Here is a 72,089-nt window from a genome sequence, read left to right as displayed (position 1 = left end):
TTAACTGCAGCATAAACTTAAACATAAAATGTCAACATGCATTCAATCTAACATGTTCTTTCTAGAGCTTCTACATAGATATATAGTATATAGGATTTGCTCTATATTTTTGACACCACAGACAGCCTAATTAATTAATTAATTAATTAATTCGCTTTACACCCTGATTCTAGATCACAACTCCCTTCTCTCCTCTCCTCCCAGTCCGATCCTCCTACATCCACACCCTACCTTTCCCCCCTTTTCCTCCTTTCTGCCTCATCTTCTCCTCAGAGAAAGAATGCCCCCACGAACGCACCCTGGCACATTAAGTCACATCAAGACTAAGCACATCCTCTCCCACTGAGGCCCAATTATCAGTCCGGCTAGAGAAAAGGATCCAAAGGTAGGCAACGGAGTCAGAGACATCCCCCACTCTAATTGTTAGGGGATCTACCTGATGACAAAGCTCATGTCTGGTACATATATATGTGTAGGAGGCTTAGGCCCAGCCCCTGCATGCTCTTTTCTTGGTAGTTCAGTCTCTATGAGCCCCCATGGGCCCAGTTTGGTTGACAGGTCTTTTGTGGTGTCCTTGACTGCTCTGACTTCTTCAATCCTTCCCCCTATGCTGCCACAGGACTCCCTGAGTTTTGCCTAAGGTTTGACTGTGGGTCTCTGCATCTGTTTCAATTAGCTGCTCAGATGACGTTGTATATATATCTTCTATGAGCCTCAGTGAGGAGTTTCAAAAACAGCAAAGTGAAAATGTGTGAAATCAAAATACATCTTAATGCAAAGAGGAAAGAAGTCAAGGCCAGAGTTTAATTGCTTTCAGATTCAGATTCAGTGTTTCATTGGACCATTGCTTACTACTGAGAAACTGATTTGAGGAGCTTAGAATAGTAACTACTTGTATTATGAAAAAATTGGGAAAACTCCAAGAGAGCACTAGGCAAAGGCTGACTTCTTTTAATCAGGATTAAGTTGTCTTCGTGTTCTTTCAAACTGAATCTCAAAGCCCGTTCACATTTCATCTTAGTTCACATACTCTGGATGAAATTCTACATTAACACCAGAGATTATTGACCAAGAATTTACCCCTTTTAAAAACACTTTTTAAACATGACTTCTGCTGAAAGCCAATGATACACAGAAATGCTGTTTTGTACTTTCCTCCTGAGAATTGAAAAGGTATTTAATTTGGAATTCTTTCCACTGGTGGAAGAAAATAAGAGGATTTGTTTTCCTGATTTGATGCCCTGAATCAATGTCAGAGATTTAACCCATGTATGTTACAGTATAACTAGAGAAGGGAGGGTTTATGCATATTGATTTTATACTTCTGGACATCAAAGACTACATTGTGTTGTTTATTTAAATCAGCAAAATACCCAGCAGGCAGTATTATTTTATTAGTAAAGAGATCACATGTTCAACATCTGGCAGTAGCAATGAATGGGAGAGGTTTATCATGCCTTCCCCTGTCACTGCTTGCATTCATTAGAGAGGGAGAGAAAGCAAGGGGCTATTGGGAAATGTGAGAAGGGTAACACATAACTAATTTGGTATCAAAGTTGAAAGAGGATATCTCCAGGTTTGCAGAAACAAGCAGAGCAGGGAAGAATTGAATCAAAAAATTGTATCTGAAAATAACATAATGAATGTTAATTTTTTGTTTATTAATAAAACTAGGGGCCAGGGAGGTAGCTTAGCAGATAAATGGATTTGCCTAAGTTCAGTGACCTAAGATTTATCCCCAAGATGCACATCGTAAAAGAAGCAAACATGCCAACATTCTGACACTTTGAGTGTACATACACACACACACACACACACACACACACACACACAGAGAGAGAGAGAGAGAGATACACATGTGCATATGATAAATGAATAACTAAAATAAAAATTAAGAGATGTGCAAAAATATAAAACCAAATCAAAGATGATTTTGAGTATAATAACCTTTTTGTAAGTTAACTCTGAGAATACTCCAAGAGTGGTAATAATAGAACTTGACTTTGCCAAGATGTGCATTAACAGAAAAGTGTCAATGACATGAAATTAACTAAACAACTGGCACATTTTTAAAGCCTTTAGTGAGGCTGAACTCCTTGAAAATTAGTCTGAGGTTAATTGTTCCTATTTCTAGACCCTCAGTCACCAGGAGTATGGACTGATTTATAGTTTTGCATAGTTTTCAATTTAGTTCTTTTAAAATAATTTCAGTGTATATCAATCAAACATGAGTTTTATTCTGACATTCTCTAGATAATATTCTGACATGTCTAGATAATATTCACCTCATCACCCTCTCCTGTCCCCATTGCAGTCCAGCCAATCCTTTTTCTCCTCACAACTAGTCTTCTTTTTTTCTGACCTAGTAAATTTCATTGGAAATGTTTACATGTGCATGGGTGAAGGGTTATTTACATAATTATGGACACATTACTAGTCTTACCCCACTAATAAAAATGTTACATGTTAATTCGTAATAGATCTTCAAAGAGGGGTGTGGTCTTATGAGTCATCTTCACCCATGACATATTGTTGATGTACCTAATAATGCATCTTTGACTTCAAGATGCAATGGCAAGAATGGCCTCATATAATGAATTAAGTAATGTTTTTTCTGTTTCTACTTTTTCTGGAATAGTTTGAGGTGTATTGGTATTAGCTATTCTTTGAAAGTCTGGTAGAATTCTGCACTAAAACCATTTGACCCTGGGCTTTTATTGGTTGAGAGACTTTTAATATTGCTTCTGTTCCTTAAGGGGTTATAGGACTGTTTACGTACTTTACCCGACCTTGATTTAACTTTGGAAGTGGTGTCTGTCTAGAAAACCATCCATTTACTTTAGATTTTCTAGCCTTGGGAAGTACAAACTTTTGATGTAAGATCTGATGCCTTTTGAATTTCCTCAGTTTCTGTTTTTATCTCTTCCTTTTCATTTTTGATTTTGTTGATTTGGATATTGCCTCTGTATCATTTAGTTACTTGGCTAAGGGTTTGTGTAGCGCAATGATTTCCTCAAAGAACAGGCTCTTAGTTTTGTTGATTCTTTGTATTGCTCTCTTTGTTTCTAATTGATTGATTTCAGCCCTGAGTTTGATTATTTCTTGCCATCTACTCCTCTTGGTTAAGTTTGCTTCTTTTTGTTCTAGAGCTTTCAGGTGTGCTGTTAAGTAGCTAGTATGAGGTCATGCCAACTTCTTCAGGAAGGCACTTAGTGTTATGAATTTTCTTCTTAGCACCTCTTTCATTTGGCTAAGACCAATAACTTAAGCTGACAAGAATGTGGAGAAAGGGGAACACTCCTCCATTGCTGGTGGGATTCAACTCTAGAAATCAACCAGGGGGAAGTTCTCAGAAAATTAAAAATAGTTCTACCTTTAGACCCAGCTCCAGGCCATATACCCAAAAGATGCTCCATCATACCAAAAGGACAGATGTTCATAGCAGCTTTATTCATAATAGCCAGAAACTGGAAGCAGCTCAGATGTCTCTCAATCAAAGAATGGATCCAGAAAATGTACACTTACACAATGGAATATTGTACAGCTATTAAAAACAAGGACATCATGAATTTTGCAGGCAAATGGAATGAACTAGAAAATATTCTGACTGAGGTAACCCGGACCCAAAAGGACATATATGATATGTACTCACTTCTAAGTGTCTATTATCTTTGCATACAGGAGCCTAGCATAACTGTTCTCTGAAAGGCTCTGCCCAGCAGCAGACTGGAAAGATGCAGACACCCATAGCCAAACAATGTATGAAGGTCAGAAACTCTCAGAAAAGTGTTGGGGGGAGGGGTTGAAGGTGCCAGATGGTGTAGGAACTCCACAGAAAGACCAAAAGAGTCAAATAATCTGGACCCTTGGGAGCCCTCAGAGACTGAGCCACCAACCAAAGAGCATATATGGGCTCGGCTGAGGCCTCCAGCACATAGGACTCCCTTCTCTGCATAGAGTTGATGAGGTAGGGTGGGCATAGTCTCAGGAGGTACCCTCTCAGAAGAGAAGGGGATGGGGGATAAAGGTATGGCGGAGGAACTCTGGGAGGGGAAACTCGGAGGGGAGAATGTTTGATATGTAAATAAACAAGGAAATATTTTGTGAGAAGAGTGTAATGTCCATGTCATGTCCATCCCTATACCCCAGGCTCATACATGCCTTATACTCACTTCAGTGAGTCAGTGACTGCTAAGCCTTGACATGGGTGGTATAGCTGTGCTACTTATGGATGAGCATTCAACAGCCAGTACAAACAGGCTGTTTTGCAAATCCCTGTTTCAGATGACTTAAATACCTGCTCTGTTTTTGTTTCTGTTATTGTTGTTTTGTTTTTTGTTTGTTTGATTCTTAATGAGGTAAAGCTGGCCCAGCTGATCATCACATTATTTTTAAATGGGGGAGGAGGTAATATAACTCACGGTAACACTTTTACGAATATTGTTCACTAATATTCTTCTTCCTTTTTTTTTAACCAGCAATATTCTTCTTGACTAGGAAATAGGATGGATGCTCCTGGCCTCTTCACTCAAGCATGTGCTATTTTTAGTTCATCAATTTTAATTGTTGTTATTTTTCAGTGACAAACTCTTTTGATGAAGCTATCAAATCAAACCAAAACAAACACAAGTTATTCAATTCCATTCAATTCAGCCATATTTAGTTTGGGGGGTGGTGGTGGTGGACCTAGGGGCTCGAGAGATTTGCAGTTCAGAGTGCTTGCAGAAGACTGGCATTCAGTTCACAACCCCCACAGCAACCTGCAATTGGATTTCCACTGGATCTGATGCCCTCTTTGGTGAACATGGACAGCAGTACTCAAGTTCACATATATGCACACAAGCAAGCTCACACATATATATAGATAAATAAACTTTTAAAGTATTTTTAAAGGAAAACAGATATATTTTCCATAAAGTTTTCTATTCATACAAAAATCACACATTGACTTACTACCTAATTTGGGGAGGCAGGTATTCACTAATGCTCACTAAATTCTCAGATGATAATTAACCTTTTTTCTGTTTTCACTATATCCATGTCAGGAATTAGTAAAATGAAAATATCAATTAAAATAAAAGAAACAAGAGGAGGGAGGGGAGGTATTCTACCAATAATTATTGACAGAAATGTAAAAAGAGTGTTTGCTAGGAATCAGGAGGTGGGGCCTGTGACATCCTAGTGACACTAGGATGGGATGCATCAGTTAGCACATCCTTAATGTACTATGGAGACAGTATTCTATATCTCACCCTGAAGAGAGATCTCCAGAGACTCGCTGAGACTATTTGTAATTAAAGGGATGGATTGTATTGGTTGAGACAAGTATGTGCCTGCAATTTTGTGTTGGCAGATATTTGTATGAACACACACACACACACACACACACACACACACACACACACACAGAGAGAGAGAGAGAGAGAGAGAGAGAGAGAGAGAGAGAGAGAGAGAGAGAGAGTCAGTAAAAACATTACCTCGAAGAAGCGGAATCACTGATCAAATGGAGGAATGTAAAACATTGAAGACATTGGTTTTGCATTTTTCCATTGTCATTAAGAAGCAAATGCTTAGCAGGTATGAAATGTGAGTGGGACTGGGGAACCAAGCAGTGTGTGTTTGATCAGCTTATGTACACCAAACATGAAAAGGATGTTGCACAAATAAAGAATGACTTCATGGTTCAGAATGACAAGACTTCAAAGACCATAGGCCTAGGAGCAACATAAAATCTTATCTATAGAAAACATCTGTTCACCCACCCTTCTCCAAACAAGTGAGTGCCTTTCCCCAGGCTCCCTCCATAGGCTCATGGAAAGTAGCTGAATTTATACATCAAGAATCAGGCTTCATGGCAAGTATTCATGCCTGCTAAGCCATCTTGCCAGCTCTTTTTTTTTTAAATAAATACAAAGTAAGGGCAACTAAACAGAAACAGTTCTGAGATGCATAATAAGCAGTAGCTAATGCCAGATGCTAAATTCATATAATAAATGATTCATAGAAACCAACAACTTGAGTTATCACTATTCTATACTTCACATGACTGTTACATATACTATTTTTCCATCTTTATTAAATTGGATATTTCATATTTATATTTCAAATGTTAACCCCTTTCCCGGTTTCCAGGCCAACATCCAGCTAAGCCCTCCCCTTACCCTCCTATATGGGTGTTCCCCTCTCCAGCCTCCCCCCATTACCACCCTCCCCCAAACAATCACGTTCACTGGCGGTTCAGCCTTGGCAAGATCAAGGGCTTCTCCTCCCATTGGTGCCCTTACTAGGTTATCCATTACTACCTATGCAGTTGGAGTGCAGGGTCAGTCCATGTATAGACTTTGGGTAGAGGCTTAGTCCCTGGAAGCTCTGGTTGCTTGGCATTGTTTTTTTTTTTTTTTTTTTTTTAACTTGAGTATTTCTTATACACATTTCAAGTGTTATTCCCTTTCCCGGTTTCCAGGCAAACATCCCCCTCCCCCCTCCCCTTCCTTATGGGTGTTCCCCTCCCAACCCTCCCCCCATTGTCGCCCTCCCCCCATAGTCTAGTTCACTGGGGGTTCAGTCTTAGCAGGACCCAGGGCTTCCCCTTCCACTGGTGCTCTTACTAGGATATTCATTGCTACCTATGGGGTCAGAGTCCAGGGTCAGTCCATGTATAGTATTTAGGTAGTGGCTTAGTCCCTGGAAGCTCTGGTTGCTTGACATTGTTGTACTTTTGGGGTCTCGAGCCCCTTCAAGCTCTTCCAGTTCTTTCTCTGATTCCTTCAACAGGGGACCTATTCTCAGTTCAGTGGTTTGCTGCTGGCATTCGCCTCTGTATTTGCTGTATTCTGGCTGTGTCTCTCAGGAGTGATCTACATCCGGCTCCTGTCGGTCTGCACTTCTTTGCTTCATCCAAGTTGTCTAATTGGGTAGCTGTATATGTATGGGCCACATGTGGGGCAAGCTCTGAATGGGTGTTCCTTCAGTCTCTGTTTTAATCTTTGCCTCTCCCTTCCCTGCCAAGGGTATTCTTTTTCCTCATTTAAAGAAGGAGTGAAGCATTCACATTTTGATCATCCGTCTTGAGTTTCGTTTTTTCTAGGGATCTAGGGTAATTCAAGCATTTGGGCTAATAGCCACTTATCAATGAGTGCATACCATGTATGTCTTTCTGTGATTGGGTTAGCTCACTCAGGATGATATTTTCCAGTTCCAACCATTTGCCTACGAATTTCATAAAGTCGTTGTTTTTGATAGCTGAGTAATATTCCATTGTGTAGATGTACCACATTTTCTGTATCCATTCCTCTGTTGAAGGGCATCTGGGTTTTTTCCAGTTTCTGGCTATTATAAATAAGGGTGCGTTGAACATAGTGGAGCACGTGTCTCTTTTATATGTTGAGGCATCTTTTGGGTATATGCCCAAGAGAGGTATAGCTGGATCCTCAGGCAGTTCAATGTCCAATTTCCTGAGGAACCTCCAGACTGATTTCCAGAATGATTGTACCAGTCTGCAATCCCACCAACAATGGAGGAGTGTTCCTCTTTCTCCACATCCTCGCCAGCATCTGCTGTCACCTGAGTTTTTGATCTTAGCCATTCTCACTGGTGTGAAGTGAAATCTCAGGGTTGTTTTGATTTGCATTTCCCTTGTGACTAAAGATGTTGAACATTTCTTTAGGTGTTTCTCAGCCATTCGGCATTCCTCAGCTGTGAATTCTTTGTTTAGCTCTGAACCCCATTTTTTAATAGGGTTATTTGTTTCCCTGCGGTCTAACTTCTTGAGTTCTTTGTATATTTTGGATATAAGGCCTCTATCTGTTGTAGGATTGGTAAAGATCTTTTCCCAATCTGTTGGTTGCCGTTTTGTCCTAACCACAGTGTCCTTTGCCTTACAGAAGCTTTGCAGTTTTATGAGATCCCATTTGTCGATTCTTGATCTTAGAGCATAAGCCATTGGTGTTTTGTTTAGGAAATTTTTTCCAGTGCCCATGTGTTCCAGATGCTTCCCTAGTTTTTCTTCTATTAGTTTGAGTGTGTCTGGTTTGATGAGGAGGTCCTTGATCCACTTGGAATTAAGCTTTGTACAGGGTGATAAGCATGGATCGATCTGCATTCTTCTACATGTTGCCCTCCAGTTGAACCAGCACCATTTGCTGAAAATGCTATCTTTTTTCCATTGGATGGTTTTGGCTCCTTTGTCAAAAACCATAGGTGTGTGGGTTCATTTCTGGGTCTTCAATTCTATTCCATTGGTCTATCTGTCTGTCTCTGTACCAATACCATGCAGTTTTTATCACTATTGCTCTGTAATACTGCTTGAGTTCAGGGATAGTGATTCCCCTGAAGTCCTTTTATTGTTGAGGATAGCTTTAGCTATCCTGGGTTTTTTGTTATTCCAGAAGAATTTGCAAATTGTTCTGTCTAACTCTTTGAAGAATTGGATTGGTATTTTGATGGGGATTGCATTGAATCTGTAGATTGCTTTTGGTAAAATGGTCATTTTTACTATATTAATCCTGCCAATCCATGAGCATGGGAGATCTTTCCATCTTCTGAGGTCTTCTTCAATTTCTTTCCTCAGTGTCTTGAAGTTCTTATTGTACAGATCTTTTACTTGCTTGGTTAAAGTCACACCGAGGTACTTTATATTATTTGGGTCTATTATGAAGGGTGTCGTTTCCCTAATTTCTTTCTCGGCTTGTTTCTCTTTTGTATAGAGGAAGGCAACTGATTTATTTGAGTTAATTTTATACCCAGCCACTTTGCTGAAGTTGTTTATCAGCTTTGGTAGTTCTCTGGTGGAACTTTTGGGATCACTTAAATATACTATCATGTCATCTGAAAATAGTGATATTTTGACCTCTTCTTTTCCGATCTGTATCCCCTTGATCTCCTTTTGTTGTCTGATTGCTCTGGCTAGAACTTCAAGAACTATATTGAATAAGTAGGGAGAGAGTGGGCAGCCTTGTCTAGTCCCTGATTTTAATGGGATTGCTTCAAGTTTCTCTCCATTTAGTTTAATGTTAGCAACTGGTTTGCTCTATATGGCTTTTACTATGTTTAGGTATGGGCCTTAAATTCCTATTCTTTATAGGACTTTTATCATGAAGGGGTGTTGAATTTTGTCAAATGCTTTCTCAGCATCTAATGAAATGATCATGTGGTTCTGTTCTTTCAGTTTGTTTATATAATGGATCACGTTGATGGTTTTCCGTATATTAAACCATCCCTGCATGCCTGGGATGAAGCCTACTTGATCATGGTGGATGATTGTTTTGATGTGCTCTTGAATTCGGTTTGCCAGAATTTTATTGAGTATTTTTGCGTCGATATTCATAAGGGAAATTGGTCTGAAGTTCTCTTTCTTTGTTGTGTCTTTGTGTGGTTTAGGTATAAGAGTAATTGTGGCTTTGTAGAAGGAATTCGGTAGTGATCCATCTGTTTCAATTTTGTGGAATAGTTTGGATAGTATTGGTATGAGGTCTTCTATGAAGCTTTGATAGAATTCTGCACTAAACCCGTCTGGACCTGGGCTCTTTTTGGTTGGGAGACCTTTAATGACTGCTTCTATTTCCTTAGGAGTTATGGGGTTGTTTAACTGGTTTATCTGTTCCTGATTTAACTTCGATACCTGGTATCTGTCTAGGAAATTGTCCATTTCCTGAAGATTTTCAAGTTTTGTTGAATATAGGTTTTTATAGTAAGATCTGATGATTTTTTGAATTTCCTCTGAATCTGTTGTTATGTCTCCCTTTTCATTTCTGATTTTGTTAATTTGGACGCACTCTCTGTGTCCTCTCGTTAGTCTGGCTAAGGGTTTATCTATCTTGTTGATTTTCTCAAAGAACCAACTTTTGGTTCTGTTGATTCTTTCTATGGTCCTTTTTGTTTCTACTTGGGTGATTTCAGCTCTGAGTTTGATTATTTCCTGCCTTCTACTCCTCCTGGGTGTATTTGCTTCTTTTTGTTCTAGAGCTTTTAGGTGTGCTGTCAAGCTGCTGACATATGCTCTTTCCTGTTTCTTTCTGCAGGCACTCAGCGCTATGAGTTTTCCTCTTAGCACAGCTTTCATTGTGTTCCATAAGTTTGGGTATGTTGTACCTTCATTTTCATTAAATTCTAAGAAGTCTTTAATTTCTTTCTTTATTTCTTCCTTGACCAGGTTATCATTGAGTAGAGCATTGTTCAATTTCCACGTATATGTGGGCATTCTTCCCTTATTGTTATTGAAGACCAGTTTTAGGCCGTGGTGGTCCGATAGCACGCATGGGATTATTTCTATCTTTCTGTACCTGTTTTTTGACCAATTATATGGTCAATTTTGGAGAAAGTACCATGAGGAGCTGAGAAGAAGGTATATCCTTTTGCTTTAGGATAGAATGTTCTATAAATATCCGTTAAGTCCATTTGGCTCATGACTTCTCTTAGTCTGTCGACATCACTGTTTAATTTCTGTTTCCATGATCTGTCCATTGATGAGAGTGGGGTGTTGAAATCTCCCACTATTATTGTGTGAGGTGCAATGTGTGTTTTGAGCTTTAGTAAGGTTTCTTTTACGTATGTAGGTGCCCTTTTATTTGGGGCATAGATATTTAGGATTGAGAGTTCATCTTGGTGGATTTTTCCTTTGATGAATATGAAGTGTCCTTCCTTATCTTTTTTGATGACTTTTAGTTGGAAATTGATTTTATTTGATATTAGAATGGCTACTCCAGCTTGCTTCTTCTGACCATTTGCTTGGAAAGTTGTTTTCCAGCCTTTCACTCTGAGGTAGTGTCTGTCTTTGTCTCTGAGGTGTGTTTCCTTTAGGCAGCAGAATGCAGGGTCCTCGTTGCGTATCCAGTTTGTTAATCTATGTCTTTTCATTGGGGAGTTGAAGCCATTGATATTGAGAGATATTAAGGAATAGTGATTATTGCTTCCCGTTATATTCATATTTGGATGTGAGGTTATGTTTGTGTGCTTTCATTCTCTTTGTTTTGTTGCCAAGACGATTAGTTTCTTGCTTCTTGTAGGGTATAGCTTGCCTCCTTATGTTGGGCTTTACCATTTATTATCCTTTGTAGTGCTGGTATTGTAGAAAGATATTGTGTAAATTTGGTTTTGTCATGGAATATCTTGGTTTCTCTATCAATGTTAATTGAGAGTTTTGCTGGATACAGTAACCTGGGCTGGCATTTGTGTTCTCTTAGGGTTGTATGACATCAGTACAGGATCTTCTGGCCTTCATAGTTTCTGGCGAGAAGTCTGGTGTGATTCTGATAGGTCTACCTTTATATGTTACTTGACCTTTTTCCCTTACTGCTTTTAACATTCTTTCTTTATTTTGTACGTTTGGTGTTTTGACAATTATGTGACGGGAGGTGTTTCTTTTCTGGTCCAATCTATTTGGAGTTCTGTAGGCTTCTTGTATGTCTATGGGTATCTCTTTTTTTAGGTTAGGGAAGTTTTCTTCTATGATTTTGTTGAAGATATTTACTGGTCCTTTGATCTGGAAGTCTTCACTCTCTTCTATACCTATTATCCTTAGGTTTGATCTTCTCATTGAGTCCTGGATTTCCTGTATGTTTTGGACCAGTAGCCTTTTCCGCTTTACATTATCTTTGACAGTTGAGTCAATGATTTCTATGGAATCTTCTGCTCCTGAGATTCTCTCTTCCATCTCTTGTATTCTGTTGGTAAGCTTGTATCTACAGCTCCTTGTCTCTTCTTTTGGTTTTCTATATCCAGGGTTGTTTCCATGTGTTCTTTCTTGATTGCTTCCATTTCCATTTTTAATTCCTTCAACTGTTTGATTGTGTTTTCCTGGTATTCTTTCAGGGATTTTTGTGTCTCCTCTCTATGGGCTTCTACTTGTTTATTTATGTTTTCTTGGAATTCTTTCAGGGATTTTTGTGTCTCCTCTCTATGGGCTTCTACTTGTTTATTTATGTTTTCCTGGAATTCTTTCAGGCATTTTTGCGATTCCTCTCTGTAGGCTTCTACTTGTTCTCTAAGGGAGTTCTTCATGTCTTTCTTGAATTCCTCCAGCATCATGATCAAAAATTATTTTGAAACTAGATCTTGCTTTTCTGGTGTGTTTGGATATTCCATGTTTGTTTTGATGGGAGAATTGGGCTCCGATGGTGCCATGTAGTCTTGGTTTCTGTTGCTTGGGTTCCTGCGCTTGCCTCTCTCCATCAGATTATCTCTAGTGTTACTTTGTTCTGCTGTTTCTGACAGTGGCTAGACTGTCCTATAAGCCTGTGTGTCAGGAGTGCTGTAGACCTGTTTTCCTCTCTTTCAGTCAGTTATGGGGACAGAGTGCTCTGCTTTCAGGCGTGTAGTTTTTCCTCTCTACACGTCTTCAGCTGTTCCTGTGGGCCTGTGTCTTGAGTTCACCAGGCAGCTTTCTTGCAGCAGAAAATTTGGTCTTACCTGTGGTCCCGAGGCTCAAGTTCGCTCGTGGGGTGCTGCCCAGGGGCTCTCTGCAGCGGCAGCAACCAGGAAGACCTGTGCCGCCCCTTCCGGGAGCTTCAGTGCACCAGGGTTCCAGATGGTCTTTGGCTTTTTCCTCTGGCGTTCGAGATGTGTGTGCAGAGAGCAGTCTCTTCTGGTTTCCCTGGCTTGTCTTCCTCTCTGAAGGTTTAGCTCTCCCTCCCACGGGATTTGGGTGCAGAGAACTGTTTATCTGGTCTGTTTCCTTCAGGTTCCGGCGGTGTCTCAGGCAGGGGTCCTGCAGCTCCTGGGCCCTCCCCCACGGGAGCCCAGAGGCCTTATACAGTTTCCTCTTGGGCCAGGGATGTGGCAGGGGTGAGCAGTGTTGGTGGTCTCTTCTGCTCTGCAGCCTCAGGAGTGCCCACCTGACCAGGCGGTTGGGACTCTCTCTCACGGGGTCTGGGAGCAGAGAGCTGCTGCAGGCCGGGATCCACGGGTCGGCATTGTTTTTCATATGGGGTTTCAAGCCCCTTTAGCTCTTCAAGTCTTTCTCTGACTCATTCAATGGGGGTCCCGTTCTTAGTTAAGTGGTTTGCTGCTGGCATTCGCCTATGTATTTGTCATGTTCTGGCTGTGTCTCTCAGGAGAGATCTACATCCGGTTCCTGTCAGCCTGCACTTCTTTGCTTCATCCATTTTATCTAGTTTGGTGGCTGTATATGTATGGGCCACATGTGGGGCAGGTTCTGAATGGGCTTTTTTTCAGTGTCTGCTCTAAACTTTGCCTCCTTATCCCCTCCTAAGGGTATTATGGTTCCCCTTTTAAAGAAGGAGTGAAGCATCCACATTTTTGTCATCCTAGAGTTTTCATGTATTCTGTGCATCTAGGGTAATTCGAGCATTTGGGATAATATCCAATTGTTAATGAATGCATACCATGTATGTTTTTCTGTGATTGGGTTACCTCACTCAGGATGATACTTTCTAGTTCATTCCATTTGCCTATGAATTTCATGAAGTCATTGTTTTTGATAGCTGAGTAGTATTCCATTATGTAGAAGTACCACATTTTCTGTATTTATTCCTCTATTGAAGGACATCTGTGTTCTTTTCCAGCTTCTGGCTATTATAGATAAGACTGCTATGAATATAGTGGAGCATGTGTCTTTGTCTTTGTTTTAAGTTGGCACTTTTTTTGGGTATGTGCCCAAGAGAGGTTTGCTGGGTCCTCAGGTATTGCAATGTCCAATTTTCTGAGGAACCTCGAGACTGATTTCCAGAAAGGTTATAACAGTCTACAATCCTACCAAAAATGGAGGAGTGATCCTCTTTCTCCACATCCTTGTCAGCATCTGTTGTGGCCAGAGTTTTTGATCTTAGACATTCTGAATGGTGTGAGGTAAAATATCAGGGTTGTTTTGATTTGCATTCCCTTATGACTAAAGATGTTGAAGATTTCTTTAGGTACTTCTCAGCTATTCCACATTCCTCATCTGTGAATTCTTTGTTTGGCTCTGAACCCCATTTTTAATAGGGTTATTTGTCTCCCTTCAATCTAACTTTGTGTGTTCTTTGCATATTTTGGATATAAACCTTCTATCAGTTGTAGGATTGGTAAAGATGTTTTCCCAATCTGTTGATTGCCATTTTGTCCTAACAATAGTGTCTTTTGCCTTACAGAAGCTTTGTAGTTTTATGAGATCCCATTTGTCGATTCTTGATCTTAGAGCATAAGCCATTGGTGTTTTGTTCAGGAAATTTTCTCCAGTGCCCATGTGTTCGAGATGCTTCCCCACCTTTTCTTCTATTAGTTTGAGTGTATCTGGTTTGATGTGGAGGTCCTTGATCCATTTGGACTTAAACTATGTACAGGGTGATAAGATTGGATCAATCTTCATTCTTCTACATGCTGACCTCCAGTTGAACCAGCACCATTTGCTGAAAATGCTATCTTTTTTCCATTGGATGGTTGTGGCCCCTTTGTCAAAAATCAAGTGCCCATAGGTGTGTGGGTTCATTTCTGGGTATTCAATTCTATTCCACTGGTCTATCTGCCTGTCTCTGTACCAATACCATACAGTTGGTTTTTTTTTTATCACTTTGCTCTGTAATACTGCTTGAGTTCAGGGATAGTGATTCTCCCCCGGAAATCCTTCTACTGTTGAGGATAGTTTTTAGCTATTCTGGGTTTTTTATTATTCCAGATGAATTTGCAAATTGTTCTGTCTAACTCTATGAAGGATTGGATTGGTATTTTGATGGGGATTGCATTGAATCTATAGATCCCTTTTGGTAAAATTGCCATGTTTACTATATTAATACTGCCAAACCATGAGCATGGGAGATCTTCCCATCTTCTGAGATCTTCAATTTCTTTCTTCAGAGGCTTGAAGTTCTTATCATACAGATCCTTTACTTGCTTGGTTAAATTCACACCGAGGTATTTTATATTATTTGGGAATATTATGAAGGGTTTTGTTTGCCAAATTTCTTCTCAGGTTGTTTCTCTTTTGTGTAGAGGAAGGCTACTGATTTATTTGAGTTAATTTTATACCCAGCCACTTTGCTGAAGATATTTATCAGCTTTAGTAGTTCTCTGGTGGAGCTTTTGGGATCACTTAAATATACTATCATATCCTCTGCAAATAGTGATATTTTGACTTCTTCCTTTCCAATCTGTATCCCTTCGATCTCCTTTTGTTGTCTGATTGCTCTGGTTAGGACTCTGAGACCTATATTGAATAAGTAGGGAGAGAGTGGGCAGCCTTGTCTAGTCCCTGATTTTAGTGGGATTGCTTGTAGTTTCTCTCCATTTAGTTTAATGATAGCAACTGGTTTGCTGTATATGGCTTTTACTCTGTTTAGGTATGGGTCTTACATTCCTGTTCTTTCCAGTACCTTTATCATGAAGGGGTGTTGAATTTTGTCAAATGCTTTCTGAGCATCTAATGAAATGATCATGCAGATTTTATCTTTCAGTTTGTTTATATAGTGGATTACGTCGATGGTTTTCTGTTTATTAAACCATCCCTGCATCCCTGGGATGAAGCCTAATTCATCATGTTGGATGATTGTTTTGATGCGTCCTTGGATTCAGTTCGCAAGAATTTTATTGAGTATTTTTGCATCGATATTCATGAGGGAAATTGTTCTGAAGTTCTCTTTGTTGTGTCTTTGTGTGGTTTAGGTATAAGAGTCATTGTGGCTTCATACAAAGAATTTAGTACTGCTCTGTCTGTTTCAATTTTGTGGAATAGTTTGAATAGTATTGGTATGAAGTCTTCTATGAAGGTCTGATAGAATTCTGCACTGAACCCATCTGAACCTGGGCTCTTTTTGGTTGGGAGACTTTTAATGACTGCTTCTATTTCTGTAGGAGGTATGGGGTTGTTTAAATGGTTTATTTGTTCCTGATTTAGTTTCGGTACCTGTTTCTGTCTAGAAAATTGTCCATTTCCCCCAGATTTTCAAATTTTGTTGAATATAGGCTTTTGTAGTAGGATCTGATGATTTTTTGAATTTCCTCTGATTCTGTTGTTATGTCTCCCTTTTCATTTCTGATTTTGTTAATTTGGACACACTCTCTGTGTCCTCTAGTTAGTCTGGCTAAGGGTTTATCTATCTTGTTGATTTTCTCAAAGAACCAGCTTTTGGTTCTGTTGATTCTTTCTATGGTCCTTTTTGTTTCTACTTGGTTGATTTTAGCTCAGAGTTTGATTATTTCCTGCCTTCTACTCCTCCTGGATGTATTTGCTTCTTTTTGTTCTAGAGCTTTTAGGTGTGCTGTCAAGCTACCGATATATGCTCTCTCCTGTTTCTTTCTGAAGGCACTCAGAGCTATGAGTTTTCCTCTTCCACAGCTTTCATTGTGTCCTATAAGTTTGGGTATTTTGTACCCTCATTTTCATTAAATTCTAAGAAGTCTTTAATTTCTTTCTTTATTTTTTCCTTGACCAGGTTATCATTGAGAAGAGCATTGTTCAATTTCCATATATATGTGGGAGTTCTTTCCTTATTGTTATGAAGACCAGTTTTACCCCGTGGTGGTCTGATAGGACGCATGGGATTAATTCTATCATTCTGTATTCTGTTTTGTGCCCAATTATATGGTCAATTTTGGAGAAAGTACCATGAGGTGGTGAGAAGAAGATATATCTTTTTGTGTTAGGATAGAATGTTCTATAAATATCTGTTAAGTCCATTTGGTTCATCACTTATGTTAGTCTGTCTATGTCTCTGTTAAATTTCGGTTTCCACGATCTGTCCATTGATGAGCGTGGGGTGTTGAAATCTCCTACTATGATTGTGTGAGGTGCAATGTGTGCTTTGAGATTTAGTAAGGTTTCTTTTATGTATGTAGGTGTCCTTGTATTTGGAGCATAGATATTTAGGACTGATAGTTCATCATGGTGGATTTTCCTTTGATGAATATGAATTGTACTTCCTTATCTTTTTTGCTGACATTTGGTTGAAAATCGATTTTATTCCATATTAGAATGGCTATTCCAGCTTGCTTCTTCAGACCATTTGCTTGGAAACTTGTTTTCCAGCCTTTTACTCTGAGGTAGTGTCTGTCTTTGTCTCTGAGGTGTGTTTCCTGTCCATAGCAAAATGCTGGGTCCTCATTACGCATCCAGTTTTTTAATCTGTGTCTTTTTATTGGGAAATTGAGTCCACTGATGTTGAGAGATATTAAGGAATAGTAATTGTTGCTTCCTGTTATCTTCATATTTGGAGGTGAGATTATGTTTGTGTGCTTGTCTTCTCTTTGTTTTGTTGCAAAACGATTAGTTTCTTGTTTTTTCTAAGGTGTTGCTTGCCTTCCTGTGTTGGGCTTTACCATTTATTATCCTTTGTAGGGCTGGATTTGTGAAAAGGTATTATATAAATTTGGTTTTGTCATGGAATATCTTGGTTTCTCCATCTATGTTAATTGAGAGTTTTGCTGGATACAGTAACCTGGGCTGGCATTTGTGTTCTCTTACGTTCTGTATGACATCTGTCCAGGATCTTCTGACTTTTATAGTCTCTGGTGAGAAGTCTGGTGTGATTCTGATAGGTCTGCTGTTACATGTTACTTAACTCTTTTCTCTTACTGCTTTTATTCTTCTTCCTTTGTTTTGTGCATTTGGTGTTTTGAATATTATGTGACTGCAGGAGTTTCTTTTCTGGTCCAATCTATTTGGAGTTCTGTAGGCTTCTTGTATGTTTATGGGCATCTATTTCTTTAGGTTAGGGAAGTTTTCTTCTATGATTTTGTTGAAGATATTTACTGGTCCTTTGAGTTGGGAGTCTTCACTCTCTTCTATACCTATTATCCTTAGGTTTGATCTTCTCATTGTTTCCTGGATTTCCTGTAGCTTTTTCTGCTTTACATTATCTTTGACAGTTGTGTGGATGATTTCTATGGAATGTTCTGCTCCTGAGATTCTCTCTTCTATCTCCTGCATTCTGTTGGTGATGCATGTATCTATGGTTCCTTGTCTCTTCCTTTGGTTTTCTATATCCAGGGTTGTCTCCCTTTGTGCTTCCTTTATTATTTCTATTTCCATTTTCAATTCCTTCACCTGTTTGATTGTGTTTTCCCATAATTCTTTCAGGAATTTTTGTTTTTCCTCTCTAAGGGCTTCTACTTTTTTAATTTGTATTTTCCTGCATATCTCTAAGGGAGTTCTTTATGTCTTTTTTATAGTCCTCCATTATCATGATCAAATGTGATTTTAAATCTAGATCTTGCTTTTCTGGTGCATTTGGATATTCAGTGTTTGCTTTGGCGGAAGAATTGGGCTCTGATGATGCCATGTAGTCTTGGTTTCTCTTGCTTGGGTTCCTGCGCTTGCCTCTTGCCATCAGGTTGTATCTGGTGTTACCTTGTTCTTCTATTTCTGACAGTAGCTTTACCGTCCTGTAGGCCTGTGTGTCTGGAATGCTGTAGACCTGTTTTCCTGTTTTCTTTCAGGTAGTTATGTGAACAGAGTGTTCTGCTTTCAGGTGTGTAATCGCTCCTGTACACTGGCTTTCAGCTGTTCCTGTGGACAGGAACCAGTAGGGGCCCCTATTTCTCCTAGGTTCCTGGGTGATGAGCTCTCTCTCTCTCTCATGGGGTTTGGGATCAAGGATCTGTGGGCCAGGATGAGCAAGGTTTGGGTGCCAGATAGAAACTGGAAGTGTCCTTTCCCCGAGGAATTTTGCCTTTGTGTTTCCTGAGTCCACCAGGCAGCTCACTTGGAGCAGAAAAGTTGGTCTTACTTCTGGTTGCAGGCCTGGAGTCACTCCTTAGGTTTGGGTTTCAGCTCTCCATTAGGGCAGCAAGAAGAAGAGCCTGCCCCTACTTTGGGTCCCTGTGCATAGGGGGCCCTGATAGTACTATGTGTTTTCCTCTAGAGTCAGAAATGTGGGCAGAGAGTAGTCTCATTTGGTTTCCCAGTTGTGTCTGTCCCTCTGAAGGACTAGCTCTCCCTCCCAGGGATTTTGGTGCAGGGAGCTGTTTGACCAGGTCTGTTCCGATCCAGGCGCTGTCTGGACTGCAGGGCTTCTGCAGCTTGACTGCCCCATCTTTCTGTTCCCATAGGCCCTATACAGTTTCCTCTTGGGTCAGGGATGTGGGCAAAGGTGGGCTGAAGTGGCAGTCTCTTCTACCCTGCAGTCTCAGGATTGCCCACAGGTCTGGGCCACATATACTGTTTAAAACCCCATTATTTACATAAGAGTATAACAAAGTTAATTTAATTAATGGATATTGCTAATAATTTTATGCAATACATTAATATATTAAAGAGTATTTTCCTTTGAATTATTAAAGTTAATTCATGCATTTAAATTTGAAAGGTAAAATTTCTTATCATGTCCGTGAAACATCTGATATTAATTGTTGCTTATCACTAAGCTATTTCTTTTTAATTATCATTTTATATTTGTTTTTTAAAAAATGAGGTAGATGGATCTGCAGGTAAAAGTGCTTGTCACTGAACAGAGTTCAATTCCTGAGCTATATGGGTCTTAGGTTGTGCTATGATCTCCAGAAATGTACTGTAGCATGCACACACACCGTATATAAATGAGTTAATGCAAGATTTTTAAAAGATTCATTGTTTTCTTTTCATGTGTGAAACACAATACTGCTGTCAGTGTTTAACCTAGGGTGAGACAGAGCAAACACTAACCATGGAAGCCTAGGATTCTTCTTCACAAAAATGATCAAGATACTATATGGAATTATTGAGGGTAAATTGGAAGTCTGGTTTTGTAAGCATTGGGTTCAAGATAGAGTACTGGGTTTACATGCAATGTTCAGTGGATTTGTAAAGTTTTTGAGAATTTGGAATCTTTGGGAAAAACTGAGCTAATTCTATAAGTTGAGAATTTTGGTCCAATGCCTGCGGGGGTAGTATATATAGAATAAACACCATATAGAGATGAAGAATGGAGTTCTTTGAGCAAAGGGTTCTTAGTAGACATCCTGGGTTTGGAGAGAGATGGCCTCCAACAGAGGACATAGAGAAGGCACAACAGGTGATGGTGGAGTAGTTGGCCTGGCCAAAGGCACACAGGGAACTCAGAGTGTGCATTCCTGAGTAACCTTGGTAAGGCAGGTGAGTGCAGTGAGGCAAAGACAGTCTGAAGTGATTTCCACAGAAGATGGGGGGCAAAACAATTGAACTAAAACAATACAAATTCCAGTTCTTTTCTTAAAACCTGTTTATGATGTATTTAAATTAGTTCCATTTCCATGGTTCATCTTCCACTTCCAACACCCTCCTGTCTTCTAACTTCATGACTGCTGCTGCTTCTTCCTCTTCCTCTTCTTCTTCCTCATATTTTCCCTCCTCTTCCCCTCCTCCTTTGTCTTGTTTGTTTAAATGACTAACTAAATATAACTGCTCTTATTCATCTGTGTGTGGTCCCCTCCGCAGGAGCACAAAACAACCTACCATGAGCACAGCCACATTCCTGGAAAAAAAAAACTCTCTCTGTTCCTAGGTAGCCACCAGCTTCTAGTAGCTTCTCAGCTATTGGAGGTCTGATCTCATGAGGTCCTAACTCCATAAGGAGATTCTGATTAGTTAGATCTGCAGGCAGTTACATTTGTTGTCAACTCATGAGCAAAACAGCCTGTCATGTCAGGAAAACGCTGGTATTGAAAGAGGTCTTTTTAACTTGTGTCTCCTACACCCTTCCCTGCTTCTGCAATGTTCTCTGTTCTTTAGAGGAGACAGGTTGTGATATTGCAGTATTAACTAAGGGATAGAAACTCCACAGTAACTTACTGTCTACACTCTAACTCCACTCTTATCTAGTATGAGTCTCTGTATTAATCACCATCCAGTTTTTCAAACTGTGGTTTAGAATAGAAATATGAGGGTTGACTAAACCTTGGCAACAGTAAAAGATTTTTAAAAGTGCTACAACTAAAAACGAATTCAAAATCAGATATGTGGTAAACTCATGGTGTTCTGGCAGTATTTACCAGTACTGTGTCCTGTGACTACATTGCTGCCTTGGTTCTGGACACAATGCACGCATATCTCGAAGGTCATACACCTTCAAACAGTTTAACACTGGGAAACAGCATAGAAGACTGAGACCTGTGATGACCATATTTTATGAATTATAGGGGTGTTCTGTGCATATAAATTTTCCTATCTCTCTCTCTATATATATATTATATCTCTCTATATAATATAATCTCTCTATATATAATATATAATAGTTTAATTGCAGAACATTAAGACTTTAAATATTTTCAGCCTGCCTTCTTTAACTTTTAAGTATCAAATTATTATATTTCTATATTGTTTTATGTCAGAATGTTTGATTTCATAATATTTTCCTTGAGCTTCTGACCAGAGTGGCATATAAAATTATTAAGTGCATTTTTGCCTTTAGATGATTATTACAGACGTTTCAGTAATTCTGAAATGCTTCTAATTCAACTTATGCCATTTTGTACTGTGGTATTCAATGGGGTATTATGAGCACTGATGATTAAAATAAAAATATTGATGCAATCTGCAGAATATTTATCATGGCATTAAGTATTACAGGGTCAAACTCTCATCTAATACTTAGCTATTTATATACAAACAACATACACGCCCATTTAATCTGTTTGAAAATGTCCTTCATTCTTAATACGTTGCACAATTTTATGTTTACCAAATAATTGTTTAAAGATAATTTTCTTTAAGATGTATTTTCTGTAAATGAATGATTTGAATACTTATTGCATATATCTGTATGCCCGGGGTTATGTAAAAATTTCTATTATAAAAAAGGTGTAGAAAGGGAAAAGTTTAAGAAATCCTGGCATAGACAACACGCTGATTAGCCCTTACTCTACTAGTAAAATGTCAGTAATGACTGTGGGAGAGATTTTTGTGGGCTAATGTTAATGTACAATAAAATCACAGGCATTTTAGAAATGAAAGCAGACCAGATGGGTCCTGTTTTCTCAGTTGGAGATCCATTTTAGTTCCATTGAGCTCAAGCACAACTCCCTAGTAACATTTCTTAAAATATGCACCACACAGACTCCCACCCAAGTGATAGACATGTTTGAGAGAATGAGAGAGCCTGTGACCTTTGCTTACTATCCACTTACAGTATGTTTAAAAATACTTGATTACTCCTTGTATTACAATGATTTATCTTGGGGATCACATAGTCTCACAGGAATTACTAGCACTGGCTTTGGGGATTCAAATCTCAGCCCAGCTCCCAGGACCTCTGTAAGCTGAACACTTCTCTGTCTATGTCTTCTCACTGCCAAGCAAAGATAATAGTTTCTGGAACTAATAACTTAATAGACAACCAGCTAAACAAACAAGCTAGAGTGGTAATAAGTACTTAATACATACTTGCTGATATTGGCAGTAAGGTTTTAATTTTAAGATTTATTTTTATTCTCTAGCTAGTGTGCACATGTGTGTGCTGTATGTGGGGATGCACGCAGAAGTGGAACACTTGTGGAGGTAAGGAGAGGGTGTCTGATCCTGTGAGGCAGAGTTATAGGTGATTGTGAACCCCTTGATATGGGTGCTTTGAGGAAAACTTAGATCGTCTAGTTAGATGGTTAGAGAAATGGCTCAGTGGAGAGGTGTTTGCTGACAAACCCTACAATCTAAGTTTGATTTCTGGGAACCACATGGTGGAAGTAAAGAATCAACTCCAGTAAGTTCTCTCTCTGTCTTCCTTTCTTCTTCCTCTCGCTCTGTCTGTCTTTCCAATCTGCCTACACACACACACACACACACACACACACACACACACACACACACACACACACACTATTAAAAATGAGTGTGCTATTTGTTTTGGACAACTTGACACAAACTTAGGCATATTTAGGAAGAAGAAATATCGGCAGAGAAAATGCCTCTATCAGATTAGTATGTAGAAAAGTCTGTGGAGGCATTTTCTTGATTTACGATTGGTATGGAATCTCTATCTCACTAAGGGTGGTGATACTCCTGGGCATGTGGCCATAGATTTTTGTTATTATATATATATATATATATATATATATATATATATATATATATATAATCAAACCAAACAAACCATACAGTAAGCTGACAAGCAGCATTCCTCCGTCCAGGCTCCTGCCTTGAAATAATGCTATGGCTTCTCTTAATGATAGATTTTTAACAGGATGTGTAAGCCAAAGAACCACCTTTTTGCCAAGTTGATTTGGGTTGGAGAGTTTTATCACATTAATGGGGAGGAAACCACTACATTGGCTGAATGTGTTTCTTCCTGTCCTTTTTCATAAACTGATGAGGAGGACAATGCCAATGATACCTCTTGCACCAGGCAGAGTAAGCTGATTTACTAGGAGAGTGTTTTATAAAATGTGTTTTGCACATGGGTAGCAGCCTCCTACTTCTGACAGCATAAGGTAAAGCATTATGAATGCAAATAATGAGGGCCCACGCCATTTTACGGGGAGTCCTCTTGGAGCAGGATCCTCATCGTGTTTTGGCTTGTTTTCTGTTGAATTCTAATGTGCATCAAATCTAAGAATTATACTTTTATGGACTAACCACAGCAAAGTAAAGGTCTCCAGAGTCTCTGAATGACTACAAGAAGAAGAGTTGCCTCCTACATGCCTTGTTTTCTACATGAGAGAGGTGTGGATTTCCACTTATCTTAAGCTACTTAGCTATTACTCTTTGCTGGGGTTGATTAACAAGCATTTTGAGTAAAAGTCACATAGAACTATTGAGCCTCCTAGACTATGACCAATCAACTTTAATAGGAAAGCGAAACAACAACAAAAAGCAAAAAAAAAAAAAAAAGGAAATTGGCTTTCAATCAAAACCACATATCATATCTAGTCATAAATCTTCTACCTGTCACACATTCTGCATCAATTTTTTCAGTCACAGAAACATGTTCTTGGGGGGGTAAACTAGTTTAGTGGTAAATCATGTCAATCTGAACAATAAGTAGCTTATCAAAATAACTATAATTAATCATTTCTTAGAACTACAATCTTTCTTCTTATTTGATTCAGTGGTGGTCAGTAAAACATGATAAATGTTCAATAAACTATAGTAAATATTTCTTAAGAATATATTGTAAATCAGGAAAAAATTAAAAGGAAATAGAAATATAATGAAGATTATTAGAGCCACGAGAACACCCTGTTTAAATTCAAAAGCTCATGGAATTATAGTGACTACGTTCCCAGTACCACAGAAGGTATCATCTGCCCCCTGAAGTCTTCTCTAATCTATTTTTTAAAACAACATTTTATTATGTATATTCAAAGTATGTAATATAGGGCTGATGTTGCTCAGTGGTCAAGACACATACATAATAGCTCACAACATCTGTAATTCCTGTTTCAAAAGATTTGATGCCAACCAAGCACACACAGAATTAATATAAATTTCAAACTAAGCTAAACAATGTGATGTTGTGGGAGGAAAATGGGATTATTTCTCAAAAATTAAATCAAAGAATATTAATAAGTGGTCTGTGTCTGTTTCACTATGCATAAACTAGTATTCTTCTGGTAAGCTTCTTTATGAGACATGACAGGATTTCCTTTTTTGAGGCCAAATACTAATTTTTCCCACATACACAGAACAATTTTTCTTGATATACTAACCCATTGGCAGACCTTGTCACCATTTTCTTGCCTTGGCTTTTGTGATTCATACCACAGTGGGCGTGGGAGGACAGGACCCTCCCCTGGGTTCTGGTTTCTGCCTGCCTGAGCAGAAGGATTGCTGTGTGTTAGAAACTTCCTTTAGAACCTTCCACAATGTTTTCTATGAGGGTGGTAAGAATTTAGATCTTTCTAAAAAAAAATCTCTGTCCAGGTAAAATGTACAGCATGAAATTCTGATTAGCGATTAGGGTTGAATATATGTCAAACGAATGGGCAAAGATTAAATTCCAATTAATGTTTCTGGTGGGTTTTCTCTGAGTCTCAGACTTTTTCTCCCCAGAAAGAGTCTTACTGTGTAAGCTGGCAGGAAACTTTCTGTGCAGACCAGGCTGGTCTTGAATATCTGCCTAACCCTGTCTCTGCCTCTAAGCCACAGCACACTAAGCCCTGGCTGGCACTTCTGATGCTCCTTTGCAGGCAGTTTGATCCCCATAACATTGTCAAATTCAGACATTGTTGGCAGAGGACAAAATGCTCCATTTTCAGTGCACATTTCTAAGCCAAGCTGATATATGAAGCTGTTCTTGGTGTTGATTTTGTTTGACACAGGATCCTATGTAGCCAAGGTTGGCTTCCTGCCTCCACCTCCCAAGCCTGCGTGGATGACAGTAGTATGCCCCCACCTCTGTCTGAGGAGTCTTTATTAATGTGTTCAAGTGACTTTGACTAAGGAGCAGGGAAGTCTTCAAGCTCCCGATATTCACTATGTGGGAGGGGGAGACATTCTACAATGCAGTTTCTCATCTTTAAGGTTTTGGCATTAGCTTTTGTATCCTCTGTATGTTTTTGTTGCAAATTAATCCCCCCAGCCACATCCCCAAGGCAAGTTGCTGAGAACAAGATCTATTTTTCTCTATATAATAATCCTTATTACCACACCAGATCTCTCCCCACCACGAGAAATTAATGGACAGCTTTTAACCAGTGGCATATTTGAGCTCTCAAAAGACTTCCCTGCAAGAGCACTGAACTCCAGTAAGTCAAGGACAAAGGGACTTGCTTTGATATTTGTCTTTAAACCTTTGGTGTCACTGGCATCTCCTTGAGCAGCCTCATTGGCTTTTCTAAGTGCATCTTCTCCTGATGAACTGAATGTGTCCTCTTTGCACATAGTTAACAGCAAGTAATGCTTTTCTGTTGTTCTTGAATGCTCAGAAATCCAGAACTTTTTACATTATGACGCATCTCATTAATCTTCCTCATCTTCCTCATTGTCTGCTGTCTTGTTCCACGTCCTCTTCTTCTTTCTCTAACTCCTCTTCCATATCTATTCCCTCCAACTCCCTCTTCTTCTGACTCTCCCTTCCTTTCTCCTCTTACTCCATTAGCTCAGTCTAATTCAAGATGCCCTTACCCTCCCCAGAGTATTAAAATAGTCCATGGGCGATATGACTATTTTCACTCACAATTCTCTTATGAGATATTCAAGATATATATGACTCTTACTGACCATCCTCCATTGCTTTCCTGTAGCTGTGATAAACATCATGACAAAGGTTACTTCTGGAGGAAAGGGTTTGTTTTAGCGTATGGGTTATAGTCCATCAGTGAGAGAAGCCAAAGCGCTCAGGGTGGACACCTAAAAGCAGGACTGAAGCAGAAACTACTGAGGAGTGCTGATTGTTGGCTTCCATTCTCTGGTTTGACCATTTTCTTTCTTATGCAACCCAGTGCTACCTACCCTGGCTTGGCACCATTCACAGTGAATTGCACCCTTCCACATCAATTGTTATTCAAGAAAAGTTCCCCAGACTTGCCTATAAGGCAGTCTTAGATAGACAAATCCTCAAGGGAAGGTCGTTCTTCCCAGGTGACTCTAGTTTGTGTCAAGTTGACAAAACCCAGCCAGCATGCTGACTATATATAGATTTGGGGTTTTTTCCTCACAGATTATTCCACTATGACAAAAATTAAATTTATCTTTTTCCTGTTAAAGTTCTGTCAGTCACTATTATTTCTTATTTTAAGAAATTGCACCTGGAGTTTTGAAAGACCCCCAGAGAGGACCTTTCCCTCAGGAGGAGTCCCAAGCGCCCAATGACCGAGCCGAGTCCACTCGGATGCAATCAGCAAGAGGGTTTATTGGAAAACACAGGTACCTGCGGGCACACAGTCTCTTCGGAGGACTTGCGCACCCAGCAGCTCCAGCATGGGGCTTTTATAGGGATTGGGGAAGCAGAAGCGGGCGTACAGAAGCAGATGCATAGTTACGGGGATTGGTGGATTCAAACGAGGCACATAGACATGTTCACATATGATTGGCTATTTCACATGATGAGGTAATAAGGTATAGCTACACACATTGGCAGGTTTGGGGCATCCTGGATGTCGGGGGCTGGGGGCTTATCTCTTCCTGCCAGGTGGCCTGTGAGTGGTACTCCTGGTCTGTTCTGCATTCCTTTCCTTTTATGGTCTGTTAGTTTTCACGGTGACTCGGCCCTAGGTATCTGGGCGTGCCTGGGCTCCTTCAAGCCTGTTGCAACTCTGAGTTAAGACTCATGGGGTGGGTCTTTCATTTTCCCCCATTTTCTTTTAGACTTGAGTAAAATCCTTTACTCAAATCGAATTCTAAGGAATCTCTTCCTGTTGTCTTACCCTCTGGTATTGTTGGGTGAGAACAAGCGTCTGAATGACTGAGAGTCTGTTCTTTATGAACTGCATCAATCTGTTTAGAATGCAGGGGCCAAAGAGGAAGATTAGGAGAAGGATGATTAAGGGTCCCATCAAGGTGGACACCAGGGTAGCAAACCAAGGGGATCGGTTAAACCACCCCTCGAACCAGCCTTGTTGGGAATCAAACAGCTTCTGTCTCTGGGCCAAGCGTTCTCGGAGCTTAGCCATGTTATCTCTCACTAATCCTGTATGGTCTGCATAGAAACAACATTCTTTCAGTGTAGCACACAGGTTCCTTCTTTAAGGAATATCAGGTCTAATCTTCTCCTATTCTGAAGGACTACCTCTGAGAGGGAGGTTAGGTATTCTTGGAGGTCAGCTAAAAAGTCTTTCACTCTTTTTATATCTGAGTCAATGGCAGTTCTGAATTCTCTATAAACCTTGCATTGCAGGGCAATGGCAGATGTCCTTGTGCTGCCCTTGCAGCACCTAGATAGCCTTAAGTAATTCTCAACTCTTTTTTTTTTTTCTTACTAAGTCTTTAGCATCAGGATTCCAATCTGGACACTATCTAAACCTACACACCAAGGTCATGACTAGCTTTTAGAACTTCTAAACTTATACAGATTGTGATCCCTGAGGCACAGTCCCAAGAAGTGTTAGGAGTACTAACATATGCAATGTTACATCATTTGTAATAGAAATCAAGCCTATCCCCACACCTATCTTGATAAAACCCGGGGCAAACATGAAATTAAGTCTAGGGAGCTTTTTGAAGATCTGAGTTTCCCTCTAGGTCCCAGCTCTCAGCCCCAACAGCTAGTACACGGCTGGTGAGGGTTGAGAGTTGATGGCTGTCAGGGTGGTCAGCAGAACCAGGTACGGTCCTTTCCAGTGAGTATCTGGGTTCGGTGCCATCGTATGTAGCCGAGTCTCCGACCTGGAACTGGTGAGATGTCTCAGGGGTCCCCAGGGCATAGGCTGCTGCCAGCTCTGAGCAGATTTCTTTCTGTATCACCTGTAGGTCTTTTAGCCTGGCACACAAATCATTATTACTATGGCACTATGACATGTTGGTTCAGTAACATCATCTAATACAGTCAGTGGGGCTGAGGCCCTATATAAGATCTCAAAGGGGGTAAGGCTGAATCTGGAAGGGGTATTTCTTGCTCTGAAGAGAGCAAGAGGGAAGGAGTGTCACCCAGTCTGCGCCAGTCTCCATGGTTAATTTGGTCAGGGTCTCTTTTAGAGTTCTATTTATTTACCCTACCTGTCCTGAACTTTGAGGTCTGTAAATACAATGTAATTTCCAATCGACCTCTAAATACTTAGCCACACCCTGGCTTACCTTGGCAACGAAAGTAGGGCTGTTGTCTGACCAGATTACCTTGGGCATTCCAAATTGGGGGAAGATTTCTTCCAGTATCTTCTTGATGATTGCAGAGGCCGTCTCTCGTTTGGTGAGGAAAGCTTCTATCTATTCCTGAAAAAGTATCTACAAGCACTAGGAGATACTTGTGATTATATTTTTCTGGTTTTATCTCAGTGAAGTTCACTTCGACTTTTCACCAAACTCTCTAGGTCTCTTTGCCCTGTTTGCTTGCTAAGCATTCACTTATTGACATACCTTATACTTTCTACTGCCTCTCTGGCTAAAATCTTAAAGTCTATTACATACACTTAACTACTTGGACAAACTTTTTATCTCCTAAATGAGTCCATTTCTGTATTTGGCAAAGTGAGTCTTTTCTTTGTTCTCTGGGGAGTATAGCTTTCCCCTCAAGTGTGCCATTGTCCTTTATCTTTTAAGCAATTTGGGCCTTTTCTAAGTGAGGCCATCCCTTAGTCCAATCCTAGTTCTCAGTGGCTGTCTCTTGCAGGCCTGCAACCAGGATGGGCTCCTGCATAACCATTTTTCGAGCCACTTGATCTGCTTCGTTATTGCCCCATGTCACTGAATCTCTTCCCTCCTGATATCCTGAGCAATGAATAGTACTCACAGTTGTTGGCTTCATCAGGGCATCCAAGAGATGGCAAAGGCATCTGCGGCACTGATGTACTGGGGGGTTGAGGTTCAGCCATCCTAGATGACATTGTGTTGTCCACCATGGCAGCACCCACTTATCTCTGACCTTCATGAAGAGAACTGTTCCCGTCTGTGGACAAGGTAGCCTCGGCTTTCAGCAGGGGTCAATCAGCCAGTCGCAGAGGTCTTTCCTCCACCCATGGGCTTCTGCCAGTGCTTGACACTCGTGCTGTGGTGGCTCCAGGTCGGATTGGGCAGCAAGGTGACCAGATTGCCCCCAACAGGTGGAGAATCTAGTCCATGGCAGCTGACCAGTGGTCCCATCTTTTGGGACACTCTATTCAAAGGCAAACATCAGCCAGTCTATCACAGTTTAAGTCCTGGATTGGGTGATAATTGTTAGTGCCCGGCTGGCAGGACTGATATGTTCCAAGTAGAACAGCGCTAAGCCATTCATCTCCCAGCATCAGGTACTGGTGCACTGAGACAGGTCTTAAGCTCCGCATACACAGTCTGTAGATATGCATACACATGGCCTCACCCAGCCATTTCAGCCCACGCAAGCCATTTTGGGGAGCAATTTTCTCATGAGCAAGGGATGGGGGCAGTCAGGGATGACTATGAACTAATGGGTTACCCGGCCCACGCCAAGGTCCACTGTTCTTCGGGCAGTCCATAAGTATTGTTTGTTGCCAGTAGGCCCCTGTACCCAAGGTCTTTGGCCCACTGGAGCATAGGAGCACAGAGCATTGGGTCCCTGTATCCATAAAACAACTGGGCAGGCTTCCCTCTATCTCTGCACATAGCCAGCACTCCAGGACCGAGAGGCTCTCCAGTGTCCCCTCTTGTTCTTTCTGGGGCAGTCCCTGACCCAGTGTCTTTTTTTTTCTTTGCATTAGGCACACTGATCTTTAGCCAGGAATTCTCTTCTGTTGCCAGGTACTGTCTTCCTAGGTTCCCTAACTACTGTGGCCAGTATATGTTCCTCTCTTGTCTTTTATCTCTCTTTAGCTCTCTAGCTTCCTCTTCTTTTTGTCTCTTTTCTTCCCTAGCTTTCTGCTCTTTTTACCTTCTTTTCTCTTTCTCTTTCTTTAACCTTACTTTCTCTGTAACTTATACTAACTCTCAGCAACTTAGCTTAACCCTTCAAATTTCTGTAACTTTCTCTTCATACCCTTTCCTTATCTTAGCCAGATTGGTGGGGCATTTTCCAGCCCCTAGGAGACCCACCCTTGGAGCCTGGGGGCAGACCTGGAGCACTCCCTACCTTCAGGCGCATTGAAGTCAACAGTCAGGAGCCTTCCATCCATGTCTGGAACATTCTTTCTGGCCTCTAGCAGGATTCTGTCTTTCCTCAGTGGTAAAGAAGATCTGTAACAGTTACTAACAAGCATCTCACGTGGGATGGTGAGAAAACAAGAAGGGAATCTAGAGGAGAGAGGTCCACTGAAGAGGACAAATAGCATTTAGTCACACAGCTAAACCAGGAGGCGTTTTTTTGGACAAAAAGGCCACTTATATTTATAAGCACAAGCTTTGTCTATGAAACAGAAAGGCGAACAGAGAGGCAGCCTAGCTGTTACTGGCTGTCTCTCTGGGCTTAGATTTTCCCTTAAGGAGTACCTACCTCCCTCCAGTGTCAGCTTGGTGGCTTTGCCTCTCAAGAGAACCAGCCTCCAAATGACACTAGGCTTCTAGTAACAACTAATAACAAAAGGATGGAGAGATGGTTAGAACCTGGGTGCTAGATACTAAGCAGCTGACAAAAGAATTGTAACCAGTTCACCTGGGGCTTTCAGGACTTTAGTAACAGCCCTTTACCAAACTGTCTCAGTGGGCTATAGGCCCATGGAAAAGAAAACATTAATCCTGACTGGCAAAACAAAGTTCTTCACAGTTGTAGATACTTTGAAACTATTTTAGGGGCTCTTTTTGTCCCCCAACCTGGGGCATTTTAACCATAGGGGCAGGAACTGGCTGCTGTGGGGATAGGACCAAAGGCACTCTCCATGTTAATGATGATCAGCGAGAAAAGTAATTTAATGTTGGAGACTGACTCCTCCCTTGGTATAAGGACAGCAGATAAGGCAGGCTTCCTTAAAGAACTTCTCTTAATGAGCGCTCTCCTTCGGTGAGCAAATGTCAGAAATTCCTTTCCTGTTCTTGTTTTCCTTATAGTCCTCTCCCACCTCGCTCTCAGCCTTTTTAGATAGTTCTTCCCTTAGCATTTCTAACACCGCCTGTCCCTTTTTTATAGCCTGTTGACAGCATTTCTGATCTTTTAGGCAGCTACACACTAAGTGCCATACCGGCTGAAACTCTGCCTTTAAGATTCCTTACTCCCAAGGAAAATTTAAATCTTTCCCAGTTCATCACAGCTGGCTGCGAGCACAAGCACAGATAAAACACTATGTTTTTGTTTTGTTTTTCTTTCCTTTTTTCAGAGCTGCGGACCGAACCCAGGGCCTTGCGCTTGCTAGGCAAGAGCTCTACCACTGAGCTAAATCCCCAACCCCCAAAACACTATGTTTTAAAAATTAACTTTGGCTATCAACCAACACACTGCCACTAGAGCGGGGTCTACAAAATTAAGTTTCTTACTCACTAAGCGTTAAGGGGACCAAGAAAAACTCTTCGACGAACAAAGCAAACAGTTTCATGATTTCAAACACAGTCATCGGTCCAAGATTTTAAACACAGTCGTCAGTCCAAATTCAAACACGAAACAAAAGTCAAAAAGACACTAACAGACACAACACGTCCAGAAAACCACAGTCAGGTCACAAAGAAGACAAACAATTCCAACAGTCAAACAAGTAACAAGCAGACGCGCCGCGCAGCTTCGGTACCAAACTGAAACCAAAAATTCAGACGGAGTCAGCGAGGGTCTTGGATCCTCTACTCCAATAAAATTCAGACGGAGTCATCAAGGGTGCGGATCCCTCCGAAAACGGACGGAGGTGCCACGGATCCGGATCTCCCTCTCCTCCAACCACCCTTGGAACGTCTTCCAGGGCTGCGGGGGAGAAGTCCGAGCTCGTCAGCTCCTTCTCTGGCCCGCCCAGATAGTCCCCAGATCTGAGCCTATTGATCGATCGTTCACAGGACAAGACACAACAGACAAGACAAACGCCGGCCGGCTTACCTCCCGGTGGGTGGTCGGTGATCTCTGGGCGGAGGGTCTCCAAACCCCGGGCGAGCCCCCATAATGAAAGACCCCCAGAGAGGACCTTTCCCTCAGGAGGAGTCCCAAGCGCCCAATGACCGAGCCGAGTCCACTCGGATGCAATCAGCAAGAGGGTTTATTGGAAAACACAGGTACCTGCGGGCACACAGTCTCTTCGGAGGACTTGCGCACCCAGCAGCTCCAGCATGGGGCTTTTATAGGGATTGGGGAAGCAGAAGCGGGCGTACAGAAGCAGATGCATAGTTACGGGGATTGGTGGATTCAAACGAGGCACATAGACATGTTCACATATGATTGGCTATTTCACATGATGAGGTAATAAGGTATAGCTACACACATTGGCAGGTTTGGGGCATCCTGGATGTCGGGGGCTGGGGGCTTATCTCTTCCTGCCAGGTGGCCTGTGAGTGGTACTCCTGGTCTGTTCTGCATTCCTTTCCTTTTATGGTCTGTTAGTTTTCACGGTGACTCGGCCCTAGGTATCTGGGCGTGCCTGGGCTCGTTCAAGCCTGTTGCAACTCTGAGTTAAGACTCATGGGGTGGGTCTTTCATTTTCAATTTTGTTTTCCTTTGAGACAGACTCTTGCAATGCAGTCAAGGCTAAGAATTCTGTTACTTCAGGCTCCTTAACACTGGGTTGACAGGAGTGTAATGCCACATATGACTCCTTATCTATTTTGTAATCCCAAAGAGTGGCATTTTTTACTCAATTTGTTCTTCTTCCTTTCAATAAGTAGATCTCACTGATTTTTGTCTCTTGTGGAACCATGGAAACATGTCTGCTAATTGTTGCCCCACTATCTACTGTTGTCTCAATCTAAATAACCCTCTATAGGAGGAATGATCCTTAATGGAAATTAGATTTAAAAGATCTGATCAAGAACAATAATGATGTCAACTTGATGGCTTCAGATTTCTCTTGCCCATTCAAATGTGAGTATTGCTTCTGGAAATTTTTGCCTTCTGGAACTCCTAAGGTTCTTAGATTTTACAACATTCTTCAAGTAGGTAAGACTATACATTGTTAAGACCCAATGAGTCTACTGAGAAGGCTGAGATAATGTTATGTGTTGACTTTTGAACCACATGGTAAAAGGTTTATCACAATATATTGCTTAATTAACATGAAAGCAGCTCTGGGAGGACAAGCTGTGTTGCTCTTCTTCAGAGACAACCTTTGATTAGCCACTTAGTGCAGAGACAAAGTGAAGGAAGGCCGAGATGAAGGGCATTCTGTTCCTCCAAGGAAATGAAGTATGTTTAGCTGTTTTTCTTCTTTCCCTTTTTATTCTGGAGGAAAATACATAGATGAGAGATAAGGGGTAGAAAAGCACAGAAGGAAAGCAACAGTCTGTTTTAACTGAAAAATTCCCAAGGCAGAGCTACAGATGTGGGATTTACTTGGGAACTGTGTTGGTGAGGAGGGATTGTCACCTTAGCATACTCTAGACTCATTGGGAAAGCAAGACTCAATGAGAAATTCTCTTTATCATGTTCTCCCCTGGGAGAATTTTGCTAAATTGGTTGACTGCGGTGAGAAGACACACACTCAATGTGGGCGGTGCCTTTTCATGAGCTGAGCTGTCGAGTGTATAAGTTTGGAAAATGTGAACTGGACACCAGAAGCATATTTATTTTATGTATGTATTTAATTAATTAATTAATGTCTTCTTGACTGTGGATGTTATGTGACTAGCTCGTCTTTCCATACAAAGATAGGGTCTCTAATTTGACATTGTGAGCTGAATAAATAAACCTTGCTTTCTCATCTACATGAAAGTTGCTTTCTGTCCAGGCATCTTTACCACAGTAAAAGAAGTGGAACCAGAACCAGGAATAGGAGCAAATGCAGGAAGCATAGTGAGGGAGAAGGGAATACATGGATGGAAAGTAACGAGGTCCCCAAAGGTGCTGCTCATGAGAAAGGTCACTATTGATTCTCCCTCTGCAGCAATTTTAGGAGAAACGTTGAGGAATCATACCACTGAGTCTCCATATAAGGCTTCTTTCTCCCAGGTAAGTTAGACACGCACTCCATACTATGTCTGCTACTAAACACAGGTCAAATGAGTTATACCATCTCCCTCAAAGAGGAGACCATGAAAAGATGTATAGAATTCTCCAGCACATGTGACTGAAATCAGAGGCCAGGAGGAGATGGACATTGTAACACTAAAATACCTGCCCTTTCAATCAGCAAGGAGATTAAATGTGGCGCTCTGTAAGAATGCTAAGTGGAGACATTCTTGTGGTAAAATTCAGAAGCCTGCTAGATAATGCACTCCATTCAAGTGCTAATACTATAAGTCTTGATCTGAATCATTGTCTTCACAACCATCTCAGAGAAGCCCTACCATTAACACTATTCTTGCATTCATAAAAAATACCATGACCATCAGCCTGTCCTGCTCTAGCCAGTCACATTGGTTTAGTTTATTTTTGTTTCCTAAATGCATTTGTCCTTGTTAGATTGTATTATGGATGCCTACACCCTTCCCTTGTTGAGGACTGGTCTGTTGCTATGCATTGCAATGCTAAGTGTGAGCCTCAAAGACCTGTTTCACCAGAGACTAGTGAGTCCGAATGTAGACCCAAGTGATGCTATGTGACCTTGCCCCCAATTTATTACTGATTGGAAGATAAAGATGTCTAAAGCTGATGGCTGGGCAAAATTGAAATAGGCAGGGTTTGGTGTTCCCAGCCTTGGGGGTCAGATACCAACAGGAGAGAGAGAAGAAGGTAAAGAAGGAAGATAGGAGCAATGGGTTAGGAGGGAAGAAAGCATGACTCTTAGGGCTGGCCAATTATAGATAAGAGCAGCCCACATGACACATCATAAGTAAAACCTTGGGGTTATACATAAGAAAGTAGATTCTCATAGCATAGAGGCTAGATATCTGCTCATGTCTAGTGCTGATTAAGGCTTATTAAAAATATGAAGATTGTGTGTATCTTATCTGGGAACTAAATAGTCAAAAGTGAAACCCTTTCAGTAGAAACCCTGAATTGTGATTATTTTCAGCAGCACTCCCCATTTGGCTAAATGGCGCATTTTCTTCCATTTCAGTTTAAATTCTATTCCTAGGATGTTATTTGACTTCCTGATCACATGCTTATATATTCTATAAACTTTAGGGGGGTGACAAATGGTTTATTGGGCAAAGACATGTGTGTGATGACCTCAGTTTTATCTCCTCATCTTACAGTAGGAGAAAGAGGACTGACTCCATAGGTTCTCTGACTTCCAAATATGCAAAGATATATGTACACACACACACACACACACACACACACACACACACACACACACACGCGCGCGCGCGCGCACACTAACAATAAAAGTAATAACAGTAATAATAATAATAATTTTAATTATAAAAGTTATTAGCTCTCATAAGCATTATCTTAACTTCTTGCACTTTGAGACATAAGTTCCCTGGGCAAGGAGATGCATAGGCACTATGATTCAGTGCCCAATGCAGGCTCAATGTCCTATGGATATAATAGAGTGGTGATGGACTCAACTACTTGAGCTGAGTGGAAGGAGATGCAGCTAGTGTTAAGACCAAAATTGACATTGTGAAGACAGTCTACTTCATTACTTCTGGTGATCACTTGCTTCACAGACACATTTTTGAAGAAAAATGATAAAAGAAAAATAAAAATTGCTAGTAGAATTGAGATGAAGCTTTTGGTTTTGCTTTATTTTAGACATTGTCAGATATCAGAAATTCTATTCTTGAAATACTATTCTTACTTTAGAATGCATTGACACCCACTTCTTGTGGCTGAGAATGGCTTAACTAATAAAGAACTTGTAGTAAATGTGGGAGAACCTGAGGCAAATCCCAAGAATTCACAGGAAGTCAGGGATGACAGAGTCTAATCTCAATATTCCTACATGAGGATGGGAGGCAGGAGAATTCAACGAAGCCTTCAGGCCGCTTTGCTTGGCATATTAGGAGTGAAAAACAAGGTGGAAACCAAACAGACCATAAAGCTGTTCTTCTGATTACCACATACATACCTGTACTCACACAGAAACCGTGCACACACAGAGATTAAATCTCATCTATTTCTCTTGTTGCTATTAACGAGGTTTCATCTTCTTTTATTTTAACCAGCCATTTTTATAACGTAAGCATTGTATGGCTCCAGAAGCAATCATTTCAAACCTTAAAACTCTAGTGTCAATGGTTATAAAACCAAGCAGATTGAAAATAGGAAGCCCGTGGTGTTTTCATGGTGTGGTTGACACTCCATATCCATAATCCATAGATATGGCCAATGTTAATAAAACTATTTTTTAAAAAAAATGAGCTGGGATACAGGTTAGATAATACAATGCTTGCCTAACTTGCACAAAGCTTGAGTTCTTTCTGTATGGCAAACACCAGGTATGCTGGTATGTGTCTCAATTCCAGGCGGAAGAATACCTCAGGTTGGAAGTGGAGGCAAAAGGAACACAAGTTCAAGGATGATCTTGACTACAAAGTGATTTTAACTTGGGTTGTATAAAACATTATTTTAAAATATGAGTGTGTGTCAGTGTGTGTGTGTGTGTGTGTGTGTGTGTGTGTGTGTACTTAATATGTCTGGACTTTTATCTTTGTTCTCTAAACAATGCAGTTCTCTAACCATTTATATAAGACATACTTTGTATTAAATATTATAAGCACTCTTCACATGATTTTAAGTACATGGGGAGATCTGAGTAGGTTATATGCAAATACAAAGCCATTTCATATAGGAAACTTGAGCATCTGTGGTTTTTAGTGTCCACAAGGGAGACCTGGAACCGTTCCCCTGTGGATATTGAAAGGATTGTACTTAAAGTGCTGTGAATCTAATTTAGCTTCATGAGTAATTTTTCTCTTCGAGAAGTACTCACTCCAGCTAGAGTAGTATTTGATAGAAAATGTGCCTTGTGTGAATTATGCTGGGCATTGGGACACTGTTACAAGTCCTTGAGACAGAAAGACACTGAGTAGAACATGTTTCCTTCTGACTTATGATAAGTGGGCAGTCATTTTAAATGGCATAAATTTCCTTCAACCAGTCTTTTACTAACACAGTGCTTAGAAGTCAGTGAGTCTTAAGCATTACTATAGCACTATGTAAAATATTTCCATTTTAATTCTTCAAGGTTATTAGCATGCCTGTGTTTCATTTACACATTTCACATTCTTCCAAGTAACCTTTAACTTCTTGTTAGTAATATACCGGATGCTGAACATGATACAGAGCATTTAAAAGCACAAGATATTTTCATTCTGAAAAGCATTAAAATTATATGTTGATGTGCTATATCTCATCAGAAAAGTATGGGAGCAAAAAAGATACACTACAGTAAAGGCAAGACTGGACTGCATGGTGGGGTGGGGGGGAGGGGATGGGTTGCAATGGAATAAAAATGTCCATACCCATTGTTCTAGCATCCGTAGTTGTGGGAAAAAAATATAGCCCCAAAAGCAGCTTAGAGAATAAAGGGTTTATTTTGACTTAGGTCATAGTTCATCATTTCAGGCAGTCAAGCTGATAGGAATTTGAGACTGTTACACAAAGCATATCCACACCCAGGAGCAGAGAGAGGTGAATGTGTACATGAATTGTGCTCAGCTGGCTTCTACTTTTATACAGGCCAGCACCCAAAACCTTAGACTGGTGCCATCCACTTTCAGGCTGTATTTTCCTACATAAATTAAGGGAATCAAGACAGCCCCTCACAGAACCACCCACAGAGCATCCTGGTTTATATCATCCTTATTTGAGGCTCCCTTACCAGGTGATTTCAGATTGTGCTAAGTTTGAATAACTAATGCTCACTTCTAATTTTAAACACCCTCTCGAAGTGATCGGAGGAATAATGTGGTAGAGGAAGGGGGAGATGGGGAAAAGCATGAAGTGGATATGGATGCTGGGATGGGACTGAAAAGAAAGGAAGGAAAGCTTTGAAAGTCAACATGGCCTATTGTCTATATTCATAAAGACGTTGTTGATATCGGGCTGGCACCCAGTGCATCCCCTGTTCAAAAGAAAGCCTGGGTTAGTAAGGAGAGAGTGGTAGTGAAGAGTATAGAGGTGTTTTCTCTGGATGCTTTTACTTTTGATAAACAAAAAAGAGAATAAGGATTGGGAGTAAAAAGAAGTGGTATGAGCAAACTGTATATGAAAATGGGAAAGGGAACAAGTCTCGGGATCACTGAACATGTAAACAAATGACATATACATGTGTATTATATAAGTATACAAAATTTTGCGTATATAGATACATATATTTTAATAAAAAACATAATATATAAATGTATAGTATATTTATGTATATACACAGAGAGAAAGGGGGAGGAAAAGAAAAATGAATGAATCATGAATACAGTATTATCTGGAGAAATTAAGGTTCACAATGACACAGGCTATCTTGGTATTTGTGTAAAATTCAAGTATCCATCCAGTACTATAAATCAAAACAACTCTATGCAAGTATTAGAACAATGGAGTGTAAGAGTGCAGAACAAAGTCTTGGCAGTGGTTGGCTGGAGAGAGGAAAGCAAGAGAGGAGACAGTGCTGATTCTGAAGCAGAAGTGAAGGTGGGGGCTTCGGTATATGATATCATGTGGTCTGCTAAGACCCAAATAAAAAGGCTCAGTCCCATGTGGCAAGACTGGAATGTGCTGGAGACAATTAGAAGAGGCTTCGTGAGCCATCTTTAGTCTCTAGGGACATGGGTTCAGAGAACTGTCCGTGGCTGGACTCATCCTTTCTCTTTCTGCTTCCTGGATCATGATAGATGCACCTCTTTCTTCTGACATGATACCAACAGCACCGCCCAGTCTTGGACAAGAGTCCTGAGAAGGACGAGACCAATTTAACATCCCTTTACTTCATAAGCTGCCCGTGTCAGGTGGCTCTCACTGAAAGGAGCTGACGAAAGCAAAGTGGAAAGAAAGTTGTACCGTTTTCCGAATTTATTTTTAAATAACTTACAGAAAAAGATGACAAGGATGAATGGACAGGTTTAAGATAGAATCTGCTTTATGTGGATTCACTGTCTCTTGAAAAATGGGAGTCTGGAGGAAAGAAAATTGATAGAAACATAAAAAATAGTCATTACTTTTTAGTCCAGCCTTAAAGACATATAGTAGAGAAACTAGATACATAATTTGTTGCTTTATAGAAACAACTTGCCTAATTAATAACTTTATATTTCAATGGGGGATGTTGGAGGGATGCTACAGAGACTAGAGGCCTTGCCACTCTTGAGGGTGACCTGGTTTAGGTCCCCAGCTCCCACAGAGAGAGCTCCCAGTTGTCTGTATTTCCAGTTTCTGAGGATCTGAGTCTCCTGTCCTCTACAGGTTCCAGGCATGTTCATGATGAGCTTACATATATCCAAAGAAAGCCTCATAAAATAAAATAGATAAATCTGTAAAAATTATTGTTCAGTGTTCTCATGATTTACATAGAAGAAATAATCTGCTTTGAATAAACCCTGAAAGTCCAATCTCAAGAGATCATGGCTTCTTGGAAAATACCCAAACAACATAAAACACATTGCAAGAAACAGTTCAGAAATCAATCCAGTTATATATTTTCCAGTAGGAAAGTGAAAAAAATTATATATTGGTGAATATATAAATATATATGTAAATATACTGAACATTTATTAAGGAAAAGGAAGAAAACAAATTATGAGCTAAAAACTGTCTAAAAAATCATATCAGTAAAAAATGTCAGGTAAAAATGCTCACAGTGTGATTACATTTGTACTTAAAGTATATTAATAGATCTAATTGTTTTGTTTCATTTCCCATAATAATGAGAGCAAAAGGAAGAAAATTATGAGATGGAGAGTGCGTTGTTTTGTGTTTCCTCAACTCTAGACAACCTAGAGTCATTTGGGAGAATAAATCTTAATTGAGAATATGCTCCCACCTGTGGGCAAACCTGAAGTGCATTTTATCAGTTGACGATTGTATAGGAGAACCCAGTTCAACATTGGTGGCGACACTATTGGGCAATGTGTCTTCAGTGTCCTAAGAAATCAGACTATATAAGGCAGTAACCAGGGTTTCTCCGTGGTCTCTGTTTCAGTTCCTTATCTCCAGGTACCTATCACATGCTGTGCCCCAACACTTTTGGAAGATACATTTTGAATCTACACTGTTACTATCATTTGTGCAAAACTGATGAGATTACTAAAAAAATCATGGCTATCTTTATGTCCCTCTTACTTTTATTTATTTGTGTGTGTGTGTTTAAATAAGTTTATTCATACATATTAAGCCATAGTAGCCTGTAACCAATTCTCCACCAGCACATGGTAAAGTTTCCATGTGACAGATTCTAGGGGTGAGAAAAGTTATTACCAATCTTGCCTACTGACCTGAAGTGGAAAGCTATATAAACAGCATTATCCTCAAGCTTACCACCTCCCAGCTTTCCACAGGGCTAAGGATTATTTCCATGTCTGCTGGAAAGCCACAACTTTAGTGGCTTAGCAACTGTCCTTCTGAACCAATCTGTTATTTTGGTTGTTTATCATCAGAGAAAGAAGGCTCTCTACAGGCCTACCTCACATCTCTTCTTCCTGTTACTAAGGGAAATAAGTCACTTGAAGTCACACTCCAGACAGAACAATATCAACGCGTTACTATGGTGAGACATATGAGGTTGTTATCTTATAAAGAGAAAAGTCGATTGCTTTGGCTTGTGCCTCAGGAGCTTGTAGTCCAAGATTGGGAGGTCCCAACTCTTAGAGCCTCTCGTGAGAGTGGCACAGCACAATGGAGATACACGGAAGGACAAGTCACTTACCTTGTATTCTCAGAATAGCCGAAAACCTGATCAGGCCAAAACCACACAATTCTATGTTCAGGTTGCATCCAATGCCCTAAAATTTTCTCGCTATTACTCAAATGTCCATGATATTGGCACTTTCCAGTAGCAAAGGCCTGCGTAAAAAGTGATTAAAGTACACCTTTTAGGTAATGCACATTGAGTGAAAAGGAGAATGACTCCCTGCAAAATTACAGGGCAGATGTCTCAAGTCTACAGGTTCCTGAGGCCATTGACGAGAACTTTGTAGTCTTTCCACATGATGAAAAGGATTTTAAACACTTATCTGTGCTTCTCAGCGTGTAGTTCCCAGAGATAACTGGCTGTTGTATGCTGACAGGCTACAGAAAAACATGTTTAAGTATTTATAGCCATAGTCCCAGGAGAGTAAAGATGACAGCTTAGATAAATGAATTACACATGCTAAGGGAAAGACTTACACCTCTGAAATCATTAATATCCCATGATAGTCAGGAAGGACAAAAACCTCCTATTTCCTCCTATATCTTTTTAAAATTTTAATTAAAAAATTATGCTTTTTTGTGTATATCTGTATGTGAATGGGAATATTCAGGGTGTTAAATCCCCAGGAACTGGGGAGTATGAGCTGATTGATATGGGTGGTAGGAATCAAATTCTGATCTCTGCAAAAGCATCAAGAGTTCTTAAATGTGGTGCTAGCTTTCTAGTGCTTACATCTTCTACAGAATCAAATCAGTGTGTGAAAGCATCACTTGGCAGGGAGCAGATAGGATATATATTTCTTTCTGAGGAGGATGTGGTAGTTTTAATGGGATTGACCCCATAAACGCATTGGGAGCAGTGGTCTTCTTGGAGGAAGTGTACCACTCAGTAGGAAGTCTCCCTCTGCCTGCAGATGAAGATGTAGACCTCAGCTCCTTCAGCACCATGTCTGCCTACACACTGCCAGGCTTCCTACCATGATGATAATGGACTAAACCACTAAAATTGTAAGATAGCCTCAGTTAAATGCTTTTCTTTATAAGAATTGCCTTGGTCATGGTGTCCCTTCACAGCAGTGAAACCCTAAGTAAGACAGAGGGAAAATGAATATTTCAATTTTGAACTTCTGACTTTGAATCTGCTGTTAGTCATTTGTGCCCAATTTTATCATTATTCTCAACTGTTCATTTTTCCTCTATTGGGAGATTATGATTCTTTATACCACAAATATACAGTTTGGTCATTTGGTTTATATTGGCCAAAAAATACAATCTCACTGCTAATGAAGTTGACAGCAGCCATGGTGTGCCATTTTTCGGTTGTTTTAAAAGTAGCTTATCAGGGGTTGGGGATTTGGCTCAGTGGTAGAGCGCTTGCCTAGCAAGCACAAGGCCCTGGGTCCGGTCCCCAGCTCTGAAAAAAAGAAAAGAAAAAAAAAGTAGCCTATCCCAGATGAAAAGTTTACCCTTGAATCCAGATTCAAGGACAAAGGGAAGACATGTATCACAACTTTCAAGTGATAAAAGGTCAACAAATTTAATGAAGGTATTTTTATTAAATGATTAATTTTATATGTATGTATATCAATGCACACATTAATACACACACCATATTCATGCATATATAATATAAATATGATTATATAATATATATGTGTATATATGTATATATATATATATATATATATATATATATATCATTGCATACATAAGTCCTCAGACCTCAGAGGAAGGCATCACAGCTTCTGAAATTTTAGTTACAGGCAGTCTGAGCCCTTGTGTGGGTGGTGGGACTTGAACCCAGTAAGCACTCTTTATCCCAGACACATCTCTCCATCCCCTTGAGGGTATTAATTCATCTTTGTTATAATGTGATAAGTTCCTGGAATTACTTATCTCTTTTTTTGTATTGTAGCTTAATTCAGCCCACATCATATTCAGGTATATGATCTGTAGATAGTAGTTTGGAGATTAAAGAAGAGGTTATGTTCGGAGTTCTGAGTTTGTAACTCACTGGCAAACAGATTTTATGTAAAATGAAGAGATTAGATGGAATCATTTCCGAGCATAAGCCTGGGGGAATGGATACGTGAGTAATGGAGTCCTGGGAAGAGAGGAAGAGCCCTCTGGAGGACCAGGAGTCTCCTGAAGGATGAGCAGCCTCCTGGAGGAGGAGGACTGGGAAGGAAAAGGCAATGGATGACCAGGTAAAATGAAAAAAGCTGAGATCCGAGCTGGACTTGTTAGGAGAGGTTTTGTCGCCTAGGCAACCTGAGGAGTTTGCAACTGCTGCTCATACCATGTTTAGCAATGGGACAGATGTGCCTGCTGAAGCTCAGGCTGCTGTAGAAGAACCTGTCATGCGGCCCAGTGTGGTGGACCATGTTGCCAGCCTGCCTCTCATCAGTTCCACATGTGGGATGGTAAATGCCGCCTACACCTCACCAAGGAGATCTACCCCCACGCCGGGATTGTGTGTGGTGTAGCCGAGAAAGGTGTCGAGACCCTGAGCATGGTTACAGTCAGCAGGGCACAGCCCCTCCTGTCCAAACTGGAGTCCTAGATTGTTACAGCAATTGAGTATGTGCACCAAGGGCTGGACAGACTGCAGGAAAGCCTGCCCACCCTCCAGCAGCCGACTGAGAAGGTTTTGGAGAATACTAACAAACTGGTGTCATCATCAGTGTCATGATCAGTCTTGATCAGGGGCTCAAGAAATGGTATCCAACTCAGTGTCTATAGCTAAGGACATGGTGGCCATCTGAGTCACAGGAGTAGTGGGTGTGACCTGCAGGGCTATGCAGTGTGGACATGGCCAAGACAGCAGTGACCAGCGGTGTCCAGTCAGTCATGGGTTCCCCCGTGGGACAGATGGTGATTAGCAGAATGGACAGGATGCTGGTGAAATCAGAGGCCTGGTTGGACAATCGCCTACCCTTGACACGCAGAGCTAGCCCTGACTGTCACATCTCCGGAGGGCTCAGACATGGCCTTCCTGCAACAGCAGAAGGAACAGGTTGGCCTCGCTATCCAAGAGGCTGCACAATTCCGCCTATGAGCAATTCGGCCTATCTATTTGGGAAGCTGTGTAATGCTAGGCAAAGTGCGTAGAAGGCGCTGCAGCAGCTCAAACATGTGCTCAGTCTGACTGAATCTGTGAAACAGGGCATGGACCAGAGGCAGCCGAGTGGCAGGAGAAGCTGCACCAGATGTGGCTCAACTGGAACCAGAAGATCCCACAGGGCACTGAAAAGGACACAGCTAAGCCAAAGCAAGTGGCAGCCCGGGCTCTCAGTATGTTAAGGGATTTCTCCCAGCAGCTACAGAGCATGTGTGTGGCCTGGGGGGCCAGCATCCAGGGCCTCTGAGGCCACATCAAGGAGTAGGCCCAGCAGGCCTGAAGCCAGGTGGATGACCTTCAGGCCACCTTCTCCGGCACCCACTCCTTCCAGGACCTTGCAGCCAGCTTTCTTACCCAAACTTTGGAGTGCATGGCCAGAGCTCAAGAGGCCTTTTCCCACACTATGGAGTATGTGACCCAGAACACTCCAGCCATGTGACTGGTGGGCCCTTTTGCTCCTGCAATCACTGAGAAAGCCCCTGAAGAGAAATAGGGAGAAAAACCAGGGCCAACACCTATCTGACTTGACTGCTTTTCCCAACAGTCCTATTGCATATCAGGTCCTCACCTACTCTGAGTTTGAATGAGACATGTGTTTAAACTATTTCTATCAGTCTTTTAAAGCAATTTTTTCTAGAACTTTTGAGGTAGGGAGTGGAAATCCAGAATATTCTAGAAATAAATCCCTTTTTTTCCTAAAAACTGGGGGTATTAATTCGCGTAGCACAAGCCTGTCATCCTGTGCCAGCACAGGGTGTAGAGGCAGGAGGGTCAATTCAAAGCCCGACTGCCACATAGCAAATTCAATAGTAGTCTAAGCTTCGTAAGACTTTGTCTTGAAGTAAATCAGGCATAGTAATATTCCACTCCAGTTTCTTTCCTACATTCATGACCCACAAGCAAAAGCTTTTATGACAGACCCTGATACCTGGTCCAAGAATCCAGAACCTGTGACAGGAGGGAGAGCTGGAATGTTGCAAACTTTTCAGATGAGAAAGTGACAGGGTTAAGTGTCCACTGTTTTTCAAATATTGCCTTAATAAATTGTACATGCATCAGAAAAACAAAAGCCAGCTGTGTCTACAGCCACAGACTTGGAAATTCAAGGGAAAAAATGTGGTTGAGAATCATAGAAGATCAAATTCCAGTGAGAGGGTAAAAGGAGATCATATGTGGCTGGGGAATTCTGAATGATTCAAGCCCATTTCCCCACTTTTCTATATACCATTTGGTCATTTCATTAAAGATTTAAGACTGTGTTTGTGAGTGGTGTGTGTGTGTGTGTGTGTGTGTGTGTGTGTGTGTGTGTGTGTTGCAAGCTTCTTAAACTTGGTATAAAAACATATTTTAAATGCCTCAGCAGGATAGCATAATAACCTTGGGAAGTTCTATTTGTCAAAAATCTCATATGTGTGTTTTTCTAAATAAAAATAATCATTAGTTTGAGACTGATTTTTTTCCTTTCTTATTTCTCTTCCAAGCATGCTGTTACGTGCTGGGAAGTTAAAGGTTAAATGAGCCTCCATTAAATCCCCAAGATCCACTCCTTTCATCTGGAAATACTGTTCTGGACATATCTAGACTTTGATTTAAAATAAAACTACAATTTCTTTTAAAAATCTCATTATGTGGGATATGTCCATCAAACAATTTTCCTGTCACTGAATACTCCATAAATACTCTTAATGGGCAATAATGTGATGGCTGTAGAGAACCCAGCACAAAACTTCATATTTATGCACTTATCTTGCAAAAATGTTTTCCGTCAACTTTCTTTCTCCTTGAGGAAAGAGCTAATAAAAAAATCCACATGCACTTTGTGGTGTAGTACTGGCTGATAATATTGTTCCTCCTTTGAATGTATCTCTTTCAACTGGAAATAAACCCTAATGGAATTTTCGCATCTCCTATGGTAAGGTATCCGTTCAAGGTATTTCTGACAAAAGCCTTGCAGTCTATTTTTCATTATAGATTCTTAGTTGAGAAGACAATAGAGACACAGAAAGCAGCCACAAACATACCTCCAGTGGTTGAAAATGGCTTAAAAAGCGTGTTACAGTCCTCTGAATGTAGATTGTATGAGTAAACACTGTGGCTCAGGAGGCTGAATCAGAAATTACTGCCATCAAGGATGACACAAGGATGATGATTTCTGTAAACAAATGGAAGACTTAGCAGGAAATGATACTCATTTTTTTTTCTGTACACCAGGCACAGCATGCAGATAAAACCTACCATGCAAACACGGAAGATGAACGACAAAGATATTGCCCTCATCTCATTGCGTTCCAATGTTTATCAGAGAGTGGTAAATTTTATAGGCCCTAAAACTGTGGAAAGCAACACCTCGATTTTCAAGCAATCGCAAAGATAGAGTCAAGAGCTTAGAAACAGATCAGAAAACCTCCAAAAGGCACAGCCAGTAGCATACATTTCACTGCCTGATCCTTTTATTTTTTTTTATTAACTTGAGTATTTCTTATATACATTTCGAGTGTTATTCCCTTTCCCGGTATCCAGGCCAACATCCCCCTAACCCCTCCCCTTCACTTTCTATATGGGTGTTCCCCTCCCCATCCTCCCCCCATTGCCGCCCTCCCCCCAACAATCACGTTCACTGGGGGTTCAGTCTTAGCAGGACCCAGGGCTTCTCCTTCCACTGGTGCTCTTACTAGGATATTCATTGCTACCTATGAGGTCAGAGTCCAGGGTCAGTCCATGGATAGTCTTTAGGTAGTGGCTTAGTCCCTGGAAGCTCTGGTTGCTTAGCATTGTTGTACATATGGGGTCTCGAGCCCCTTCAAGCTCTTCCAGTTCTTTCTCTGATTCCTTCAACGGGGGTCCTATTCTCAGTTCAGTGGTTTGCTGCTGGCATTCGCCTCTGTATTTGCTGTATTCTGGCTGTGTCTCTCAGGAGCGATCTACATCCGGTTCCTGTCGGCCTGCACTTCTTTGCTTCATCCATCTTGTCTAATTGGGTGGCTATATATGTATGGGCCACATGTGGGGCAGACTCTGAATGGGTGTTCCTTCAGTCTCTGTTTTAATCTTTGCCTCTCTCTTCCCTGCCAAGGGTATTCTTGTTCCCCTTTTAAAGAAGGAGTGAAGCATTCACATTTTGATCATCCGTCTTGAGTTTCATTTGTTCTAGGCATCTAGGGTAATTCAAGCATTTGGGCTAATAGCCACTTATCAATGTCACTGCCTGATCCTTAAGTGTGGATTCCATTCCTGTACCCATACCTACCACGTAGCTCTCCAAGTTGTCAATGCTGGGACAGAAGAGAGGTCTAAAAGACTCTTCATTCCTAAAAGTTCCACAATAAGGTAGGAGGGAGCTGAGGAGCAGCTATGACAAATGCTGAGTCATGACTAGGGAGGGAGTTAGGCACCATCACAGCGAGAATGTTAGCAGTGGCTGTGAAGCTCTTCTTCAGGTTTACAGTTTCTGTGGTCAAGTCATGCAGAGCAGTGAATGAAGTATCTTAGCCTTTACTGGTTGGATTTCAAAGAGACATTTACACTCATAATAAATCAGGGCAGGGCAGTCTTCGACTTTATTTGCACAGATTTAAAATCTTCCATCTTCATAACATATTTAGCTCTGCACAGACACCTCCATTATCTCCAATATCTCTGTATTCCCTAAGAATCCCTCCAACCTCGGGCAAAGGGTGTTCTGATTGCTGCCGCCACTGGATAGCATGCAGTTCTCTAGAATTTGATATTGTCTGTTTCATAGAGTACTCTTACACATCTGTCTCATTTATTCTACTCTGTATTATCTTCAAGACTTACTCATGCCACTAAAGGCAAACATTTCAATTTAAGTAAGTATAATAATAGTCCAAGAATCAGTGTTCATAAGTAAAATGTAAAATGTCTCAGTATCACTGTAAGTAAACTGTTTATGGACCTAACACAACTTTTGCCTGTATCCACCCAAGTGGATGACATTTTTGTTATAGTCAGTGTTTAATTACTATGATCCTGACGTTTTCTGAGGAGGCACAAGTGAAGTTCAACTAATCCTAGATAAGGTACCAAGGACAGACAAGAGCATCGAGTTCATGCAAGTCGTGCTTAGAGATACAATGAGCTTATTGGAATTACTTGTAGAAACAGAGGCAAGGGATTACTTACAAGACTATGGTTAACCATCAGAGAGCTAGGTCACTGAAGAGTCTCTCCCCAGCAGAGATGACAACTATGCTCATGTAAAGTTCATTTACTCTATGTACTCCAGCATCCCTGGAGACCACATGCAGTTATGGCTTCCAGGAAGGAAAAGAGGGATTGTCTGGAAGTCCAGGTGAGGAATTAAAGACCATCCTTGTATGTTAATAGATCCAAACTTGGAGGTCTCTGGTGGAGAATAACAGCGGCTTTGACTAAGATGATAATGACCACTTGGTTTAGAGGTTAGAGTCCTTCCAAATGTTCTTGTGCAAATATTTTCATGGATATTTGTACCTCTTGGTACTTTTCTTGAAGTACAAGGAATTTGTGGTGTAGAAAACATATGTGTAATTCATAAAATCCAATAAACCACTGCCAACATGTAGAAAATGTATGTGCAATTCATAAAATCCAATAAACCACTGCCAACATGTAGAAAATGTATGTGCAATTCATAAAATCCAATAAACCACTGCCAACGTGGCTACTCCATTTTGTTTTCCCAGCAGCAACATCATGCAGTCATTTTCAACCTCACCATCATTTGGTCATTTCCCCCATCATATTGGATTTAGAGTTGTGAAATATCTAAGCCTAATCTTCATTTTCTGGGAATTAATAACGTTTAGTATCCATTCATGAACTCCCAGGTTATTTGTGTACCTTCTCTATTAATGTGTCTCTTTATGTTTCTTGCTAGCTTTCTAGGGGCTCTTTGTTTTCTTAAACTGAGTTTCAGTGATCCTTATGAACTTGAGTACAAGTATTTTGTCTAAGACATGTGTTGCACTTTTTTTGGTTTGTATTAAAACCATTGACCAAAATCAAAGCGGAAAGTCTTGGAGGCTACATAGTAAATCTGGAAGTAACTGATGCAAAGTCAATGACTAAAGTAGCTTCGGGAAAGAACACTCTCCACCAGGAGAAAATTAAAGGAAAAAGGAATTTTGGGTCCAAATGTTAAGCAAAAAGCATTTATGTTCATGGAAATAGTGACTATGAGGAATAGATGTATTTTTCAACAAAGTTCTAAGTAATGATGATACACAAAGATTATTTTTATCTCATTAAGATGTTTATTCTACTGAATTCAATTTAATCATCCTGCTTTTTTTTTCCTGATGGCACGAATACCATAAGCCACATGTGTGGCTGGTAAAAGGAACTTGCTCTTGTCATTGTATCTGTGGTGCTCCATGTTACAGAGTGAGGAACTTACACTTTACTGAACTTGGCTTTAATAACAGGGAAACACTGATGATACATTCAAGCTGCATTAAGTGTTTGAAACAAAATTTGGCATAAACACTTCTTGCCTTCTCTCCACTAAACGGGCCTATAAGCCCTTTGGAAAGTTTTAGTTCACCAGTATTGCACTTGTCTTTGTATCAAGCCCCCATTCTGTTTTCCAAAGTAAAACAGATGTACAGAAGAGTGCCAAGAATGGCATAGACTATGTGCCAGGGCACAGCAGAGTATCCTTCTACATAAAAATGTCTTTCTGCTCTGTGTGTCTGTGTTAAACACCAGTGTAATATAATTGTTCACCATTTTGTACCATCCCATTTTATCTTCCTCACTTATTTAGGTACCATTGTTATAAAAATTATTATTATCATTTTCTGTTATAGCATTGGCCAAATCCAAACCTAGTTTCATCTACCTGATATGGCCTTTAGGAACTTAGTATATAGACACAGAACTTTGAAGAAGAAAATCATGTAACTTGATATGCTTTCAACTCATGACTTTAAAATATGTCACTATTGTTTAGAAGTCCCATTATATTCCGTCCATAGTTTTAACACCTTTTAAGAAGTCTTCCTGGCTGCCTTGCCTGGCCCCAGTGGGAGAAGATATGTTTAATCTAGCAGAGACTGGATCTGTCAAGGTGGGAGGATACTGGGGGTGGCATACCCTGAGAGGAGAAGGGGGGGGAGGTAGAGGGGAGGAACTCTTAGAGAGAGGAACAAGGATGGGGAGAAACATTTGGGGTGTAAATTAATTAATTAGCTAAAGAAATAAAAAGGCAAAAGAAAAAAAGAAAACTGTGAACATCACCTTCCAAATGACTCTAGGTACCTTTAATTTATAAACTCCCACAGTGCCTTTCTGCTTATGTGTTTTCTATGCAACATGTGTGTTGTCTCACTTTGTGTACAAAGAGCCTCCCATAAGTCTCATGTGTTAAATGCCTGTTCCCTGCCTAGTGGCTCATGTCATGAAGAGGTGACTGAAACTTAAGACCTCTGGTGTTATCAATGGCTTAATGGATTTAAAATCAGAATAGAGCACATGGGGACAGTAGAACTGTGAAAGGAGAAATCTTACTGACAGTGAATAGAGGAGTGTCTTTGAAGGGTGTATGTTGAGGTAGGTATATTCTTGCCAAACCCCCTATGATATTGCATCCTGTCTGCTGTGGCATAAGCAGCGTTCCTTCATAATGTCCTCTTTCACAGTATATGAACCTTGTCACAGGCTGGCCTCAAACTCACAGAGATCTGTGTGCCTTTGCCTCCCATGTTCTGGGAATAAAGGAATGCACCATTACACCTGACCCTGAGATAATATCTTAATAAAAATAAAAACAAAATGGTAAACACAGGTCTTTCGGTATATTTTACTGCATTGCTCTAGATGAGTCAGGGATTAAGTCAATTTCCCTGTCTTAAAAGGAAGTCAGCGGCAAGTTCATTATGACTACACACATTCTTCTCCTTTATAGTTTCTACATAATGAGCTGATTTGCAGATTTTATTTGTATTTTCTGCTTATACCGATTGGTGTAGTTCTTGAATTTCTGGGATTAATACTTTGATGTATTTTGTGACCAGTCTGTCTTTACAAGACCATCTTTCTGTCTGGGCTTTCTCGTTATCTCTGATTAAAGAGCACACTAAATGTGTGCCTGTAATATATGTTTGTCCTCTCAGGTCTCTTTTGTCCTTAGCACAGTGTGTGTGTGTGTGTGTGTGTGTGTGTGTGTGTGTGTGTGTGTGTGTGTGTATGTGTGTGTGTATGCTCTGCTTGATAATGGTTGGTTCCATCTCAGAACTCTTTATATGAATTGAGTCTTCAGGAAATATACTTCTTAATTTCAGTTCCTTGCCATTTTATTAATCCTCAGTTTAAAATTTTTGCAATCAATCTTACTTAAAGCTGGTGTTTCATTTCTTTTTCCCTATGTACCTACCTACCTACCTTCCTTTCCTCCTTCCTTCCTTCTTTCCTTCCTTCCTTCCTTTTTCCTTTTCTCCCTTCCTTCTTTTCTATTTTCTTTTCCTTCAATCCTTCCTTCCCTCCTTCCCTCGTTTCTTCCTTCTTTCCTTCCTTCCTTCCTTCCTTCCTTCCTTCCTTCCTTCCTTCCTTCCTTTCTTTTTCTTTCTTTCTTCCTTTCTAGTTTTCCAGTCTAGAACCTGGGGCTATCTGAGGTTCAGGAAGTTGTCATTTGGTGATAGATGGTGGGCAGATCCACACTGTGTGACTAGGAATCCATGAAATATGATATGGAATCCACTTTTTTTCTCAGAATCCTTGCTCCACTCAATGGCTGCTATGGTCCCATTCTTCAGTTTGAATCCCCATACCCTGGCAGTGACAGACTTTAAAAGTGTTACAATGTCCAGATTTGAGAGGCTGCCTAGATCTGCTGTAGTTCATACTGAGTGAGCCCTGTTTGATGGCAGACACCGTGGACTTGACTCCAAAGAGGGGAAGATGACATCAGATGAGACTGAGAAGATAGACAGACATGAGAAAATGGACTTCTGTGAGCCAGATATTCTCAGACAAACTGATGTAGTCCCTCTGGTTTGCACAGTATTTGAAAGACAATCTGTTACAAATAGTTAAAAATCGCAAGGTTTCATATAACAGTCTAGATTTGGGTCCTAACATGGCTAAAGACTGAGAACATCTGGCAGCATTCTAACATGGCACTAACTGACCATTTCTAGTGCTCCTTCCCAGGTCTTTTCATTTCTGATCTTGACCACCTAACACCAGGACATATGTGCTGTTGAGATTTGGTTTTCCTTCCCATCTATTATAAGGATGCTATTCCATTTCTTGTATGGGTCATGCCAAAAAAATTAAAAAGGCAGGAGGAGTGGAACCTGAAAACCATTACTTTGGCTCCCTTCATCTCCTGCTTGGCCCTGCAGGCACTTGGACTTATAACAAGCTTAATATCACCTGTCTATAATAACTCCCCCAGGATTCCCACTACACACTGCCCTGCCTTTCCAGGATTTACCAGCCCTGGTCTTGGATAGGTAAAGCCAAGAAGAGAATAAAAAATTAATCATGAAAGTCAGAGGAGGTACAACCCCTTTACTAGAGGAGAGGTTTGGGGTGGAATGAAAAACATTTTGATTTTTCTAGTTTTAAGTCAGTGCCAAAAATGGTAGCACAGGTTGGGGTCAATTTTAAGAGGCCAAGATTAGGTCATTTTGAATTTAAGATTCCCAAACATGTTGGTTCATATTCTTTGACTGTTTTGGACATGAAAGAAACACATAGAAAGTCGTGGTGGTGAGGAAGAGCATGTCTTGCAGCCAAGCAAGTGTCAAGACCTGCCTTCTTGTCCATTCTCTCTCAAGTTGGATTGCTCAGTGATTGGCAGCAAGAGTGGTGGACTCATGGGAGTTAGAGGTAGGCAGAATGGCACACAAAAAGAAAAAAAAAGTGATGATTTCTGGTACTGGTTCATTCTGTTACATCTTCTGCCTTTGAGAGAGACAATGATCTTGATGAAGGGAAGACTCAGGATGTTCTGGATGGAAATATTTCCTGGTGCTCACCCAGGCTGGCAGCTCCAGGTCAGCCAAAATGAAGATACTAATGTCCTTGAAGAAAAAGTGCAGCATAGCCTGCAAGTGTTCAAGAGCTTCAGTTAGAGCTCCTCAGCAGAGGTATACTTCCACAGCAGGTCACAGAAGTTCCCATTGGCATAGCTGCCAAGCTGTTCAATAGAAGAGAACTTGAGACAGAAAGTAGTCTCCTCCTTCTCCATGGTGGCTCCACTTTTTGAGAAATATGGAGATGCTAGATTTGCCCTCAGTGCTCACATGGCACCTTGGGCTGGGGTGTCAGGGACCCTACAACAAGCCGAGCATGAACAAGAGAGGGATTCACTACCTCTCTGCAGTAATCAAAGTAGATCTACTTAAATCTTTTTTTATCTTTTCACATATTTTTCAGAACAAGCTTGCTTTCTTCTTTCTTTAAGTGCAACATAGTTTACTTTTTATTTCAACCTGATCATTGCAGTGAGATTTATCTTTAAATATTTTTTAATTTTGTATTATTTGTGACTATTGTAAAGGGTGTCATTTCCCTAATTTCTTGCTCAGTCTGTTTATCCTTTGAGTAGAGGAAGGAAACTGATTTGTTCGAGTTAATTTTATACCCAGCCACTTTGCTAAATTTGTTTATTAGCTGTAGGAGTTCTCTGGTGTAAATTTTTGGGGTTACTTAACTATCATATCATCTGCAAAGAGTGGTATTTTGACTTCTTCCTTTTCAATTTGTATCCTTTTGTCCTCCATTTGTTGTCTAATTGTTCTGGCTAGAGCTGCTTTTATTTATTTAGGGGTTATAGGACTATTTAGATAGTTTATCTGATCCTGATTAACTTTGGTACTTGGTATCTGCCTAGAAAATTGTCCATTTGATCCAGATTTTCCAGTTGTGTTGATTATAGGCTTTTGTAGTAGGATATGATAATTTTTTGAAATTCCTCAATTTCTGTTGTTATGTCTCCCTTTTCATTTTGTTAATTTGAATACTGTCACAGTGCCCTCTGGCTAGTCTGGCTAAGAGTTCATCTATCTTGTTGATTTTCTCTAAGAACCAGCTCCTGGTTTTGTTGATTGTTTTTACAATTCTTTTTGGGTCTACTTGGTTGATTTTAGCTCTGAGTTTCATTATTTCCTGCTGTCTACTCCTCTTGGGTGTATTTGCTTTTTTTGTTGTTCCAGAGCTTTCAGTTGTGCTGTCAACCTGCTAGCGTATGCTCTCCCCAGTTTCTTTTTGGAGACACTCAGAGGTATGAGTTTTCCTCTTAGCACTGCTTTCATTGTGCTCCATAAGTTTGGGTATGTTGTGCCTTCATTTTCATTAAATACTAAAAAGTCTTCAATTTCTTTCTTTATTTCTTCCTTGACCAAGTAGAGTGTTGTTCAGCTTCCATGTGTATGTGGGTTTTCTGATGTTTTTGTTGTTATTGAAGACCAGCCTTAGTCCATGATGATCTAATAGGAAGCTTGGGATTATTTCAATCTTCTTGTATCTTTTGAGGCCTGTTTTGTGACCAATTATATGGTAAATTTTAGAAAAGTTATTATGAGGTACTGAGAAGGTATATTCTTTTGTTTTAGGATGAAACAAAAGACTCTTTTGTTCTATGGATATCTGTTAAATACATTTGGTTCTTAACTTCTGGAAGTTTCAATGTGTCTCTTCTTAGTTTCTGTTTCCATGATCTGTCCTTTGCTGAGAGTGGGGTATTGGAGTCTCCAAGTATTATTGTGTGAGTTGCAATGTGTGTTTTGAGCTTTAGTAAAGTTTCTCTTATGAATGTTAGTGCCCTTGCATTAGGGGCATAGATGTTTAGAATTGATAGTTTGGCTTGGTAGGCTTTTTCTTTGATGAATACAAAGTGTACTTCTTTATCTTTTTTTGTGATCTCTGGTTGAAAGTTGATTTTATTTGCTATTATAATGGGCACTATTGTTTGTTTCTTGGGATCATGTACTTGGAAAAAATTTTCCCACCTTTTTCTCTGCAGTAGTGTCTGCCTTTGTCACTGAGGTGTGTTTCCTTTATGCAGCAAAATGCTGAGTCCTGTTTATGTATCCAGTATGTTAGCCAATGTCTTTTTATTGGGGAATTGAGCCCATAGATGTTAAGAGATATTAAGGACAAGTGATTGTTGCTTCCTGTTATTGTTGTAGTTTAAGGTGAAATTATGGTTGTGTGGCTATCTTCTTTTGGGTTTGGTGAAAGAAGATTACTTTCTTGCTTTTTCTATGTTGTAGTTTCCCTAAAAGACCTGGGTGTGACTCTAACCAAGCAAGTGAAAGAACTTCTGTCTCTGAAGAAAGACATTGAAGATCTCAGAAAATGGAATATCTCCCATGTTCATTGATTGGCAGGATTAATATAGTAAAAATAGCCATTTTGCCAAAAGCAGTCTACAGATTTGATGCAATATCCATCTAAATTTCAGCTCAATTCTTTGTAGAGGTAGAAAGAGCAATTTGCAAATTCATTTGGAATAATAAAAATCTAGGATAGTGAAAACTATTCTCAACAATGAAAGAACTTCTGCGGGAAATCACTGTCCCTGACCTCACTCTGTATTACAGAGCAATAGTGATAAAAACTTCATGGTATTGGTACAGAGACAGGCAGGTAGATCAGTGGAATAGAATTGAAGATCCATAATGAACCCACACAACTATGGTCACTTGATCTTTGACAAAGGAGCTGAAACTATAAAGTGGGAAAAAAAACAGCATTTTCAACAAATGGTATTGTTTTAACTGGCACTCAGCATGGAGAAAATGCAAATCAATTCATTGTTTTGCTTTTTGCTTCTTTTTTTTCTTTTATTGACTTTTTAAATTTACATTTTAAAAGTTATTTCTTTTCCAGGTTTCCCTTCCAGAAACCTGAGATCTACCACCTTCTTGCTTGAGTATACTCTCTCATTCACCTACCTATTTTCTCCCTCCTTTCCCTGACATTCCCCTATACTGGGGCATCAAGACTTGACAGGACCAAGGGCTTCTCCTCCCACTGATGCCAGACAAGGCCTTTCTCTGCTACATATATGGAGGAAACAATAGATCCATTCCTATGATCTTTTGGCATAGTGGTTTAATCTCTGGGAGTTTTGGGTGTCTGGTTGGTTGATGTTGTTCTTCTTATGGGGTTGCAAACCCCTTCAGCTACTTCAGTCCTTTCTCTAACTCCTCAACTGGGAAACTGGTTCTCATTTCAATAGTTGGCTGGTAGCATCAACCTCTGTATTTGTCATGCTGTGGCAGAACCTCTCCAGAGACAGCTATATCAGGATGCATTTCTTGGCATCAGTAATATTGTCTGGGTTTGGTGCCTGTATATGGATAGAATCGTATCTGTATATGTGGGCCAGTCCCTGGATAGCCTTTCCTTCAGTCTCTGTTCCACGTGTTATCTCCTATCTCAATATTACTGTCCTGTCCTGTGGGTATTTTTGTTCCCCCTTCTAAGAAGGTATAAAGCATCCTTCTTTGGTCTTCATTATTCTTGAGCTTCATGTGGTTTGTGAATTTTATCTTGGGTATTCTGAGCTTTTGGGTTAATGTCCATTTATCAGTGCCTGTGTACCATCTATGTTCTTTGATAATTGTGTTACCTTACTCAGGATGATATTTTCAAATCAATCCATTGTTATCTCCTTGTACGAAGCTCAAGTCTAAGTAGAACAAGGACATCCACATAAAAGTAGATACATTGAAACTAATAGAAGAGAAAGTGGGGCAGAGCCTCAAACATATGAGTACAGGAGAAAATTTCCTGAACAGAACAGCAATGACTTATGCTCTAAGATCAAGAATTTCAAATGGGACCTCATAAGATTGCAAAGCTTCTGTAAGGCAAAGGATACCATCAACAGGACAAAACAGCAATCAACAGATTGGGAAAAGATCTTTACCAATCCTCCATCTGATAGAGGGCTAATGTCCAACATATACAAAGAACTCAGGAAGGTAGACTTCAGAGAACTAAATAACCCTACTAAAAATGGAGTAAATAGCTAATCAAATATTCTCAACTGAGAAATATGGACTGGCTGAGAAGAACTTAAAAAAATGTTCAACATCCCTAGTCATCAGGGAAATGTAAATCAAAACAATCCTTAGATTCTACCTCATAACAGTCAGAATGGCTAAGATCAAAAACTCAGGTGAAAGCAGATGCTGGTGATGATGTGGAGAAAGAGGAACACTCCTCCATTGTTGCAAGCTGGTACCACCACTCTGGAAATCAGTCTAGTAGTTCCTCAGAATATTGGACATAGTGTGACCTGAGGACCTAGCTATACATCTCCTGGGCTTATACTCAAAAGATGTCCCAACATATAACAAGATCACATGCTCCACTATGTTCATAGCAGCCTTATTTATAATAGCCAGAAGCTGGAAAGAACCCAGATGTCCTTCAACAGAGGAATGGATACTGAAAAGGGGGTACACTTACACCATGGAGTACTACTCGGCTATTAAAAACAATGACTTCATGAAATTCTTAGGCAAATGAATGGAACTAGAAAATATCATCCTGAGTGAGGTAACACAGTATGCACTCACTGATAAGTGGATATTAGCCCAAAAGCTTGGGATATCCAAGATCCAATTCACAGACCATAAGAAGCTCAAGAAGAAGGAAGACCAAAGTATGGAAGCCTCAATCCATCTTTAAGAGCTAACAAAACACTCACAGGTGTTAGAGGGTGGGAGGGCCTTGGGAGGTAGAGAGGAGGGGGGATGGGGCAGGTTCAGGTATGAGAGGAGACAGGGATGATATACAGATGGTTAGGTATTTTAACAGAGTTGTGTCGCAATGGGGGATAGGGAACTAGTGGTAGCTACCAGCATGTCCCAGATGCCAGGAAAGCAAGAGGCTTCCAAGATACACAGTAATGAGATTAGCTGAAATGCCAAAAAAAGGTGAGGGAAAACCTATAGAGATCACATCCAGAGGTTAGGCAAGTCCCCTGGTTGGGGGATAGGACCACCCACTCATCTCTGAAATTTTAACCCAGAATGGCTCCTGTCTAAAGAAAATACAGGGACTAAGTGTGAAGCAGAGACATAAGGAAAGGCCATCCAGAGACTGTGCCACCTGGCGATCCATCCCATATACAGATACCAAACCCAGACCTTATTGTGAATCCCAAGAAATTCTTGCTGACAGGAACCTGTTATAGCTGTCTCCTGAGAGGCTCTTCCAGAGCCTGACAAATACAGATTTGGAGGCTCACAGCCAACCATTCGACTGAGCACAAGGACCCCCAATGGAGGAGTTAGAGAAAGGACTGAAGGAGCTGAAGGGGCTTGAAAATCCATAGGAAGATCAACAATATCAACAACCAAACCCCGCCAGAGGTCCCAGGAACAAAACCAACAACCAAAGAGTACACATGGAGGGACCCATGGCTCCAACTGCATATGTAGCAGAGGATGGCATTGTCTGGCATCAATAGGAGGAGAAGCCCTTGGTCTTATGAAGGCTCTATTCCTCAGTGTGGGGGAATGCCAGGGTGATGAAGTGGGAGTGGTTTGGTGGGAGGGGAGCACCCTCATAGAAGAAAGGTGAGGTGTTATGGGAGAGGGGAGATTTGGAGTGTAAACTAGGAAAGGCAATAACATTTGAAATGTATATAAATAAAATATCCTGTAAAAATACATTTTGAATTATATGTATCTCACCCAGTGTGTGTGTGTGTGCATGTGCATGAATGAGTGTGTGTATGAATGAGTGAAAGTAAGTGGCTGCCAGGGTCAAAAGTGTTTGTCAGATCCCCAGGAACTAAAGTTTCAGGTTGTTGTAAGCTGTTTTGCATGGATGCTGGAAGTGAACTTGGGTCTTTTGCAACATAAGAACACACTTTCTCTTCAGACTTCGTAGTGGCAAATTCTTGTGCTTGTTCTCATTCTCGTTCATGGTCTTGGTCTTAATCTTGGTCTTGATCTTGGTCTAGGTCTTATTCTTGGTCATGTTCATGCTTATGCTTTTGGTCTTTTTCTTGGTCTTAGTCTTGATCTATTTTTCCTCTTCTTCTTCGTCTAGTTCTTCTTTATTCTCTTCCTATTCTTGGTTCTTTTCCTCTTCATTTTCTCATTCTCCTATTTTTTTGTTGGTACTGTTCAACATAGGAACCCTAGAATAACTAGGCAAGTTCCTCTATGTAATAGTTTGTATAAATATCTAAGGATATTACAAGATTTTATTTTCATAATCTTAGAGTAAAACTCAATGATCTTCATATTTCTCTAATATTATAAACCTGGAGTCGTTCTTCTTCAATTTGCCTTACCTCAGGGAAAACAGAATAATCCTTCTTTAAAATATGGTGTTTTACTACCCACCTTAGGGGAGCTATGAGATTTCACATCTGTTCCCTTCTATACACTGAATTGTATATTTTTGTTCTCCAATTCCCATGTTGAAGGTTGTACTAATTTAGTTTTGCCCTTATAAAATAAAAATTTAAGAAAGGTTTACCTGGCTTATAATTTTTGTTTAGAGCTCATCACTGAAAATAAATCAAGGCAAGAACTCAAGCATCATCACATCACATTCACAATCAAAAGCAAAAGGAGACAACTTACCCTTTCATGTTTGATGGTCATTATATTCAGGTAACCATGAAGTAGTGCCTCCACACTTACGGTGACCCTCCCCACCTCAATTAACAACCTAGATGATCCCTCACAGGCATACTCAGAGGCCAAAATGATCTAGAGAATTTCTAGAAGACTTTTTTTCCCTGTGATTCCAGATCATGTTGATAGTTAAAACTAGCAAGCACAAAGACTGAGCCCTTAGTGGGACAATGCTAAGAGGTGGTGGCTCTGAGTGGTGCTTAGGGTTAAATAAAGATGAGGCCACAGTCCATATTTTAGTTGGGGGATTTGTGTTCTTGAGGAGGAAAGCATCAGCATCTACTCTTTCTCCTCTAACATATGAGGATGTGGAAGAAGCATGGCATCTGAAAACCATAAAGAGGGCCATCACTGAATGCTGTCCCTGTTCCTAAAATTGTTCAATTTAGTTTTAAATCCCTACAACATTTTATGAAAATAAACTAAAATTATGAAGTACCTTGACAAAACAGCATGTATATTTACCTACTGATGAATATCTGTCCATCATAGTTGCTAATGTTATCACATGTGTGCCAGAAAAAAAGTACTTCACACCTTAATGTCCTCCTTTAACATTGTGGCCAGTAAATGTGCTATACTCTTTAACATTTTTATTAGATTTATTTAATTTATTTATTTGTGTTTGCCTATGTTCACACACATGCGTGCGCGCTGGCACACACACACACACACACACACACACACACACACACACACACACCTCTGTGCATGTGGATATCAGAGAACAGTTCACTGGAGTCAGTTTTACTCTTCCATGATGTCTACCCATGTGATGGATCTCCTCTTCCACTGTGTGTATGTCCTACTGATGGAACTCAGGCCATCAAACATGTCCATAAGACTCAGTGTGCTCAGCCATCTTGCTGTGGCCCTACAATTCTTATTTCGTGTAATACGTAACTTGATGAAACAAAAGATTCATTTCATTATCCCTCCTTTAAAATCCTTAAAATATTTATTACAAAGTTAACATTCTAGAATGTCACTGTTAGTTCTTACATCCAGAGCTCTGACTTTGTAGTCCTCTCTTTCTATCCGTGTTAACTTTGCAAAATTTTGCTATGAGAAGGAGAAAAGAATACTTATTTTAGATATAAGTTTTTTATTTCCTCTTTTCCTTTTCTTTTTACCAGGAAGATAAAGTTGAGGCTTACAACTGACACATCTCTTTGAGCTCAATTGTTCTATACTTGAACCCGTTTCATATTCATAAAATGACTGGCTCTAACTTAAAATAAAAAGTGGCAAACAGAGACAGAATGACAGAGAAGAATGCTTATCTTAGGATGTGCTCTAAATAGCAAAACAAACACTGCAGGGTAGAAATTCCTCAGCCATTAGCAAACGCTTTCTATTTTTCTGTGCTAAACAACCTCAGAGTCAATGTTGCATGTCACTTGGTGCAACTAGAATTGCATACAATTTCTGGGCATTTCCAAGTACTTCGTTTTATATATTTGCATCATGGATAAAACCAGATGACTGTACTCTTAGAAAAGAAAAATGAGATAAACCTGTTCTTTTCCAAGTGGTTATAAATCGACAGTACATCATCATAAAGTGTAGTATGTAAACAAAGCTAAAATCCTAAACTTAAACTCCATTTCCATCTCTGGATACTTTGCTGTGTTGGATTAAAAATTCTGCAAAGGTTCAGGTGTTTCCACACTTGGTTCCCAATTAGTGGCTGTTTGGGAAGCTTATGAACCTTTAGGTGGTGGAGCCATGCAGGCAGAAGTATTTCACAAAGACAGGCTTGCAGGGTGTATAACTTGGCCTCACTACCTGGTCTCTCTGTGCTTCCTGTATATGGATAATAATGTAACCAGCCCATTTTTTTTTTGCTACCTCTGTGCTTTCCCAGACTGTAACCATGCCTTCCCTGTCCTGATGGACTCAACCCTTTTGAAAACCCAACTCAATATAAGCCCTTCTTCTATAAATTGTTTTTTGTCTGGGTATTCAAACACAGTAACAGAAATGAAAACATTTGGCCATAGTATGAATTTTTACATTAAACACAAAATTAACAATGTCGGAATAGCATTAATCAACAAAGGCAATAATTACTGAGATGAATGAAGTTTAGGAGAACGTGGTATGCAACTAAGTTAGTCTTGATAGATTTCAAAAATAGGAAGAAGTGTCTGTAATGTGGCTGAGCAGGAAAAGGTGTTTTCTGCCAAATCTAATGACTCAAGTTTAATCTCCAGGACCCCTTTAATAGCCTGAGAGAACTGACTTCCTCAAATTGTTCTCTGACCTCCACATACATGCCTACTGCATACACACACACACACACACACACACACACACACACACACACACACACACACACACAAACACACACACACACACACAGAGGCTGAATAAATGAACATTTAAAAAGTTAAAGGTAGTATAAGGTAGTATGGTAGTCTGAAGGAACCAGACTCATATGTTTGAATGTTTGGTCTGATGTTGTTTTGGAAGAATTAAAAAGTAAGACCTTGCTGGAGGGAATGTCTCCTAAGAGTGGGCTTTGAGATTTCAAAAGACTTACCATCATTCCCAACCTTTTGCTTCCTCTTCCTTCTACTTGTGAATCAGGATGTGCACTCTCGGCTGCTCCTATCTTGCCTTTGTTCCCCTGTCATGTACTCCGTCTCTGTGAAACCAGAAAATGGTTAAGTGCTTTTTGTGACAAGTTGCCTTGCTCATGGTGTTTCCGTACAACAGTAGAAAAGTAACCAAGGCAAGCAGTCAGGAAACAATCTGCTTATAGATACAAATTACAACATGTTTATGTAGATATTTCATATTTTAAAGGTATTTAGAGATCTCCCTGAAGTATTGAGGGCATTTATGTAATTGCCATCAAAAGAATTCAGATGAAACACACAGAATAAATGAAAAGCATAACTTATTACAGGGCAAACTGAGGCACTCTCAAGGAGTGAATTGGCAGTGATCAAAGAAACCACTGTCCTGGTATAAAGCAACAGGCAGCCTTCAGAATATTCTGAAAGTGTCTGAACACACAGATATCTCAAGGAGAGGATTTAACGTCCAGGTGACTGACAGGCTCATTTGGATTGATTGAATAATAAGTCCTTACTCTCTCAGAGAGCTCCCAATTAGACAGTAATCCCATAAAGATTAGGACATCTGACATAGGCTCAGAGAGCTATTTTTAGTGTCCTTTCATGGCAGTTTTGGGGTCACTTCTCCCAGTGGAAGAGATGTGACTCAGGTCTCCTTTCTGTGACCAACAATTAGAGTCTGTCTATTCTATCCTTTGACTAATCATCAGGAAGGAGTTCATCCCAAGGTCCTCCAAGTCTGCTAATATCTAACTAGCTACTTTATAATTTATATCTGTCAAGATATAGTACAGTTTATTAACACTATTGAACTTATAAGCACTCAGTATGCATCATCATTATTTTTCTGTCCCTGTTTAGAATTAATTGACATAAAAATATGGAGTCTGTGATGTGGTTGCCACACTGTATCTGAGTTATTTTCTCTCGGGTCCATGTGAGTTGCTGGGTGAGATGTTAACCACCTAAAACCTCAGAAATGACTGGAGGCAGATACGGGCAGATATGGGTAGATACGGGCAGATCCATGTAAGATTAGGTAGGGGACACCTGGCCTGGCTTTTGTGGTGAAATTTCAGGACACCTTGTCTCAGACAAATGGTTTAAAGTCCCAGCACCCGAGGTTGTTCTCTGGCCTCCACTTCATAAAAATTGTGTGTGCTTACTAGTACACCCATATGCACATAAATACAAATGTATACTCATATGCAAATGCAGAAAGATAGAGATAAATTAGTAGGAATCTCATGTTTACTTTATTATTGGTGAAATGTAGGTTGGGAGATCAGTCTTAGATACACACTTAAATGTGCTGACTGGTTCCTTTCCTCAAACCTTGTGTTAACTCAGTCTGCCCTTGGGCCATATATGTCATAACAAATTTGGACTTTATAATAGGCGCTCAAATGTCTAGTTAACAGAGTCCAAAAGAAATGGAAGTGTCAAGAAATATTGGCATTTCACAGGTAAATTTTACCAAACTAAGTTATATAAATAATGTCACCTGTCTCAGAGACCTCCTTTTTTAATCTATGGTTCAGAATGGAAAAGGAATCTATGACCATGCATGGTAAGCAAATCCTTTCTCTTCGAACCACGTCCCAAGTCTTAGTCTAACATCCATAGATGAAAAGCATTCTCAGAAAGCAGTAGAGGAGGTGAGATGATTCCACGGGGAAAAGGCGCTGCCAAGTCTGATAAGCTGAGGAAAAGCCTGAGACCCCAACGGTAGAAGCAGAAAAAACAAGGACCCGTTTCCTGTGGCCCTAACACTTCTGCATCTGAGAAATAAATAATGTAATAAAATTAGGAAAATTAGAAAATAGATATTTGCATTAAAATTTCAGGTGATTTTGAACGTTCTTAGCAGAGAATACTTCTGCTGTGATGTTTAGCCCAATTATCCCAAACTGAGCGTTACATATTGTGTTCATTTACTACAATCCTCTATAAATGTGCACAGTTATGTCAAAAGTTTATTATAAAAACTACTAAAATGTAAAACTCTGATTTGGATATAGAACAATGTACATGTGTGTATATACTTTATTAAAAAATTTAAAGAGAACTCAATAACATCTTGACTGAAAAGATTGAGAATAAATTGTGTTTGGGTAATAAGCTTATGAAGGGAAGGAATTACAAGGATAGAGACACACAGGTTTGTGCCAGCCTGTTCCGAAGTGCCTTGGTCAAATTGAGTACTCCCATGGGCGCTGGCTCAGCTCTGAGAACGTGCTTTTCCACAGTGACACCTTTTTCAGTTGTAATACATAGCGATTAAGTGGCTTGTCAGTGGACGAGCCGTAAATAAGGGCTGGCAGTTGATTTGAAGTTATTAAAATATGAGCCACTGAGTCCGTTGATTCTGTGATTCTTGCCTGTCTAAGTGGCGTGATTGATTGGTGCAGCTTAACTTTTACAATGTGTTAACTTGATGACTTAAAAAGAAATAAAAAGAGTGAGGTGAGATTTTTTTTTTCAGGCTGTCATTTTCTAAGGGGATTTAGAACAACAACAACAACAATAACAACAACAGCAACAACAACAACAGCAACAACAACAACAACAACAAATACAACAGTTTCCACCCCTCAGAACTGTTACAGAAAGCAAATGGAGTTGTTAGTTTCCCTTCCAATATCAGCAAATGTAGGTGCAGAGCTTTACCTTGGGGCCAGAGAGAAGCCTGCACCTTATGTGCCGATCTAGCAGCAAAAAGGATGGTGACTCTGAGTGGCTGTTAGAACAAACCTTGTCTTTCTGGCATGAAAATGTGCTTGGTGGCTTTAGCATACACTCGACTGCCTTGTTTCAGAGACATCAGGTACATCCTATGAGCAAACTGAGCTTTTCAAAGAAGGCAGACACAAGGATATAATCAACAATGAAATCTGGGACATTAATATTAATTAATATTTTTGGTTTCTGGAAGTGATATCTAAATTAACACATGCATTCATACATACATGTTTTCATGTGGGTGTGTATATACATATATAGAGATGTGAACACACCATATATCTATAAAATACATTGTATATATATGTACTATATAGTGTACTATATACAATATATGTTTACATACAATATAGTATTCCGCATATATGTTTCATATAGATATTTGAATAATATATTGTATATGTAAAATATGGTACTCTGCATATGTGCAAATATACCCTGCATAATATGCTATACAATGTATGTGCATATATGTGTGTATGTTGTAGCGCGAATATATGTCCCATAAGCTCTTGCATTTGAATACTTGGACTGTAGTTGGTGACTCTGTTTGGAAAGTCTGAGTAGGTGTGACCTTGTTGGAGGAGAAAATCACTGGAGAAGGTTTTGAGAGTTTAACAACTCAAGCATTCCCAGTTTGCTCTCTCTGATCCCTGTTTATCACGGTTTGAACTGTGAGGACCCAGCAGCCATGCTGTTCCAACTAACATGGCGGACATGTCCACATGTTCCGTGAGGTGGTGGACACTCATCCCTTTGAAACTATGAGTCCAAAGAAACCCTTCCGTCTGTAACTTGTCTTGGTCATGGTATTTTATCATAGCAATAGAAAAGTAACTAATAGAATATGATACAGTACATGCATAAGTGTATATATTCTATAGTGTATGTGTGTATATACAAATACCATACAGTATATATGATTTTTAACAAATACTGGTTTAGTGTTTATTATTTGCTTCATCCTCAGTGCACATAAATCTAGTGAGCAAATCATCCACTGAGTAATAAATACATTTGTTATTAAGTGCAAGATGTTGTCATTTCTCTCCCATGATCTGCACAGTCTGAAAGCACAGTTTATTTCTAATAAATATAAAGGATACAGGAACTAACAGCCAGTCACAAGGGCCTTAGTGTATTCTGAAAAGTCTGGGTCAAAAAAGTTTTGCATCCCTGATGCTTCATTAACTTGAGTATCTTCCTTTTCAGGTCTCCAAACCACGTGATGACATCCAACTTTGCAAATCTTTTGTCAGGCAGAGCTTCATTTGCCTCTGGTTGGTAAAAGAAAGAACACATTTTTTATTTACAATGCACAGCAGCGTTCAGGATAAATTCAGGAGATTTATAGAAGACTTTCTGTTTGGAGGGATTGTTTTTTCCATTCAGGTGTTTCCCTTGTAAACAGTGTCCTTTATCATCCTCCATTGTTTCTGCCTTTCCTTTGAGGTCACTGCCACACTCCCGAACAGCGACCTGAGCAGCCATTACTGAGAGATAAAGGAAGGCACAGGTGGGCAAAGCTGCAAAGCGTGGGAAACAGTTCTGAGGATTCCCATCACTGCCTAGGGGTGCAGCCTGTCCCTTTCAATGTGCAACGCAGCTCATTCTCTTTTAGGAACCAATGCTCTGATTAGATGGAGGCGAGGTTAAAAAACCCTTCTCCCTGTTATATAAGTACTAAATTTTTATTTTACAGAATTTAAAAAAAAGGTATAAAATTAAACTATTTGAACTGACTGCAAAGAGCTGAATCATTTCTTATTTTTTATATCTTTATTAACTTGAGTATTTCTTATTTACATTTCGATTGTTATTCCCTTTCCTGGTTTCCAGGCCAACATCCCCCTAACCCTCCCCTTCTATATGGGTGCTCCCTCTCCATCCTCCCCCCCATTACCACCCTCCCCCTAACAATCACTGGGGTTCAGTCTTGGCAGGACCAAGGACCCTTTCACTGGTGCTCTTACTAGGCTATTCATTGCTACCTATGTAGTTGGAGCCCAGGGTCTGTCCATGCATAGTCTTTGGGTAGTGGCTTAGTCCCTGGAAGCTCTGGTTGCTTGGCATTGTTGTTCATATGGGGTCTCGAGCCCCTTCAAGCTCTTCCAGTCCTTTCTCTGATTCCTTCAACGAGGGTCCCGTTCTCAGTTCCGTGGTTTGCTGCTGGCATTTGCCTCTGTATTTCTGTATTCTGGCTGTGTCTCTCAGGAGAGATCTACATCTGGTTCCTCTCAGCCTGCACTTCTTTGCTTCATCCATCTTATCTAGTTTGGTGGCTGTATATGTATGGGCCACATGTGGGGCAGGCTCTGAATGGGTGTTCCTTCTGCCTCTATTCTAAACTTTGCCTCCCTATTCCCTCCCAAGGGTATTCTTGTTCCCCTTTTAAACTGAATCATTCCTAATAGTATACTAGCACACTTGCTCATTAGAGGTGATGTTGGGAGGATGTGTTGATACAGGCATGTTATATAGATGGGTAGTTTATGTCTAATTTATTCTCTAGGCACAATTTTCTCATTTTATTTTACTTTAATAAAATGTCTGCAGGTGTGTGTAGGTACGTTCAGGGGTCAGAAAAGGATGTTAGATCCCCTGGAGCTGGAAGTATAAAATATCATGGTTTCTATTGTATTCTGGGAACGGGACCCAGCTGCCCTGCACATTCTTAGCCCCTTTCTCCTCTCCAGAACCCTCCCTACCAGACCCTCTGTAATGCTACATTTTAACCTTCTTTTCTTTATTTGCTTAAAATAAAAGTTAAACCTGTTTCTGGATTTTGAAATGCGTATTGGTCTAACTGCTAAATCAACATGGATTGGCAACATTTTATTAGTTCTTTATAAAAATTTTATAATCTCAAGGATAGTTACCTTGTATTAAATATTGCTATTTTCTCCATTTAAAAATTATTTATATATTTTATTGTCTATTTATCATGAATTTTTGCATTCCATGTCTATGAACGTTCATGTGTGTGCACTTATATGTAAGAGTGGTTTCACCAATGTCTGTGGTTGTACCTGTGTGTATAAGTACATTCACACATGTCTGCATATACAACTCTATGGGAACACTTACCCATGCATTTAAGTGCACCTATGTAGAGGAGCTCACTAACACATGCACGTCTTTACATCCATGCATGTGTGTATATATCTGTGTGTATGGTGCACTCCATTATGCATACACACATAGAAGGTTCTCCCTTACTGCTTATTGCTCTCCACTTCAGTTGAGACAGAAACTCAGAGCTTTCCACTTCAATTTTCCATTTCATTTGGCCAATACGTTTATCAGGTTCTTGTTTCTGCCTTGCTAGACCCCCAGGGCTTGAGTTATAGGCATGTTCTAGTAAATCCAGGTTTTACATGGGTGCTGGAGATTAAAACTCAGATTCAGTTGCTTGGGAAGCAAGCACTTTACCCATTGAATCATCTCCCCAATGCATTGCCCTTTTTTTAAAAAGTGATTGTGATTCCCAAGTGTTTAAAATCTTTATCAAGTAAGATTTATTTTGGTTTCTGAATTTAGTATTATAAAGACTTACCTACAAGAGAGAAAGGGGGGAATGCTATTTTAGGGCATTTTACCAGTTAGTTTTTTATGCACAGTTTTATCCATTTATATTTATTTTGGCATAATATATACATACATATATATGTAAATATATTATCTAAGTTTAAATTTTTCATTTACATTTATAAATTAATAACCTAAAACTGTTATATTGCCAATAAATGGTTATATTAAAAAAAGTTTACATGTTATGAGTACGTTTATGCTTTCCTTATTTATTTTAGTTTATTTAATAAGAAAAATGTAATTATAATAGCTATCGTCAATTTCTCAATCATCTTTAATACATGATAAAATTATTATTAAGACCCAAAACCCTTTGGGTTTCTACCAGCACAGAGAACTGAAAGCCAGTTGCCAGGAACACCTACACACCTGAGAGCAGAGTTAAGACCAACTTTTCTGCTCCAAGCGACCTGCCTGGTAGACTCAGAATACGCAAAAGCAGAAGTCCTCCTGGGCAGAACACTTCCGGATTCTTGCTGCTACCTGAACTGAACTGAGCCAGTACCACAGCTCCCTGCACCCAAATCCCGTGAACACTCCTGAGAACTTAAAGGAGACTACTTTCTGCCCACATTCCTCAATTCCACATGACTCAAAAGGAAATCACTTAGTGCCATCTGTGCCCTTTGGGTCTACAGGAGTGCTGACACATAGGCACATAGGAAGGCCAAGCCACTTTCAGAGACAGAAGGACAAGCTAACACAAGAGACAACCTGATGGTGAGAGGCAAGCACAGGAACCTAAGCAACAGAAACCAAGACTATTTGGCATCATCACAGTCCAGCTCTTGCACCAAAGCAAATACTGGCTATCTAAACACACCAGAAAAGCATGACTTGGATTTAAAACCACATTTTAGGATGATGATGGAGGACTTTAAGAGGGACAGAAAGACTCCCTTAAAGAAATACAGGACAACAAAAGTGAACAAATAGAATCCCTTAAAGAGAAAACACAAAAATTCCTTAAAGAATCCCTTAAAGAATTACAGGAAAACACAACCAAACAGGTGAAGGAAATGGACAAAACCATCCAGGATTTAAAAGTGGAAATAGAAGCAATAAAGAAAGCACAAAGTAAGACAACCCTGGAGATAGAAAACTTAGGGAAGAGATCAGGAGTCATAGATGCAAGCATCACCAACAGAATGTAAGTGATAGAAGAGATAATCTCAGGGACAGAAGATACCATATAAAACATTGACACAACCATCAAAGATAATGTAAAATGGAAAAAGATCCTAGCACAAAATATCCAGGAAATCCAGGACACAATCAAACTTAAGGGTAATAGGTATAGAATAGAGTGAAGATTCCCAACTTAAAGCGTCAGTAAATATCTTCAACAAAATTATAGAAGAAAACTGCCCTAACATAAAGAAAGATGTGCCCACAAACATACAAAAAGCCTATAGAACTCCAAATAGATTGGACTAGAAAAGAAATTCTTCCTGTCACATAATAGTCATAACATCAAATGCACAAAAACAAAGAAAAAAATTCAAAAGCAGTAAGGGGGAAAAGTCAAGTAACATATAAAGGCAGACCTATCAAAATTAGGCAGACGTATCATCAGAGACTACGAAAGTCAGAAGATCCTGGACAGATGTCGTACAGACATGAAAAGAAAAAAAAATGACAGCTATGGTTACTATACCAGGCAAAACTCTCAATTAACATAGATGGAAAAACCAAGATATTCGATGACAAAACAAAATTTACACAATATCTTTCTATAAATTCAGCCCTAAAAAGGATAATATATAGAAAACTCCAACATAAGGAGGGAAACTACACCCTAGAAAAACAAGAAAGTAACCTACTTGCAAGGACATCAAAGAAGAGAGAGGCACAAACATAATTCTGCCTCTAACAACAAAAGTAGCAGGAAGCAACAATCACTATTCCTTAATACCTGGTGATATCAATGGACTCAATTCCCTCAAAAAAAAAAAAGACATAGACTAACAGACTGGATACATAAAGAGGACCCAGCAATTTGCTGCATACAGAAAGCACAACTCAGTGACAAAGACAGATACTACATCAGAGTAAAAGGCTGGAATACAAATTTCCAAGCAAATGGTCCGAAGAAAAAAGCTGGAGTAGCCATTATAATATCAAACTAAATCGATTTTCAACTAAAAGTTATAAAAAAAGATAAGGAAGAACACTTCATATTCATCAAAGGAAAAATTCACCAAGATGAACACTCAATGCTAAATATCTATGCTCCAAATACAAGGGCACCTACATTCATAAAATAAAACTTACTAAAGCTCAAAGCACACATTGCACCTCACATGATAATAATAGGAGATTTCAACACCCTACTCTCAGCAATGGACAGATCATGGAAACAGAAATTAAACAGAGACCTAGAGAAACTAACAGAAGCTATGAACCAAAAGGACTTAACATATATTTATAGAACATTTCATCCTAAAACAAAAGAATATACCTTCTTCTCAGCACTTCACAGTACCTTCTCCAAAACTGACCATATAATTGGTGACAAAACAGGCCTCAACAGATAGAAATAATCCCAAGCATCCTATCAGATCACAACAGACTAAGGATGGTCTTCAATAACTAAAAAAAAAATGACAGAAAGCCCACATATACATGGAAGGTGAACAATGCACTACTCAATGATATCTTGGTCAAGGAAGAAATAAAGAAAGAAATTAAAGACTCTTTACTTTTTACTTTACTATTTACTCTTAATGAAAATGAAGGCACAACATACTCAAATTTGTGGCACACAATGAAAGCAGTGCTGAAAGGAAAAATCATAGCTCTGAGTGCCCCCACAAAGAAACAAAGAAACAGGAGCAAGCTTTGACAGCACATGTAAAAGCTCTAGAAAAAAAGAAGCAAATACATCCAAGAGGAGTAGAAGGCAGGAAATAATCAAACTCAGAGCTGAAATCAACCAAGTAGAAACAAAAAGGACTACACAAAGAATCAACTAAACCAGGAGCTGGTTCACTGAGAAAATCAAAAAGATAGATAAAGCCTTAGCCAGACTTACCAGAGGGCACAGAGACTTAACCAAATTAACAAAATAAGAAATAAAAATGGAGACATAACAACGGAATCTGAGGAAATTAAAAAAAATCATCAAAGCGTACTGCAAAAGCCTATATTGAACAAAACTTGAAACTCTGGAGGCAAAGGACAATTTTCTAGACAAATACTGAGTACCAAAGTTTAATCAGGA

The 72,089-nt window shown here is 40.0% G+C and overlaps 1 long non-coding RNA gene and 1 pseudogene across 1 annotated transcript; one reads left to right on the top strand and one right to left on the bottom strand.

The window, feature by feature from the left end:
* Nucleotides 1-39,359: 39,359 nt before the first annotated feature.
* On the bottom strand, nt 39,360-62,598 carry LOC134486806 (uncharacterized). Its single transcript, XR_010066199.1, has 4 exons — nt 62,494-62,598; nt 46,350-46,480; nt 41,224-41,360; nt 39,360-39,476 (listed from the first exon to the last, which is right to left on the bottom strand). It is a non-coding gene; the product is annotated as an uncharacterized LOC134486806 (long non-coding RNA).
* Plin3-ps2 (perilipin 3, pseudogene 2) lies at nt 43,508-44,821 on the top strand (annotated as a pseudogene).
* Nucleotides 62,599-72,089: the final 9,491 nt, after the last annotated feature.

This window comes from Rattus norvegicus, chromosome 4, assembly GCF_036323735.1.
Source record: "Rattus norvegicus strain BN/NHsdMcwi chromosome 4, GRCr8, whole genome shotgun sequence".
Classification (NCBI taxonomy): domain Eukaryota; kingdom Metazoa; phylum Chordata; class Mammalia; order Rodentia; family Muridae; genus Rattus; species Rattus norvegicus.
The sequence above is the reverse complement of the archived record's forward strand: the minus strand, read 5'-3'. Positions and strand labels throughout refer to the sequence as shown.